This window comes from Sturnira hondurensis, unplaced genomic scaffold (assembly GCF_014824575.4).
Source record: "Sturnira hondurensis isolate 20B ecotype Veracruz unplaced genomic scaffold, ASM1482457v3 Scaffold0008671, whole genome shotgun sequence".
In the NCBI taxonomy this organism is placed as follows: Eukaryota; Metazoa; Chordata; class Mammalia; order Chiroptera; family Phyllostomidae; genus Sturnira; species Sturnira hondurensis.
In genome coordinates this window covers 1-66,014 of record NW_028081302.1, presented here as the reverse complement: position 1 = coordinate 66,014, position 66,014 = coordinate 1, and the positions used below count along the sequence as shown (strand labels likewise).

General features: G+C 38.8%; 1 protein-coding gene across 1 annotated transcript; it reads left to right on the top strand.

Moving 5' to 3' along the window:
• The first annotated feature begins 32,934 nt into the window (after positions 1 to 32,934).
• On the top strand, positions 32,935 to 63,657 carry LAMP2 (lysosome associated membrane protein 2). Its single transcript, XM_037055534.1, has 9 exons — positions 32,935 to 33,125; positions 43,206 to 43,324; positions 44,450 to 44,663; positions 48,803 to 48,961; positions 50,148 to 50,335; positions 50,985 to 51,107; positions 55,642 to 55,705; positions 59,037 to 59,201; positions 61,706 to 63,657. The coding sequence occupies exons 1-9, from the start codon at positions 33,062 to 33,064 to the stop codon at positions 61,843 to 61,845; spliced, it is 1,236 nt and encodes a 411-aa protein (XP_036911429.1). The 5' UTR covers positions 32,935 to 33,061; the 3' UTR covers positions 61,846 to 63,657.
• Positions 63,658 to 66,014: the final 2,357 nt, after the last annotated feature.

Genomic DNA, 66,014 nt, shown 5'->3' with positions numbered 1-66,014 from the left:
TTACATATTCTTTCTTAGGCCTGATCACCCTGGGGAGCCCACCCTTTCCAGCACAGGGCTACACCACATTCCCCATCATAGGTTTTCAGACTTAAGTGGATTAGAGCCAGGAAGTGCTTCTCCCAAACGAAAATAGGGACTTGGGCTATGTCAGAATAGCCAGGAGCTGAGGGTCCATCACTCCCTCTTTGTTGTAGCCCCTAGAGTCCTTCCATGATGGCCTCCCAAGTGATCATGTCTGTCTTAGGTTGCCCCTCCTCTGAGGAGTCATACCCATCTCTGACTAACCAACCATGCATTGGGGGCAAGGGGACAAGCTTTGTCTCCTTAGTGGCTCACATTCCAGAGGTCACCCACTCAGCCTTAGCCATAGGGGAAGTTACAACTCCTGAAACCAGGCAGAGTGGTTCCCAACAAAAAAGTATCTGGAAAGAAATGAAAATGAATGCACAACAACCCAAAACCTATGGGACACAGCGAAGGCAATCCTGAGAGTGAAGTTCATAGCAATACAGGTCTACCTACAGAAGATAGAAAAACCTCACATAAACAACCTAAAGCTACAGCTAAAAGAACTAGAGGAACAATAAAAAAGCAAAGAGTGAGTAGAAGGAAGGAAATAATCAAGATCAGAGCAGAATCAAGTGACATGCAGACTAAAAGAACAATTCTAAGAGTCAGTAAATCTAGGAGATGATTCTTTGAAAAGATAAACAAAACTGACAAATCTTTTACCAGACTCATTAATAAAAAAAGATAGAGAACACAAATAAATAAAATCAGAAATGAAAGAGGAGAAGTTATAACCAATACCATAGAAATACAAAGGATTGTAAGGAATTACTATAAGCAGCTATAAGCCAAGCAATTGGACAACCTGGGCAAAGTGGATTAATTTCTAGAAGCAATTGATCTTCCAAAACTGAATCAAGAAGAAGCAGAAAGCCTGAATAGACCAATAACAACTAGCAAAACTGAAGCAGTAATGAAAAAACTTCCAGCGCACAAAAGCACTGGACCACATGGCTTCACAGGTGAATTTTACAAAACATTTAAGGAAGAACTAACCCCTATTATTCTCAGACAATTCAAAAAAATCCAAAAAGAGAAAAGACTCTCAAACTATTTACAAGGCCAGTATCACCCTAATTCCAAACCCAGGAAAAGACACAACAAAGAAAGACAATTACAGGCCAGTACCTCTGATGCACACAGATGCTAAAATTCTCAATAAAATATTGGCAATCCAGATTCAGAAATACTGAAATTAAGAAGATCATACACCATGATCAACTGGGATTCATCCCAGGGATGCAAATATGGTACAGTATTTGAAAATCAATAAATGAACCATATTTTTGGACCATAAGATGCACCTAGGTTTTAGAGGAAAATAGGAAAAAAAATTTTGAAGCAAAAAATGTGGTAAAATATTTAATAACATAAATAACATAATATTTCACCAATGTAAATGTAAACAGAACTCAACAGCAGCATTAATAACCATTATTCCTCCCAAACTGGGGGGAGGGAGTGCACCTTATAGTTAAAAAAATACAGTAACACATCACATAAACAAAATAAAGGTAAAAAATCACATGATCGTATCAATAAATGCTGAAAAACATTTGATAAAATCCAGCAGCCATTTATAATAAAAGCACTCAGCAAATTGAGAATGGAGAGAGCATTCCTCAATGTAATAAAAGCCCTATATGAGAAACCTAGATCCTAGAAACCTAGAAACCTAGCAAACATTATATTCAATGTGCAAAAACTAAAACCTCTCCCCTTAAGATCAGGAACAGGACAAGAGTGTCTGCTTTCACCACTCTTATTCAATACAGTACTGGATGTTCTAGCCACAGTGATCTGACAAGGAAAAGAAATAAAAGGTATCCAAACTGGAAAGGAGTTAGGAAAACTGTGATTATTCACAGATGATATGATACTGTACCTAGAAAATCTGCCCTGCCTGGTGTGGCTCAGTTGATTGAGTGCCAGCCTGCAAACTGAAGGGTTGCTGGTTCATTTTCTAGTCTAGGGCACATGCCTGGGTTGCTGGGCTGGGTCCCTGGTAGAGGGTGTGAAAGAGATTGCCACACATTGATGTTTCCCTCTCTCCCTCCCTTTCCCTCTATCTAAAATAAATAAATAAATAATGTCTAAAAAAGATAAAGTTCTATAGTCTCCACCCAAAACTACTCAACTTAGTAAGTGAATTTGGCAAAATAGCAAGATACAAAGTTAATGTTCAGAAATGGATGGCATTTTTATACAATAACACTGAAATAACAGAAAGAGATACTGGAAATAAAATCCCATTTATTATTTTTTTAAATTTTAATTGTTGTTCAAGTACAGTTTTCTGCCTTTACTCCCATCCCAGCCTACCCCCAGCCCTCCCCACCTCCCTCCCATTTCCACACCCCCCTTCTTTTTGTCCATGTGTCCTTTATACTTGTTCCTGTGAATCCTTCCCCTTTTCCCCCTGAAATTCCCTCCCCTCTCCCCTCTGGTCACTGTTCCCCTGTTCTCTATTTCAGTGTCTTTGGTTATATTTTGCTTGAGTGTTTCTTTTTTTGATTAGGTTCCTGTTAAAGGTGAGATCATATGGTACTTGTCTTTCACCACCTGGCTTATTTTGCTTAGCATAATGCTTTCCAGTTCCATCCATGCTGTTGTAAAGGGCAGGAGCTCCTTCTTTCTTTCTGCTGCATAGAATTCCTTTGTGTAAATGTGCCACAGGTTTATGACCCATTCATTTACTGATGGGCACCTAGGTTACTTCCAGCACTTAAATAAAGTACCTAGGTATAATTTTAACTAAGGAGGTAAAAGACCTGTATTGGGAAAACTATAGAGCACTGAAGAAAGAAACTAAGGAAGATACAAATAAATGGAAGCATTTATCATGTTCTTAGATTAGAAGAATTAAAATCATTAAAATGTCCATACTAGCCAAAGTAATCCACAAATTCAATGCAATTCCTATTGAAATACCTATGGCATATACTACAGATCTAAAATAAATATTTCAAAAATTTATATGGAACCAAAAAAGCCTCAGCAAACTTGAGAAAAAAGAACAAAATAGGAAGGGTCACAATACCTGAAATCAAACTATACTACAAGGGCGCTGTAATCAAAACAGTCTGGTACTGGCATTAAGAACCGACACATAGATCAAGGAAGCAGAATAGGGAATCCAGAAATCAACCCATGTCTCTATGGTCAATTAATATTTGACAAAGGGGGCATGAGCATACAATGGAGTAAAAATTCTCTCTTCAATAAATGGTGTTGGGAGAACTGGGCTGGTATATGCAAAAAAGTGAAACTAGACCACCAACTTATACCATACAAAAAATAAACTCAAAATGGATATAAGATTTATTTTTTTCACTTTAAATTCAATTTTGATTCTGTCTTTATAGAGGTTCCAGACTTTGAAAAGTGACAAATACCTGAAGACTTCAGGAAGACAGACCATTTTAGGGAAAGAATCTGAGATGGCTCAGGAAAAAGCCCATCAGTTTTGATGTTAAATACCTCTCAAATGGCTCAAAGTATTGTTTAAAAAAATGCACATAAGAACCGCTTCGATAGAATTGAACCTGAACATAAGAATGGTTTACATTTAAAAGAATGATATATTCAAAGTCAGGCTGGATGTGAGAAATTAGCCACCATCAAAGAGGGGTAATGACATTGTCACAACTAGGTATGATTTCCTCAGTTAACAAAATGCTTTGAAGGAAATAATTGAAGAATACACCCAACTAACTAATCTCAAATTGTAGTTCTCTAAGTAAGATTAAATTTTTAGCTCAGGCCTTTCAGTCCCTCAAAAACTGGAAATTTCAGGGTAAGCACAAGATATTGCTTCTTTCAGTGGTTTCTGGTGGTGTTGCTTAAGTTCTGTCTTATTTCTTTTAGTGTGGAGACCACATCAACTTGCTCTGGCTGAGGCTTGCATTTGGAAGGACCTTCAGAAAACATAAAACCAGAGTTTTCTGTAGTGTTCACAATATCATCTTCTCATGCAGAACCACTGTTTCCATGACTACCTACCTGTTCACTTCTCTGACACTCAACGCCATCCAAAATATCCTGTAGAGACTGGTTACTAGAATATAAAATTTAAATATAAGTCATGACACCATAAAAGTCCTAGAGAAGAATATAGGCAGTAAAATTTCATATATCCCACATAGCAGTATTTTTACTGATGTATTTCCTAGGACAAGGGAAATAAAGGGAAAAAAAACAAATGGATATATTGAATTAAAAAGCTTCTGCACAGCTAAAGAAACCATCATCAAAATGAAAAGGGAACTGACTGTATTGGAGAATATATTTGCCAATGATACATCAGACAAGGGTTTGATCTCCAAAATATGTAAAGACCTCAAATGACTCAACACCAGGAAGACAATCAAATTAAAAATTGGACAAAGGACTTAAATAGACACCTCTCCAAGGAGGACATACAGAGGGCTCACAGACATATGAAAAGATTCTCAACATCACTAGCCAGCAGAGAGATGCAAATTAATACCACAACGAGCCCTGGCTGGTGTAGCTCAGTGGATTGAGCATGGGCCTGTGAACCAAAGGACCGCATTTTGATTCCCAGTCAGGTCACATGCCTGGGTTGCAGACCAGTTCCCACCAGGGGACACATGAGAGGCAACCATACATTGGTATTTCTTTCCCTCTCTTCTTCCCTTCCCTTCTAAAGATAAATAAATAAAATCTTTAAAAAAACTACAATGAGATACCACTTCACACCAGCAGAACGGGCATCGTTAATAAATCAACAAACAACAAGTGATGGCAAGGAAGCGGAGAAATGGGAACCCTAGTGCAGTGTTGTTAAGAATGCAGACTGGTGCAGCCACTGCGGAAAACAGTATGGAGTTTCCTCAAGAAACTAAAAATGGAACTGCTTTTTTTATTTTTATTTTATTTTTTAAATTATTATTTATTTATCTTCAGAGGGGAAAGGAAGGAGAGAGGAAGGAAACATCAATGTATGGTTGCTTCTCGTGCATGCCCTGCAGGGAACTGGCCCCTGCTGGAAACTGGCCTGCAACCCAGGCATGTGCCCTGACTGGGAATCGAACCCCGATCGTCTGGTTCGCAGGCCCGCACTCAATCCACTGAGCTACACCAGCCAGGGCAAGGAACTGCTTTTTTTAAAAAAAAAATATTTCTTTTTAGAGAGAGAGGAAGGGGAGAGATAGGGAGAAACATCAATGTGTGGTTGCCTCTTGTATATCCCTACTGAGGACCTGGCCCACAGCCCAGGCATGTGCCCTGACTGGGAATCAAACCTTAGGACCCTTTGGTTCACAGCCCAAACTCAATCTACTGACTACATCAGCCAGGGCTGGAACTGCCTTTTGACCCAGTGATTCCACTGCTGGTTAATATACCTTAAGAATCCCAAAACATCAATTCAGAAGAAGTTATGCACCCCTGTGTTTATAGCAGCATTACTTACAATAGGAAAATGCTAGAAATAGCCTAAGTGCCCAACAGTAAACGAGTGGATCCAAAAACTGTGGTACATTTACAAAATGAAATACTACGCAGAAGAAAGAACTCTTACCTTTTGTAACAGCATGGTTGAAACTGAAGAATATTATGCTAAGTGAAATAGCCAGTTGGTGAGAGACAAATACCATATGACCTCACCTAAGAGCAATCTAATGAACAAAATATACTAACAAAGAAAACAGAACCACAGGCATGGAAAACATGGAACACACTGACAGTGACCAGAGGGCACAATGGAGGGGGATAATGGTGGAAAGAAGGGGAAGGAACTAGACAAAGACCATATATGAATGACCCACAAACATGGACAACAGTGTAGAAATTGACTGTAGGAGCAAGGGGTGAGATGGATGGAGGAGGAAAAAGGGGAAAAATTGGGACATCTGTAAAGGAATAACAATAAAATGTTATTGTTATTCCTTTACAGATATAACAATAAAATGTTATTGTTACTGGTGACCCTTTGGTTTGCAGGCTGGCACTCGATCCACTGAGCCACACCAGCTAGTGCTTAAAATAAACACTAGCTGGTGTGGCTCAGTGGATCGAATAAACACTAGCTGGTGTGGCTCAGTGGATCGAGTGCCAGCCTGCAAACCAAAGTGTCACCAGTTTGGTTCCCTATCAGGGCACATGCATGGGTTATGGGCCAGGCCCCCAGTGGGGGGCACTTGGGAGGCAACCACACATTCATGTTTCTCTCCTTCTCTCTCTCCCTTCCTCTCTAAAATAAACTCTTCAAAAATAATTTTAAAAATAATTTAAAAAAGAAAAGTACAAAAAAACCCTCTTACTATAAAAAAACCCATAAACAATGAAGATATTCTAAGGGACCTCTGTGATATGAAGCTTAATAATATCTGCATCATAGGGGTACCAAAAAGAGGAGAGAGAGCAAGGTGTTAAGAACCTATTTGATTTCAATTAGTTTAGCCTTTATATGTTCCTCTAATTTGTGACTATAATCAACCAGTTCTGTGAGCATCCTGATAAACAGTGTATTGAACTGTGCATCTGAGAGGCTGGCAATCTCTTGGTCACTTAGAGTTATTGGCTCTGGGACTTTGAGTTCTTTTTGCGCCATCTTTTGGGCTGTTTGTGCCTGTTACATAGCAGGATCGGAGCCCTAGGTGTTCACCAGAGCAGGGCAACTCAGTCGCTGGGTTGTGAGACTGTATGTGGGGGCAGGGTCAACGAGGAGCAATGGCTCCCCATCTGCCGCCTCCCGCCGCCGACGCCACAGGTGCTGCAGCTGCCACCGTCACTGGGGCCCATGCGTTTTGTCCCACTGCACATGAGTGTGCCACCGCTGTCAGCCCTCCACCACTGGGTTTGCCCTCTGGGGCCTGCGTGGTCCGTCTCACTGTGCGCGAATGTGCAATCGTGGTCAGTCTGCGCCACACCCCAACTGGTTCCTGGCTACCTGCGCGCCTAGGTCTGGGGATCTGTCCTGCCTGACCCAGCTCCGCTTCTGGCTCCGCCCCTCTTGCCATCCCGGTTGTTGTGGGACTTCAGTATAATTCAATTTTCTGTTCTTTGGCTGTGTCTTTGTTCTCCAAACCTTTGTTGTATTCAAACTTGGTTGTGGGAGAAGGCACAGTGTTTCCACCTATGTCTCCATCTTGGCGGAAGGCTAAACTAATTGAAATGAAGGGAGATGAACAGGAAACTAATAGTGATGGAAAGGAAACTGGGACTCAAATCAATGGAATGGACCAGAAGGAAGAACGAAACATCCAACCAGAAAAGAAGGAAGAAACAAGATTTCAAAAAAATGAGGAGAGGCTTAGGAACCTTCAGGACATCTTTAAACATTCCAACATCCAGATTATAGGGGTACCAGAAGGGGGAAAGAAACAGCCATGAGTGGAAAACTTATTTGAACAAATAATAAAGGAGAACTTCCCCAGTCTGGCAAAGGAAATACACTTCCAAGAAATCCAGGAAGCTCAGAGACTCCCAAAAACGTTGGACCCAAGAAGGAACACACCAAGGCACGTCATAATTACATTAGCCAAGATGAAAATGAAGGAGAGAATCCTAGAAGCAGCAAGAGATAAGGGGACAGTCACCTACAAAGGAGTTCCCATCAGACTGTCAGCTGATTTCTCAAAAGAGACCTTACAGGCAAGAAGGGGCTGGAAAGAAGTATTCCAAGTCATGAAATCCAAAGACCTACATCNAGAGAGTTTAGGGTACTGATTCTAAGAATACTCAACAGCGTGAAAAAATGTATAGAAATCATAAAAAAAAACCACTCAGAAATAAAGAACAAAATACCTGAAATAAATAGTACACTGGAAGGAATAGGCAGTAGGTTAAATGAACCTGAGGATTGAATCAGTGATTAGGAAGATGAAATAAATAAATCCACTCAAGCAGAGCTGCAGAAAGTAAAAGAACTTCAAAAAATGATGAGAGCTTAAGAAACATTTTGGGCAACATGAAGTGTAATGATATCCACATCATGGGAATACCAGAAGGAGAAGAGAGTGAGGAAGGGATGGAGAACCTATTTGAGGAAATAATGAATGACAACTTCCCTAACTTGATGAAGGAAAAAGACACAGAAGTCCATAAAGCACAGAGTCCACAAACAAAATTAACCCAAGAGGCCCGCACCAAGACACATCATAATTAAAGTGGCAAATGTTACATATGAAGAAAGAATCTTAAAGGCAGCAAGAGAAAGAGAGTTGGTTAATTGCAAGAGAACTCCCAGAAAACTTGCAGCTGATTTCTTAACAAAACCATTTCAGGCCAGAAGGGATTAGCATGACATATTCAAAGTAATGTAAACCAAGGATCTACAACCAAGACTGTTCTGCGAAGAAAGGGTATTATTTAAAATTGAAGGAGAAATAAAAAGCTTCCTAGAGAACAGGAAGGTAAAGGAGTTTATATCACCAAGCCAGTATTACAAGAAATGTTAAGAGGACTTGTTTAAGAAGAAATAAAAAAGGGGAACATGGGAAAAACTGAGGCTTGAAAAAAAAAGACTTGAACAACAACAAAAAGAGGAACACAGTTAAAAGAATAAAACGGCACTAAATGCGTACCTATCAGTATCAGTTTAACTGTAAATACTATATTTTGCCATATATAATGTGCACTTTTTTTGCCCACATTTTTGAGGGAAAGATAAGGGTGCACATTATACATTGGTAGTACTAATTCCATATCTGTATAAATGTTTTAATTATTTTATTTGTGATTATGCATTAAAAGTGTAACTCTAGCATTGGCTGGTGTAGCTCAGTGGATTCAGTGCCAGCCTGAGAACCAAAGGGTTGCTCATTTGATTCCTAGTCAGGGCACATGCCTGGATTGCAGGCCAGGTACCCAGTAGGGCATCTGAGAGAAGCAACCACTCACTGATGTTTCTCTTCCTCTTTTTCTCCTTCCTTTCCTTGTCTCTAAAAAAAAATAAATTATATCTTTTAAAAAAGTGTAACTCTAGAAAGCAATAAGAATATCTGTATGCAAAATAATACCCTGGAGTATGATCATTGGTTTTGTTTCTAAATATAAATAAGTAAATAATTGAATGAAAAATTAAAACAAAAGATTTTTTCCTGAAAGTTTGGGCCAAAATGTGGGTGTGCAGTATACACAGGAAAATATGGTAGTTTAAATGCTCTAATCAAGAGACAAAGGGGAGATCTGGCTGGTGCGGCTTGGGGATTGAGTGCTGGACTGCAAAGCAAAAGGTCACTGGTTCGATTCCCAGTCAGGGCACATGCCTGGGTTGTGGGCCAGATCCCCAGGAGGGAGCACATGAGAGGCGACCACATACTGATCTTTCTGTCTCTTTCTCCCTCCCTTCCCTTTTCTCTAAAAATAAATAAATTAAGTGTTTTTTTAAATGACCCATTATAGCTGAATGAATAAGAAAACAAGACCCATATATATACTGTCTACAAGAGACCCACCCTTCCATTAGAATGAAAGACACATACAGCCTGAAAGTAAAGGAATGAAAAAGATATTTCATGCAAATGGAAATGAAAATAGGCTGGGGTAGCAATACTTATATCAGAGAAATACACTAAAAAACAAAGAGTGTAGTAAGAGACAAAGAAGGACACTACATAATGGTAAAGGTATCAAACCAACATGAGGATATAACATTTATAAACATTTACACACCCAACATAGGAGCACCTAAATATATAAAGCAAATTCTTATAGACATAAAAGGAGAAACAGGTAGTAATACAGTTATAATAGGGGATTTTAACACCCCATTGATATCAATGGATAGATTTTGAAACAGAAAATCAACAAGAAAACTGCAGCCTTAAATGATACAGATGGATTTAATTGATATTTTCAGAGCATTTCACTCCAAAGCAGCAGAATATACGTTCTTTTCAAGTGCACTTGGAATATTTTCTACGATGGACCGTATGTTAGGATATAAAACAAGTCTCAATAAATATAAGCAGCTTGATATCAAGATCTTCTCTGACTACAATCATATGAAACTAGAAATCAATCACAAGAAAGAACTGAAAAGGACACAAAGACATGGAGGCTCAATAACATGTTACAAAACAATAAATAGGTTAACAACGAATGAGATTAAGGAAGAAATCAAAAGATACCTTAAGACAAATGCAAATGAAAACACAACAACACAAAATCTATGGGACACAGCAAAAGCAGTCCTAATAGGGAAATTCATAGTGCTAACAGCCTATGTCAAGAAATAAGAAAAACTGCCCTGGCTGGTGTAGCTCAGTGGATTGAACATAGGTTTGTGAAGCAAAGGGTCACTGGTTCAATTCCCAGTCAGGGCACATGTCTGGGTTGCAGGTCAGGTCCCCAGTAGGGGACACATGAGAGGCAACCACACATTGATGTTTCTCTCCCACTCTTTCTCCTTCCCTTCTCCTCTCTCTAAAAATAAATAAATAAAATTTTAAAAAAAGAAATAAAAACTCAAATAAACAATCTAATCTTACACATAAAGGAACTAGAAGAAGAACAACAAAGCCCAAAGTGATATAAGGAGGAAATAATAAATATCAGAGTGAAAATAAACAAAAGAATATAAAAAAAGAACACAAAAGATCAATGTTACCAAGGGCTGGCTCTTAGAAAACATAAAGAAGATCGATAAACCTTTAACTAGACTGATCAAAGGAAAAAAAGGGGAAGGACCTAAAGAAATAAAATCATAAATGAAAGAGAAGAAATAACAACTGACATCCCAGCAAGCAAAAGTCCTTGACCTGTGAAGCAAAAGGCTTCACAAGTAAATTTTTATCAAATATTCAAAGAAGAACTAACACCTATCCATCCCAAACTTTTCCAAAAAATTTGATAGGAAGTAAGACTCCCAAGTTCATTTTATGAGGATAGCATAATCTTAATTCCAAAACCAGATAAAGACACTACAAAGAAAGAAAATTATAGGCTAATATCCCTGACAAACATAGATGCAAAAACCTTCAATAAAATATCAGCAAACTGAAATCAGCAATACATTACGAATATAATATGGCATGATCTATTGGGATTTATTTCTAGGATGAAAGATTGGTACAATATCCTCAAATCAATTAATATAATATACCACATAAACAAAATGAAGAATAAAAACCATATGATCATATCAATAGATGTAGTAAAAGCAGTAGACAAAATACAGCACCCATTTATAATACAAATGTTCAGTCAAGTGGGAACAGAAGAAACCTATCTTAACATAATAAAGGCTACATATGACAAACCCACAGCTGATATCATACCCAATGGGGAAAAACTAGAAGTGTTTCACTTATCAAGAACAAGATAGAGGTGTCCACTTTCACCATTTTTATTTAACATATCACTGGAAGTCCTAGAACAGCAATCAGACAAGAAAGAAGATATAGAGGGCATTCAAATTGTAAGGAAAAAAGTAAATCTGTAATTATTTGCAGATAACATGATACTATATAGACAGAACCCTAAGGATCCCACCAAAAAATACCACAACTGATGAGTGAATTCAGTAAAACAGCAGGATATAGAATAAATATTCAGAAATTGGTTAAATTTTTCTGCACCAATAATGAACTATTAAAGAAAACAACCTCATTTACAATTGTATCAAAAATACCTAGAAATAAATTTAATTAAGGAAGTCAAGACCTGTAGTTGGAAAAGTATAAGATACTGAAGAAAGAAATTAAAGAAGGTACAAATAAGTCAAAGCATATACTGTGCTCATGGATAAGAAGAATTAACATTGTTAAAATATCCATACTACCTGAAATAATCTATAGATTCAGTGCAATCCCTATCAAAATACTAATGGCATTTTTTACAGAACTACAACAAATAATCCAAAAAATTTACATGAAACCACAAAAGGCCCCAAATAGCCAGAGCAACCTTGAGAAAGAAGAATGAAATTGGAGGTCATGCTACCCGATATCAAACTATAGTACAATGCTATAGTAATCTAAACAGCATGATATTGGCATAAAAGAAGGCATATAGATCAATGGAACAAAATAGAGTCCAGAAATCAACCCATGTCTGCATGGTCAATTAATATTTGACACTGGAGGTAAACATATGCGATGGCTAAAGACGGTCTATTTAATAAATGATGTTGGAAAAATTGAACAGATGCGTGCAAGAAAATGAAAGTAGTGTACCTTCTTACGCTATATAAAAGAATAATCTCAAAATGGATTAAATATTTAAATGTAAGACTTAAAACCATAAACTCCTAGAAGAAAACATAAGGAATAAAATCTCAGCTGTTTCTCTTAGTAATATTTTTCTGATATATCTCCTTAGGCAAGGGAAACAAAAGAAAAAAATAAACAAATGGGTCTACATGAAACTAAAAATTTTTTGCACAATAAAGAAAACCATTGAAAAAAACAAAAAGCCAATCTATTGAATGGGGGGAGATATTTTCTAATGATACATCTGATAAGGGGTTAATATCCAAAATTTATAAAATTAAATTTATAAATTTAACACCAGAAAAACAAGTAACCTAATTAAGAACTGGGCAGAAGATCTGAATAGACACTTCCTGAAAGAGGACACACAGATGGCCGGTATATGTATAAAAAGATGTTCAACATAACTAATCATCAGATAAACGCACATTGAAACCACAGGGAGATATCATCTAACACCAGTCAGAATGGCTATTATCACTTAATCTACAAACCACTGTTAGGGAGGCTGTGGAGCAAAGGGAACCCTCAGGCACTGTTGGTGAGAATGCAGATTGGTGCAGCCACTGTGGAACACATTATGCAGCTTTCTTAAAAAATTAAAAATGAAACTACCTTGTGACACAGTGATTCCACTTCTGGGTATTTATCTCAAGAAACCTGAAATACTAATTAAAAAGAATATGCAATATTTGTCTTACACTACCTGGCTTACTTCACTTAGCATAATGCTCTCCAGTTCCACCCAAGCTGTCATGAAGGGTGGGAGCTCCTTCTTTCTTTCTACTGTGTAGTATTCCATTGTGTAAATGTACCACAGTTTTTTAATCCACTCATTTACTGAGGGGGAAAATGGGGAAAACTACGACTGAACAACAATTTCAAAAAAGAATATATGATTGCAGTGTTATTTACAGTAGTCAAGAAATGGAAGCAACCCAAGGGCCCATAAATAGGTGAGTGGATAAAAAAGTGGTGGTATATATATACATTGGAAAATCACTCTGCCATAAAAGGAATGAAATCTTACCATTTGCAATGACATAGATGGACCTAGAGAATATTGTGCTTAGTGTAGTGAATCAGTCAGAGAAAGACAATACCATATGATTTCACTTATATATGAAATCTAAAAAATAAAATAAACAAACAAAATTCAAACAGACTAATAGATACAGGACCAGACTGATTATTGCCAGAGAAGGCATTTGGAGGGATGGGTGAAGAGGTGAGGGCACTGAGAAGTACAAATTGGCAGTTACAAAATAGTCATCGGGACGTAACGTACAGCATAGGGCATATAGTCACTAATATTGCAATAACTATGTATGGTGCCAGGTGGGTACTGGAAATATTACCGGGAACACTTGTACATAATTTTCTAATCACTATGCTACACACCTAAAACCAGTACAAAATAATACTGAAAAACTATTTTATTTTGGTATTAATATTTAAATTTTTTAATGTTAACTTTCTGTTGATGTTGAATCTAGTTGGAATCATTTAGATGTTCATTGTACTCTTTTTTAAACTTTTTTATATTAAAAATATAAAGTTGAAAAACTTTTTAAAAAGTCCACAAAGTCCTGGGCAATCTCAGTGCAAACTTAGATGCTTCCCTGCAGGTCAGTACCTGGTGACCCAATCCACAGCTCCCACACGATGCTTCCCTGTATTCTGTCCTATGGGGTCAGGAAAAGCCACATGTATTAGGGGTAACATGAACTAGGGAAAGCTTCATGGAGTGGGCTGAAGTTGAGCTGAACACTTCAAAGTAAGGAACAAGAAGAAGAAAGAGAACTAACACCTACTGAGCACCTCACATCTCGGGCTCTCTGCTAGGAACTTCACTTGCTTTATTTCATTGGTACTCTGCTCAAGATACTATTACATATATGGTTTCACCACCAGTAGTAATAACAAAATAATAATAAAAACAAGTACCAATGACTGAGTGTAATACTTACTATGTATCCAGTACTGTTCTGAATTTTCCCGTTTACTGTTATCTCATTAATTCCTTAAAGGTCCTCGAGGCCAGGAAAGATTTCAGATTTTGAAGACATTCACCAACCTCCAACCCTCTGGTGCCAAAGTTCCATGAATTTTGCTTAGGATCAACGTTGCAATGATCATTCTCCCAGCAATTCAACATGAATTTATTACAAGTCAGCAGTCCATATGTGAGACCCACCTAGTCTCAAGGCTCTAGCCAAGTGATGCCTCCTTCTATTCCTCCTCTGCTGACCCTGATTCACTCAGGACTCTAGGAGGAAGCTGAGGCTCAGAGAAAATAAGAGTCTCAGTTCTGCTCTTAGAGGTAATGAGTAACAGAGTTTGAGTTTAGACTTAGTCCAGCTTGACTCTTTAGACAGGCTCCTCTGACACTGGTGCTGTGTTACCGCTTACTGGGCTGTGATGTTTTGTTTCTTTCTTTTTCTTTTTTTTTTTGAGGCATGATGCCTGTGTGTTTTCTGAGGTGTCACAGCCATACTAAATAAAATATTAATGAAATATCCTCACTGAGGAAAAACTGCCATAAAACTATGTGCCTATATTTATAGAAATATAAGGCTTTAAAATAAAACGCAGTTAACGAACCAAAAAAGGCCCATAGATATTTTTTCGTCAGTGACATAGATGTAAAATACATATTTTTGTGTTTATCAGTTACTTACTATTTAGTACTTCATTCTCTGAATTATCATTTTATATAGTCTTACTGATATCCTTCTATAGATGAATGGGTAAAGAAGATGTGACACATGCACATACACAGTGGAATATTACTCAGCAAAAAAAGGAACAAAATCTTGCCACTTGTGGTAACATGAGTAAGACCTTCAGGATATTATGCTCAGTGAAATAAGTCAGATAGAGAAAGATAAATGCTGTATGATATCATTTATACATGGCATCTTAAAAAACAACAAACAAAACACAAACAGATTATTAGAATAACTTGATGGTTGCCAAAGGGGCGGGGGTAGGGGATGGGAGGAAAAAGGAAACGAAAATGTGTGTTATAAATAGTGATCGACAACCCTTACACTTTCACTTATTTCTTTGGCTCAGAAGTTATAAAGAAAAAGGTCGTCAGATTCTTTTTCAAATTCAAAACTTCTGTTTTTACAAAAGACACCATAAACAAAAGGTAAAATAATAGTCTGAAAGACACTATTTACCACAATTATAACAGAGGAATTATTTCTTTTTGGAATATATAAAGAGGTTCTACAAATTAATAATAAAAATAGGCGAAGATGCGAGCAAGTGATTCACAGTAAAAAAAAAAGCCTTACTGAGGTACAATTGACATTCAATAAACAGCACATTTAAATTGTATGATTCGATAAGTTTTAACATACGTGCATGCAGGAAATGATTGTGGTGTCTCTTTACAACTGAGTCATCTATAGCCAACCCAGGAAAGCACTAAGCTTTAGTGAAGGTTCTTGCTGTCATATAGGACACCATGAAACTTCAAAGAAACCACTGCCAGTGAACTCAGAAACACCACTTTAGACATAAAGGACAACACTTTATTGTTCTTTCCTCCGAGAGTCCATCATTAACCGGTAAGGATCACATGCTATTCTTGTTACCAACACCAAGAATAAAGCCGCGTCCCAATGCAAAAACAAACTGCATTTACAGGCTAGGCCTCCAGGGGGAGAAAGCTCCTGAAGGAATCCCTAGACAGCTGCAAAAGCTCCAAGTCACTAGCTCAAGGTACACCAGTTGCTTTGCCTAGCAAGGTCGCCTTGACCACTGGCAGCAAGCACGGTCTCCCACAGATGCAGCCGACCCTCCAAAGGTACCAAATTCAGGAGACAGAAAAAGCTAACATTTCGTCCAGATCGACGTGTTTGCTTTTCCGAAACACTGACTCACAAGTTCAATGGCTCACCAGCTGGCCCAGATTCCCCCTCCTTCTGCCACCCCATTTGCTGTGGCCTGCCCGGGGTCCGCCCAGTCCTGGATCCAAACGATAGATTGAACCGACGCTCTGGGTGCCAGTAACAATACCAAGAAAGAGTGGGAACGAGAGGGGAAGCTAACCACTTCTGGTTAAGTTTCGTTTTTATTAAAAACTTCACGTGATTGCCGGACTCATGACTCAGCGATTTCTCCATTCAGTCTCCTTTAATTTATTGGTTTGTCATCACCGCCTTCACCTTTTTTTGTATAGCCCTCCCCACTAGTTTTGAACATTTAAGCAGAATTCTCCCATTTGATACAAATAAGAAAGAAACCACCTGTTAAATTCATTTCAAGTCCGCAAAATGATATAGGGGCTTTAAATAATCACTTGACAGTCTCCTCCCTCATTCCCCGAGGAAGCAACTGCCATACATTTTGTTAAAAGGATCATCAGGGTTCTTTTCCACTCTTCTACCTTAGTTCTAGATTATTATAGACCCGTTTTTTAAATTGATTTCAGAGAGAGAGAGAGACATCAATTTGTTTTTCCATTTATTTATGTATTCACGAGTTGATCTTTGTGCCCTAACCCAGGATAGAAGACCCAACCTTGGAGTCTGGCGACGTTGCTATAAACAACTGAGTGACCTAGCCAGGGCCTTATAGACCCATTCTTTTTTTTTAATTTATTTTTTACAGATTTTATTTACTTATCTTTAGAGGAGAAGGGAAGGAGAGAAGGAGAGAAATATCAATGTATGGTTGCCTCTCATGAGTCCCCTGCTGGGAATTGGCCTGCAACCCAGGCATGTGCCCTGACTGGGAATCGAACCGCGATCGTTTGGTTCGCAGGCCCGCGCTCAATCCACTGAGCTACACCAGCCAGGGCTTTTTAAAAAAAATATTTTACTTATTTATTTTTCAAAGAGAGGGGAAGGGAAGGAGAAAGAGTGGGAGAGAAACATCAATGTGTGGTTGCCTCTCATATGTCCCCCAATGGGGACCTGGCCCACAACCCAGGCATGTACCCTGACTGGAACCAAACCAGCAGCCTTTTGCTTCACAGGCCCATGCTCAATCCACTGAGCCACACCAGCCAGGGCTGACCCATTCTTAAACAAAGAAAAGAATTAGAGGAAGACTTGCTAAACAGTTGTTCTGAAATTTTTTCCCCCTCTCCCACAGGCACACCCCAATAGTGACAATTCTGAAAAGTGTGCAAATTGAATATTTAGAACTCAAACATTGATTTTGTTTTTAAAGGTTTATTTTAATCTTTATAATAAAAAATAATACATACTCATTTAATAAATTGTGGATAATCAGACAATTCAAAAGATGAAAAGTTAATTGTTAGCAATCTCGACACTTGGAAACTATTCCTGTGAATTATTTGGTGTCTTGCCTTCCAGTCTTTTTATTATGGATTTTAAAAAACCATTATAATTGTACAGGTTTGTTTCCAATATTATATATATTTTCCCCCTTTTCACCCATTTCCCAACACCTCCCCTTTGGCAATCATTAGCTGGTTCTTTGTACCTATGGGTTTGTGTGTTCATTTGTTTTTTTTTTAATTCTGCATATGAGTGAAATCACATGGTATTTGTCTTTCTCTGACTTATTTCACTTAACATAATACCCTCTAGGTCCATCCAGGCTGTTGCAAATGGCAAAATTTCATTCTTTTTTATTGCTGAATAAGATTTCATTTTGTAAATGTCCCACATCTTTATCCACTTGTCTAACAATGGGCACAGGTTGCTTCCATATTTTGGCTATTGTAAGGAATGCTTCCGTGATCGTAGGGGTGCAGATATCTATTCAAATTTATGTTTTTGTTTTCTTTGGGCAAATACCAAGAAGTAGTATTGCTGGATTGTATGCCAGCTCTATTTTTAATTTTTTTAGAAGATAAGATTGTCTTCTTTCTCTTCTTTCTTTCCTTCCTTCCTTCCTTCCTTCCTTCCTTCCTTCCTTCCTTCCTTCTTTCCTTCCTTCCTTCCTTCCTTTTGAGAGGATAAGGGAGGGAGAAAGAAAGGGAGAGAAACATCAATGTGTGGTTTGCTCTTGTGCACCCCACACTGGGGACCTGGCCTGCAACCCAGCCATGTGCCCTGAATGGTAATTGAACTGGAAACCCTTTGGTTCACAGGCCTATGCTCAATCCACTGAGCTATACCAGCCAGGACTATTTTTAATTTTTTGAGGAATCTCCATAACATTTTCCATAGTGGCTGCACCAATTTACAATCCCACCAAAAGCGTATAAGGGTCCCCTTCACAACCTCATCAGTGTTTCCAACTTATTTTCCCTCATTATAACATTAGCATATTCCCATTGTATTAAGAGCATAACTTTTAATAGTCCCTTGTATGAATGTAGCATGCATCACTTAATCTTCCATTTTGGAACATTTAGCTTCAATATGAGGGGGGACCCAAAAGCAACCTAAAATGTATTTATAAAAATTATGTATTACTCTTGCATGTTGAAACTTCAGTCGCCTTCAAAGTATTCTCCATCTGATGCAATGCACCTTTTGAGATGTTTTTTCCACTGCTCAAAATAGTTTTTGAAGTCATCAATTTGTATGCCTCTTAGTGCTTTTGTCATTTTTTTGTTTCACCTCTTCCACATCAGCAAAATGTTTCCCTCTGAGGACTTTTTTTCTTCCAGGAAACAAAAAAAAGTTACTTGGGTTGAGATATGGTAAATAGAGAGGGTGGGAGACGGGGGGTCATGCTGGTTTTTGGTGAAAAACTGCTGAACACTCAGCATGGTGTGAGCAGGTGCACTCATAAGTCACCTATGATGAAATGGGCAAAGGTGTTGAGTCTTCAAAAAATTCACTGAAGCTGAACACAACCTCTCACAACAACACCAGCTGGTACACTAATACAGATGGGTTCCTAGAACACTCACCTAGCATGGGAAGCTTGTACTACAAGGGTCCCACTCTTCAGAAGATAATTCCAGTTTTGGGGGGTCCTCCTTTGTATTTTCAATTGAGCAAACTAGTTAAAATAATCCTATTGTAAATTCTTTCTATGTAGTGAGGCATCCTTTTAATATGAATAGCTACTCCCAGACCCAATCGTATTATATTTTATTTTACATTTCAAAATCCTCACCTAAGGATATGTTTTTATTGATTTTAGAGAGCAGAAGGGGTGGAGAGGGAGGAGAGAGAGATTGGTAAGTTGCCTCCCATATGTGCCCTGACCTGTATCAAACCCAGAACCTTTTTGGTGTATGGGATGATGCTCCAAACAACTGAGACACCTGGCCAGGGCTCCCAGACTCAATTTATTTTTATAAGTATAGGGTGGAAAAGTTTTCCCTTCTAAGTTCTTTGGTTGCCCTGATAATAAAATTGACGTAAGACATATTAAGAGAAGAAAACATTTAATTTTTTATGTAGGAGTCCCATAAGAATATGAAACCCACAGGGAGGCAATTGAGGCATATGTGCCATCCTGAGTTAAGGAAAAAGTGGTAAGGGGTCTGAGGCTTCAAAAGGGAAGAAAGCAATTCATAGGAAGATCAGAAGAGCAAATGTTTGGTAAACAAATCTTTGCCATGCCATGTAGATAAGTCTTTCTGATATTAAAAAAGGTTTCTGTCCTGGCTAGCATAGCTGAATGGATTGAGTGTGGGTCTGTGAAGCAAAGGGTCTCAGGTTCGATTCCCAGTCAGGACACATGCCTGGGTTACAGGCCAGGTCCCCAGTAGGGGGCATGCAAGAGGCAACCACACATTAATGTTTCTCTCTCTTTCTTTCTATTTCCCTTCCCTTTTCTTTAAAAATAAATAAATATTTTTTTTAAAAAAAGAAATGAACAGTATTGTAGTAAAAGCCTTTTTCTAAAAGTTTCTATGGTAATAATTCTCTTTGTTGTACATGACCCCTACCTAGATTATTTTAGGCAGTTAAGGGTGGGGCAAAAATCATCTCCTCAGTCTGCGGTGTTTTAATTGCTTTCAGCTCAAAATTATCCACCTGCCATAGTGGAACATTTTGGTGTAGCATGTTTTGTTTTCCTCCAGAAGTTTTTGAGTTCTCGTTTATTGGAATTACTTAAGGTAAAGCACACCTGAACTTTTTTTTTTAAGTTTGGGAGTTGTGGGACGTTTTCCTACAAATGCATGTCTGATATAGCCCCAACACTATAAAACTATTGTTTTAAGCATTTTTGTGTGTTTTTTTCCAGAGTGCTTCAACACTTTATACATCTATAAGCAACTCCATCAGAGAAAGGAATGGCTTAACCCCCTTCCCACTCAATCCTTTCCACTGAGTAGAGAAAACTTGGAGGCAGTGGGCAATCACTAGCAATTAGGGTTGGGGAGAAGGGGGAGAATGGGGCTGATCTTCAGGGGACTAGTGTTTAGAGCCCAACCATTCACAACAAAGTCAAACCCATGTGCAGTACTGGGCAAAAAGATGATAAATCACACAGTGTTTTATTCTTTTATAGCTATGCCCCAGGATCCAGCCTAACATTAGCACAGAGAAGGGAATAAATTCACTCACTCAACAGTAGTTACCAGGTATCTACTATGTACCAGGCACTGCTCTTTCTGTTAGGAAGAAGTAAGTTCTATTTTTAAAAAGGACAAGAAAAGAGAATTTGAAAAAGTGTGTGTGTGTGTGTGTGTGTGTGTTTCAGTATTAAATCGGGTAGTCAGGGTAGGCCTCATTAAGAAAGTGACTGGTAAGCAAAGACTTGAAGGAAGTGAGAGGGTTAGCCATCTAGATATCTGAGGGAAGAAGAGTGTTTCAGGCAGAGAAAACAGCTGGTATAAAGGCCCTGCAGGTGCAGGGTGGAGGGGGATGAAGGGGGGTGCAAATGGGACAACTGTAATGGCACAACCAATAAAATATTTTTTTAAAAAAAAGGCCCTGCAGTGAGACTGAAGAACAGCAAGGCAGTGAACATGGATAGATAGGAGCAAAGCTTATTGTTTAACTGAATAAATGGCTAGATATGTGATTACAAGTCAAGATGTTAGTAAGTATGAAAAAATCCTTACCCATAGTGCAAACTGAAGGTATGAGTGTGTGAGCAGCTGCTGAGTTGGAATGAAGTTATCAGATGAAGATGGTTATACATAGGCTTTGTGGAACTTGAGTGTTGGAAGGGAGGTGGAGGTAGACAGGGCCTCTAAAATGGAGCCAGGGCCTCAAACTACCCCACGGTCATTGTCCAGACTTGCAGGTCTCTATAGGGCTAGATGAGAAACCTAAGTCTTGAGACTGCTGAAAACTGGCATATATTCTTATTCCAGGACTTTTAAGTGGCAAAGGAAGCAAGCAAACCAACCAAAAAACAAAAACAACCAACTACAGTTTTTATCAAAATCTTACAGAAGCTGACTTCAGGAGCAAAATGCTCAGTGACTCACCTCTTCTTCCATCTAAAACCTGCTGGTCTTTCATACACAGTTTGTTGTATTAGGTTTCTTTTCAGTTTAATTTAATTTCTTACTAAAGTACAGTTGGCATGCAATAGTATATTAGTTTCAGGTGTATAACATAGCAATTATACATATATAATTGCTATATATATAGCAATTATATATACATAATTTATATGTATATAAAAATCTATATATACTATATAAATAGTATATTATATATTATATATTATATACTATAAATACTATATAATATATTTATATATATTTATAGTATATGTATAAATTATATATATATGCTTTACAATGTGATCACCACACAAAGTCTAGTGACCATCTATTACTATGCAAAATTATTACACTATTATTAACTAGCTCACTTACATGTGGAATTAAAAAACAAATGAACAAAAAAAAAACCCAGACTCATAGAAACAAAGAACAAACTGGTGGTTGCCAGAGGGGAGGGAGGTGGAGGGATGGGTGGAAAAGATGAAGGGGAATGTAGTCAATAATAGTGTATTAGTTTTCTACTGCTGCTTTAACAGACCACCACAAACTCGGTGGCTTAAAACAACACAGATTTATTATCTTACGGTTCTGGAGGTCAGAAGTCCTGAAATCAAGGTGTCAGCAGGGCTGTGTTCCCTCTGGAGGCTCATGGGGAGAAACTGTTTCTTGGACTTTTCTAGTTTATACAGGCTGCTCGCATTCCTTATCTCGTGGTTCTTTTACCTTTATAATATCACTGTCCTCTGTGTTTTCATTCACTATAAATTCTCTCCTCTAGCAACTACTGGAGCACAAGGAATATCAGAAAGCTGTGTGATTCGAGTTGACAGAGTGCTCACAGGTCACCTTATCTAACCTTTCTTCAGTATTGAAATTCATTTGACATTTTCTGGACAAATGCTCTTTCAGCCTCTCATTAAACACTTCCACTGATGCAGAAGAGGTCACTATGAGTTACTACTTTTTAAGATCTTATTGTTAGAAACTCTTCCTTCCTACTGAACTGAATTCTGTCTCCTTGTAACTTCAGACTAATCTTCCTGTTTTCTCTCCAGAGCTGCACAAAATAATCTCATCACCTTGTGAAGACACAGCAAGAAGGCGGCTGTCTCTAAACCAGGAAGCACGCTCTCAACAGACACCAAATCTCCTGGCTTCTTGATCTTGGACTTCCCAGCCTCCAGAATTATGACAAATAAAAGTTTGTTGTTTAAGCTACCCAGTCTATGGTAATTTGTCATGGCAGGCAGTTCGAACTGACACAAACAGGCGAGTTATTTCATCTTCCTGGGCTTCAGTTTCTTCACCTGTAAAACACAGATAATGATACCTATTTTATAGAGTTGTGAGAATTACGAGCTAATACAAGTAAAAGGCTGTAACAGTCCCTCATATATAGGATGTGCTAGCTGTTATCACTTTTTGGGTGTCCCCAGCTTAGATGTACATTATCCTAGAGGCCTGTTGTGGATGTGTTCTTTGAGTGTTCTCATTTGAGCTACTATTTTAGAGCAAAATACGCCATACTATTTTATTATAAGACAAGCGCATCTTAGAAACCCAGAAAGAAACTAAGATATTAGACTGTTAAAGCTGAAAGGGACCACGGCAATTTTCTAGTCCAATGTTTAATGTAATGCTTTAGCCACGGAGCCCCTTGTTCAAACAAAATTTCACATAAAATCCCATGACCTAAAACAGGGAAAACTGGAGTCATTCTGGTTGGTGTGGGGTGAAAAGCAGAATATCCTGCCTAGCTGATCTCCTCTATACGTGTTCAGAGGTACCTCCTCTGAACCCAAGGACTCCATGTAAGACACCTTGAGAAACACCAATGGAGTTCAAACATTTAGACAGTAGAGGAAAGTGTGATTAAATAGCCAAAGGTATTTTATGACCCGAACAGGCCACAGAGGGACTGACGGCCAAAGTGGGATCAGAAATCTGCTTTCCTGTTTTTTATGTTGAGGAGACTGAGAGACTGTTAGGCACACTGAGGTAGATGTGGCAGTATATGGGGAGGCCTCAGCTGGGTCCTGTGACACCTATCACTTAGGTTTTATCTGCATGGTTGGTGTCTTTATCCTGGTTTATAGGTCTTCAGGTGGATGTGTCTACCCCTGGAAGCCACCTTGGCACTCAGAAATCACTGTGTCTTGGGAGAAAGAATGCGGAAGTATGGATGGAAAGAATGGGACGAAATCAAGTGAATTGTGCCTACTTTTTTAAAAATATTTTTTTTTTATTTTTAGAGAGAGGGGAAGGGAAGGAGAAAGAGGGGGAGAGAAACATCAATGTGTGGTTGCCTCTCACGTGGCCCCCAGCAGGCCCGCAACCCAGGCATGTGCCCTGACTCAGAATCGAACTGCGACCCTTTGGTTCACAGCCCGTGCTCAGTCCACTGAGCTACACCAGGCAGGGCTGAATTGTGCTTACTTTGGTCAACTTCTAGTAAAACCCTAATGAAGGGTAGGTGGGATGGTCTGACTTCTTGAATGCTCATTTTAAAGTACATGCCAGCAAGTACTTTCCTGAACAGTCAGCTGGGACATGGAATAAATAACATTTGAAAGAGCAAAGCTGCCAGGAAATTTACACATTTCAATTCATGAGTTCTAAGGTCTGCATCTGATAAGTTCTACATCAGAACCCACCAGGGCCCTCAGTGTTTCCCTGGCTTTTCCCACTGATGTGAAACTTTAAAGAAGAGGACCTTTTATTTTTTATTTTTTAAAATATTTTATTTATTTATCTTTAGAGAGGAAGAGAAGGAGAGAAGGAGAGAAATATCAATGTATGGTTGCCTCTCGTGAGTCCCCTGCTGGGAACTGGCCTGCAACCCAGGTATGTGCCCTGACTGGAAATTGAACTGCGATTGTGTGGTTCGCAGGCCCGTGCTCAATCCACTGAGCTACACAAGCCAGGGCTAAGAAGAGGACCTTTCAGAGAATGGGGTCTCATCTAACTGAGAATAGAGCACTAGACAAGAAATACAGAGGTAAGACTTCTACTGTCAGCTCTGGTGCCTACTTGGGTAAGTAGCTTGACCTCCCTGGGTGAAATGAAGGGATTGAAGCAGAGAAGGGCTCTTCTGATTTTCAAATGTCTATCATTCCATATCAAGAGTGTACAACAAATGGCTGTCATCTTATACCAAAGAGCTGGCTGCAACCCTTTCAGTTACACCTGCAGAGTCAGGTCACATCACTGCTAGTGTCATAAGTGGTTGGTAAGAATTTCTGAATCTGAACCCTTTCCTATAAACCCCTACTGCAAAGGAAGAGAGCAATATGACATTATTTCCTAAGCAACGCATGACTTCAGTTCCATGGGGCATAATGTCCTGGGATCACTCTCCTTCATAATCTATTGAGTTGAAGGAGAAGCTAGAGCTTACAATAGAGAGGTAAATAAGGCCAGCCTGCAAAAGTGTGTGTGTGTGTGTGTGTGTGTGTGTGTGTGTATGGAGGGAGGAGAGATTAACAAAAAAAAAGAGTCAGAATAAAAGAGAGACTATATAGACAAGGAGAAAGTGGTGGAAGTGGAAGTCAGAAGTGTGTCAACAGTCAGCTGGCTAGTCTAGTGGAAAGAAAAGATGTCTTGCCACTTTCTCTGATGTGAGACAGATGGAAAAAAACCTGGGAAACACTATGCTGGGGGAACCATTCCACCAGCTGAGCACTTATGTCATATAGTCTCCAAAGGCCCGAATGTATTCTTAGATCTGCCATTCATTCATTAATTCAATAAACATTTAGTGAGCACTTGCTATGAGAATAGACTAGTGAAAAAATGGCCATGTTCTCTGCGCTAAAGAAGTTCACAGGCTGCTGTGGGCTCCGGGCCAGTGATTACAGTATGATGAATGCCACAGTAAGGAAGCTGAGGGTATTAGGTGAACACCACCCTCACTTCAGCCTTGGTTTATTAAAAAGGGTTTCTCTGGAGAAAGTCATGTCACCTAAAGCAGAAGCAAAAAACAGCCCGGTGTTGGAGGAAGTGGAAGAAAAAGAAGTGTTTTAGGCATAGATAGGAATACAGGTTATTTTAATTTTTTTCTTTGTGCTTAGCAGTGTTTTACAAGTGTTTTTCATTGGACATATATTACAGTTATATAGAAAGATTTTTAAAATAGGAAGAATAACAATGGCCATCTCTTTTTTATTTTTTAAAGTTTTTTGTTTCAATTTCAGTTTACATTCAATATTATTTTGTATAGTTTCAGGTGCACAGCATAGTGGTTAGATAGTCACATGCTTTACAAAGTGGTCCTCCTGATATTTCCAGCGCCCACCTAGCCCCATACCTAGTTATCACAGTATTATTGACTATATTCCCCGTGCTGTACTTTATATCCCCATGACTGTTTTGTGACTACCAATTTGTACTTCTCAATCCATTCACCTTTTTCACCCAGTCCCCCAACCCTCCTCCTCTCCAGCAACCATTAGTCTGTTCTCTGTATCTATAAGTCTGTTTTTGTTCTATTTGTTTATTTATTTTGTTCATTAGATTCCACATACAAGTGAAATTATATGGTTTTTGCCCTTTTCTGACTGATTTAACTTCACTTAGCATAATACTCTTTGGGTCCACCATGCTACCATAAGTGGTAAGATTTCATTCCTTTTTATGGCAGAGTAATATTAGCAATGGTGCTCTCTTAATCAGTGAGTGCCATTGAGAACTTCCTTAGGTTTGTGATAAAGGAACACTGCAATTACTACTGCTAATAACAGTAATGAAAATATTTTTCGAGTATTTACTACATATTGGTTTTTTCCAGGCACCTCATTTAATCCTTACAATAATCTTCCATGATAGGCTCAACTATTATCACCTTCATTTATGGATGAGGAAACTAAGGCTCAGGGGTCACATAATTATATTGAGGGGTAGAGGCAGGCAGGAGTCAAATCCAAGTAGTCCAATGGCGAAGCCCTGCCTTGTGACTACTACACTCTGCTGCTCCTCTTTACGTGATTAAAGCGATACACACAAAAAGCCAACTACTGTTTTAACTTCTCTCTTGTAGAAGAAACTATTGCTTTAACTTCTCCCTTCTTACTTGCCATCAGCTGACTATGTGGGTGGGGCAAGGGATAGTCTTAACGTGTGTGCCAAGAGAGGTCAGATGCACAAAGAGCATAAAGTGATTTTCCTGAGGTTGCACAACAATCTGGTGGCTGAATGGGTTCCAAAAATACACTTCAGCATCACAGCTGGTGGACTCCACTTTGCTCTGGATGCAGCAGCAAAGCTTATCTTGTGGAAAGTATCCAGTTTTCAAATCAGCTGCATAAGTCCAAATGCTTTTATAAAATTCCCTTTTATTAAATGTTGTTCCATGATGCAATTCCTATTTTAACCACATGGTGATGCTGCAGACAAATCTAGGAATTTGGGGAAGGGGGAGTTAAGGATATTTGTGGTATTTTTATAAATTATGATGCAAGTACACTAAGGTTATGCAGCCATCTAAAAGAATGAGGTACAGCTATATGACTTATAGAGAACATCTTTAAGATATGTAAATAAGTGAGAAAAGTAGGTCATTAAATAAGAAGAAGAGTGGGTTCCTATTTGTCTAATTTTTTTAAAAAAAGAATATACATACATATGCAGATATATGCATGCCTTTTTTCCCTGCGAGTATGCAAAACAAACTATTAACAGTCATTACTTTAATAAATGGGACTGGGGTGTTTCCTTTTGATTTTATACATTTAAAATTGTTTATTTATTTTTAGAGAGATAGGAAGAGAGGGAGAAAGAGGGAGAGAAACATTAATGTGTGGTTGCCTCTCACATGCCCCCACTGGAGACCTGTGCCACAACCCAGGCATATGCCCTGACTGGGAATTGAACCAGCAACCTTTTTTAAAAAGATTTTATTTATTTATCTTTAGAGGGGAAGGGAAGGAGAGAAGGAGAGCAATATCAATGTATGGTTGCCTCTTGTGAGTCCCCTGCTGGGACCTGGCCTGCAACCCAGGCATGTGCCCTGACTGAGAATCGAACTGCAATCCTTTAGTTCACAGGCCCGTGCTCAATCAATCCACTGAGCTACACCAGCCAGGGCCAAACCAGCAACCTTTTGATTCACAGCCAGTGCTTAATCCACCGAGCTTCACTTGTCAGGACCGATTTTATACATTTCTAAAATACGCCCATTTTAAATGATTTGTTTATTTACTATTAGTATTTAAAAATCATTAATTTAAAAATCATTAATACAGAAACAATCCAAATGCTGTAAAAATTTAAATACAGCAGAAGTTAATAAAAGTCCCTTCTCCTCCACCTCTTAATCTAATCCCCAGAGGACAGGCAACCATGTATATATCCGTGGGGGACTTTGTTACTCGGTGTAGTTTCCAGGACAACAGAATCAGGATTATCTATCTGGGACTTCCGCCAAGATGGAGGCATAGGTGGAAACACTGTGCCTTCTCCCACAACCAAGTTTGAATACGACAAAGGTTTGGAGAAACAAAGACACAACCAAAGGACAGAAAATTGAATTATATGGAAGTCCGACTACATCTAACCGTTCAACGGGGACGGTAAGAGGGGCGGAGCCAGCAGCTAGCAGTGTCGGGCAGGACAGGGCCCCCCCGACCAAGGCGCGCAGGCAGACGGGAACCAGTTGGGGTGCGGGGCAGACCGCGGGCGCATATTTGCGCACAGTGAGACAGACCACGCAGGCCCAAGGGATGCGAGGGCTGACGGCGGTGGCACAGTCACGTGCAGTGGGACGAAACGCATGGGCCCAGTGAAGGTGACTGCGGCACCAGTGAGGGCCTTGGCAGCAGGAGGCGGACAGGACGCCATAGTCCCTCTTTGACCCCGCCCCCACATACGGCGTCACAACCCAGCGACTTAGTTGCCCTGTGGCACAGGTGAGAGCCATTGTCCCTCTTTGACCCCGCCCCCACATACAACGTCACAACCCAGCGACTGAGTTGCCCTGCTCTGGTGAACACCTAGGGCTCCGATCCTGCTCCTGCTACGTAACAGGCACGGACAGCCCAAAAGATGGCCCAAGAAGAACTCAAAGTCCCAGAGCCGATAACTCTAAGCGACCGAGAAATTGCCAGCCTCTCAGAAGCACAATTCAAGACACTATTTATCAGGATGCTCACAGAACTGGTAGATTATAGTCACAAATTAGAGGAACAAAGTCACAAATTAGAGGAACATATGAAGGCTAAACTAATTGAAATGAAGGGAGATGCACAGGAAACCAATACTGATGGAAAGGAAACGGGGACTCAAATCAATGGAATGGACCAGAAGGAAGAACAAAACATCCCACCAGAAAGGAATGAAGAAATGAGAATTCAAAAAAATGAGGAGAGGCTTAGGAACCTCCAGGACATCTTTAAACGTTCCAACATCCAGATTATAGGGGTACCAGAAGGGGGAAAGAAACAGCCACGAGTGGAAAACGTATTTGAACAAATAATAAAGGAGAACTTCCCCAGTCTGGCAAAGGAAATAGACTTCCAGGAAATCCAGGAAGCTCAGAGAGTGCCAAAGAAGTTGGACCCAAGAAGGAACACACCAAGGCACATCATAATTACATTAGCCAAGACCAAAATGAAGGAGAGAATCCTAGAAGCATCAAGGGATAAGGGGACAGTCACCTACAAAGGAGTACCCATCAGACTGTCAGCGGATTTCTCAAAAGAGACCTTACAGGCAAGAAGAGGCTGGAAAGAAGTATTCCAAGTCATGAAATCCAAAGACCTACACCCAAGATTGCTTTATCCAGCAAAACTTTCATTTAGAATGGAAGGACAGATAATGTGCTTCTCAGATAAGGTCAAGTTCAAGGAGTTCATCATCACCAAGCCCTTATTATATGAAATGCTAAAGGGACTTATATAAGAAAAAGAAGATGAAAAATATGAACAGTGAAAGGACAGCAAACACACAGTTATTAACAACCACACCTAAAACAAAAGCACACCAAGAGGACAGCTAGATCAGGAGTGGAACCATAGAAATGAAGAACACATGGAGGGTTAGAAATAGGGGGGTGGGAGGGGGAGAAGGGGGGAGAAGGCATAGAAAATAGCATAGATGGTAGGTAGAAAATAGATAGGGGGGAGGGCGAGAATAGTGGGGGAAATATAGAATCTAAAGAACTTGAGACACGTGGACATAAACTAAGGGGGGAGAATGGTGGGGGAGGGAGTGTGCGGGTGGAGGGGAATGAAGGGGGGAATAGAACAACTGTAATGGTATAATCAATAAAATATATTTTAAAAAAAGGATTATCTATCTGGGAAGTTGCCAGAAACACAGATTCATGTGCCCTACCCCAGATTTGCTCAGACTGCATAATGAAGCCTATTAATCTGTTTTTAAAAACCTTTTGGTAATTTTGATGCATGCTCACAATTGAGAACCATTTCATTTTAGCAGGTAAGACCAGATCTTTGGTGGTGGTGTTGCGGGGAGGGTTGAGAAGAAACCTACTGGGGAAATCTAATAACATATCCCCATTCACCCAGCGAGCTCTAGCTCAAGGGTGGCAGCCCCTTGAGCTTACTGTGACCTGTCTGTTTGGGTTGAGCGACGAACATGCTACCACAGTCTAGAGGCATTTTCAGAAAAGGGGACTATATTGGAAGAAGAAAGGAAAAGAGTGTAGAAGAAACTAAAACGAGAATGAGTCAGGAAAGGAAAAATGGCAGAGAAAGAAAGCACATTAAAAAATCATAAGATGGCAAGTACATGACACTAATACCTCAAGTCCACTCATTCATTGAGTTAATAAGTGTTTATCATTTTTAAATTCTAAACCTCAGCTATCTTTATGTTCATTTCTTTCCTTCGACCCACATATTTCAGGCCTACGAAACCGAGGGTCCTTATGACTTTGATTAAATTTAGCTTTAAATCCTAGCTCTAGAAATCATATTTCTCTCTCTCTTTATATATATATATATATATATATATATATATATATATATATATGAATACCTCTCAGACACCTATCATCTCCCCAACCCCCCATAATGAGCAACTCATGAGGCAGTCAGTCCTGAGTAATGGTCACAAGGTTGGAACCTCTGGCAGGGTAAAGATAACATCTTCACCTAAGCTATGTTTCAGTTCCTGATCCTCTGGCTCCTTTCCTGTGAAACCAGACAGGAGAGCACAGGAACAGGACTCAGAAATTGTCCTCAAGACCTGAAGAAATTATTTATTACTCTTACCTCACCTCCAACCAATCAGCTCTGAGCACAACCCCAAAATCCTAATCCACAGTGTTTTGTGATTTTGTCCTTCTTCATCTATAACTTACATGCCATCGGGGAGTTGGGAGATTTGGACATTAGCTTCCTGTTCTCCTGGGTGTCACCATTCATAATAAAATAGTCTATATTTCTCCACCAGAATTCTCAGCGTTTAGTGTTAGGCTCTGCTTGAGCCAGGTGGACTGATTCTCTCTATTCCTCTGACCCACACATTTCATTGTCTAATATTTACCAACTGTGGTAAGGTAATTATTTCTTACACCATTCAGTGTCTTGACATGAGGGAAGTGTCTGCCATTGATCCCTGTTCCCTAGCAAAAAAGTCATGAGCACTCAAAGTTACTCCAAAGAGTCATTATCTACCTATGGTGGTAGGAATGTGTGTGTGTGTGTGTGTGTGTGCACGCCTGCTGAGGAATTTCACCCACTGAGGAGATATGAGGCATGGTAGGAGAGGAGGTGCACATAAAAGCACTGTGGATGCAGCAGTATACAGTCAAGTCAACACACATGAAGCTCAGATTGGAAGGGATTTTTCCGGAGTTCCTCCAATGTCGACCCTAGTCCCACACACTTCCTCTACCGCAGAAGTGCCCGGGGAAAGCTCCTTCAACTGGGCTGGGACAAGGGGAGACAGTGCATACAAAAGGAAGCAGTTCTCACAAGGTTTGGGGGGAAACATTAAACAACTGTGACTATGAAAGCTCAGACCAAAGCTTTGAGTATTGTTAGCCTATCTTTTTCTGGCAAAATACTCACCATTTACCAACCACTTCCCAAACATTGTTGTGTCTCATGTTCATGAGAACCAGCATTTGTTTCACCAGCAGTAACAGTTGTGAGGGGGGGGATTTTCATTAGAGCAGAAAAAGCTGCTCTATCTCACTGTGTTCCATTTTTTTATTTGATGACATTTGCAAGAGGTTATGGGCAACAATTCATTAAACTGGATATTTGACTCATTGAGACACTTTGCTTCTGTATATGTTAAATAAAAGGACATTCACTCTTAAAGAATCCTACAATTGTAAAGCTGGAGTTTTGAGAAAAATGCAGTGCGCTATACCAACTGAATCTAAATCTCAAGAGGTGAAGCCAAGGGGGCATCTCTAGTTTTAAAGCCTCACAAGTAATTTCAACATGCAGCCAGGATTGAGGAACAGCTTTTCGTAAAGCAAAAACAAAAAACAAAACAAAATAAAACAAAAAGGATCTACTGTTTCAGAAACTCTGGGGAATCTGTGTGTTATTAAAAATTGCCAGATGATTCTTTTGGAAACTAACATTTGAGAAGTAGTGCTTTACTTAAACATTTTTTATAGTTTTTGAATGCTTTCATTTGTTATATAATTGAGGTTTCATCTGTTCAACTGCCAAGTATACCAAATAGTATGTTTAGTATTAGTTCATTAAAGGATATTTACATGTATATATGCATAGGGAAAACAATTGGAAGGATGATGGATGGATAGTGTGTCTGAGTAGTAGGAATATGGATGATCTTCACCCCCCCTTTCTATTTTATTTCTATTTCATTTTTTTCTTTCCGTATTTAAAAAAGACTCTTCCTCTTTCCGAGTTCAATTTCCCCTTGTGAAAAACAGTGTTGTAACTTAGTGAACTTCAAGACCACGTCCTGCTCTAGCGGTTAGTGACTCCACACTACCCCCTACCTCCCTTCTCCATTTAATGGTATGAACTGCATAGGCAACAACAATGTTTGGAGAATCATCATGTATGATTCTTGTATGTAGTACGTAGTGATGCCTAGCAACAGTTTCTGCTCCAATAAAATTATTCTCTTCTTCCTCAAGGAGTCTGAACTGAAATAATCCCTACCATATACGTCCCTCAAAAGTTCATCCTCTCTCTTTCAACTCAGATAAGGCCGTCCGCGCATATCTGTTAATAAAGTAAGGACGATCGTGAACCAAAAAGCCAGGGCGTGGTCGCCCCGCCTACTCGCCCTACATCACTACCCCTCTTGCCGCGTTCAAGCACGGAGATTGGCTGAAGACAAGAAAGAGCCCCGCCCCTAGTCTTATGATCCGCGCTGAGCTCTCAGTCTCGGCTTTTGTAGCGCTGTGGTCGGTGGTCAGCGATTGTCTTCCTCCGTTTCCCCGGATCCTTTTCCGTGGTGTTGCTTCTGTTGTGGCCGCCTGCTCTGCGGAGTCATGGTGTGCTTCCGCCTTTCCCCGGTACCCGGCTCGGGGCTGGTTCTGCTCTGCCTCGTCCTGGGTGAGTTGTCGGGCCCTCCTGCTTAGTCCCTCCGCCTGGGCCCGGGGCGCCCAGTTCAAAGGCCACAACCCACAGGACTGATCCCAAGGGGAAGGGGTTGAAAGGCTGAACAGCTGACACTGGGTGGCGGCGCTTGCCCCATGTGGCAAGCAATGATCTAGAGAAAACCTGACCGAGGGATGGCGGGGGAAGAAGGGCCAGCGAGAGTAAGAAGGGGCAAGTAAGGGGGGGTAGTGGGCTGGACGCCTAGGGCGTAAGTAGGGAAGAGCGAAGAGTGGAGTGGATCCGGGTAGGAAGAGTCATTTGGGGAAGATACTGAGGAGTGAGTTTAGGAGGGCGATACGTGGTGATTCTGGGGTGGCAGGGACAGTTAGGAAAGTCCTGGTTTCCTAGGACCAGGGAAGAGTTTTAAAGAAGGTGGGAAGGTATGAGGCAAGAGAAAAAAAATGGGGAAGGAAAAGACTGCCTGCGTGAAGAACTTGGAAGGGAGCAGGTATGGTAGTAGACTTTAAGGGGCAGTGAAAGGGCTAGGGGCTCTTGTGGGTGGGAATTGGAGGCTGTGGAGGAAGGGTGAGTATAGACATGAGGATGCTGGACTTGAGTTACGTAGTTGGAATTTTGAAGGGGAAGGGACGTAGAGTGCCTGGGCCATTTCCAAGCAAGAAAACCCTGGAGAGTAAAGGGGTGGGAACTTCAGTGGGGAGTGAGTATGTGACTTAGAGGTGTTGAAGATGTCAGTTTTCTACCAGTTTTGCTACTTCTCCCAGCCAAAAAAATCCCTGGATGTTTCAGTTGGGAGGACCTCCCAGAAGAGAGGTTTGGGGAACGCATCTGAGTCTTTTATGCCTCTTTGCCTTCAGAAGTTTGCTTTCTTCTTCCCTATTATACAGCTGGCCTATTACCTGATTTTCAGAGGAGGAGGGTAGGTAACTTCCTAAGGATTGGGTTGCTACCATGTCCTCAGGATGGCTGGGTGAAATGTTGGCTGATTGTGCTGTGACATCCCCTCCATAAGCAGCCAGTTTAATGCCTGAAAGGTGAACTTTGACTAGAGTGTCTTTTCTTGACCTGATCCATCCTGTTTTTGCTACCCAGTAGCTCTTGCTATTTGTGACTTAATTTAAAAAAATAGGAGGAACAGACCAGATGGGAATGGAGAGGAAATAGATATATTAGGGGCCTGAGAAGACAGTGAGAGGTACACATCTTATAAGTCACATTTCAGTAGAATAAAATCAACCCCCTAGAACAGTAGATTTTCAATTAGGGGATATTTGGCAGTATCTGGAGATATTTTTGGTTGTCACAACTAGGATTGCTTTTAATATCTAATGTGTAGATGCTTCTGTATCCTACAATGCACAGGACAGCCCCCCTACCCCCGACAAACAAAGAAGTATCTTATCTCAGAATGTCAAAAGTGCCAAAGCTGAGAAATCGTCCTACAGAGCCATAGCGTTAGAAGGATTCTTGATGGTCTAATCTAGTGATTCTCAAGGATCTTTGCTGAGTGAGTCTGTCAGATCAAAACTATTTCCAGAAAAATAATGAGAAGTTATTTGTCTTTTTCATTCTAATTCTCTCACCAGTGTACAATGGAGTTTTCCAGAAGCTACATAATGAGTAACGATATCACCTTGGTAGTTCTGATGTGTTTTATTCACTTCTCAGTTTTAACTTCTACAGCAAATACCAATAGATAACAACTCCCATAAACTAAAGCTCTTTGAGGTTCTTGTGGTTGAGAGAGTAAAGCGGGTCTTGACACAAATGTTTGTGAATCCCTGATCTAGTCCAGCTGTCCACACAGTGCAGGAAACTCTTCTGTAGCCCTTCTGAAAGGGGGCTGTGAAGGCTTTGCTCAAGTACAATTTGAAGCTTTTGTGCTACTGAGGGGCAAGCAATCCTAAGAGAGGATTGTTTACCAGAAAAGCACCTTATCAGTGACTAGAACACATCTGACCAAGGCATCTGTTAACCAGTAATTAATTCACTGCTAATTGAATCTGCACAGACACAGCACTGTTATTGTTTAGAGAAAGTAAAAAAAAAATTGTTGTCCTACTTGTTGGTTTTCATGTCATTAATTGTGTTGTTTTTGATGAAAGCTGTTTTGTTTTGTTTTTACAAAAGCCATGCTTGCTCTGGCAGAAAATAAACAGGCAAAAAGAAACATAAAAGAACCCATCAGCTCATCTGCTAGTTTGCCATTTATTGATTGGGACTAACTAGAATCATCCTTTTGGAAGATTTCCAAGATTGATTCCCTCCACTTCCAAGATCACAACAGGATTTGGAGGAGTGGAAGATAATAATGTACCCAGATCAGATTTTTTCAAAGGTACCAGGATGAAATAGAAACCGTTTCTTCTATACAGCTGCCTTTTCTGACAGCTGTTGGTTCAGTGTGCAGTAACTCCTTCCATGTGGATTTGCCTCTTGAAAATTTAGCAGGTCTTCAGTTGCTTGTTGCATTTGGCATGTTGCTTTTAAGTATAAGAATGGCCACCAAGAATGGGTTTTTGAAAACTCAATAAACATTTGTAAAGCACCTGTTACGGATCTCATGCTGTTCCTGAGTACTACAGAGGGTACCCTTGAAGGATGATCTCTTCCAAATTTATAGTCCCATTAGTATTACCATTCGAGCTATGCTACTTTGTGATTTTATAACTCTACCCCAGCTGCACCAGTAAGTTTACTTTTTACAAATAGCTGCTTTTGAGTAAGTATAGAAAATAATTCTCTGAATCTATGTATTGGTCTTTTTCAGAGAAATTAAATTTTGCTGATATTTATTTCAGCTGTATCTGACTAGAGAACTTTTTGGAGAAGAGCTATATAGAGGCATTATGGAGTGCTAAGTGAATGTCCCTTCCTAGCATCATTGCCTAACTGTGTTCCTTCTCTGTGACATCAGAGATTTCAGAATTCTATAATGGTTATTACAGAATTCTGTACATTATTGATTCTTACAACTAGTGACGTCTGGTTTTTATGGGATTAAGGCTTTTCTGGGAGGGAAAAACCTCGTAGAAATATCCTGAGTGTGTGTGGTTCACTGGTTGGAGCCCATCCTTCCCACAAATGGTTATTTAAATGCCTATTGTGTACCAGCTGACATACTAGGTGAAAGGGATAGATAGAACAAAGGGAACAACAAATGAGGGCCTTGATCTCAGGGAGCTTACATTTTAGCGGTAGAAGACAGCCCCAGCAGATAAATAATAGAATTTCAGATAGTGATAGGCGCTGCGAAGAAATGCAGCAGGTAATGTGGAAGAGGAATGAGCAGATGCTTGGAGTGGGTGATAGGATCAGAAGGCCTTCCATTTTTGTGTGACATTTCTGTTGGAAGGAGGCCAGCCAGGTAAGCATCTGGAGGAATAAGGGTAAATCTTGACCTTCCTACATTCTCAGGTAATTACACTAGCCTTTCTACTCTTTTTTTTTCCCTAACAATACCAGTCAAGTCTCCCCTATGGTATTGGTTCCTGAGAGTGGAGACTATCTTATGTACTTTTACTTCCGCATGCCTACCTAGCACAGGGCACATATTTAACCCTGTGTAAATTTTTGTTAAGGGTATTCATTGGTGGGCACTGGGTATATGATGGTGAACTACACCTGCTTGGTCTCCTTACTCTTTTTGAATCTTAAATTGTGTTTTGCAAGAAGTTTTTTTGTGTGTCTTCAGATTAAGAACTTCAAAATCAGTGCTAAGTAGTGTAGATAATTAAAACCAATTTACTGAAGTATAAACTAATATAATAATGCTAGTATCTTACCTGTAACCCTTCAGATATTCCTACATAATATTGAAAGTTAACATGAAGAACAAGGAAGTCTTTGGTTTTCACAAAGAACCAGCCTCTCTCCTTTTGGAGGTGATTTAAAAGGAATGAAAGCATTGAGATTTTTCTGTAGCTGTACCACATTTGGTTAAACAGATAACTTTGAGTTCAGGCTTCTGCTGAAATTATTATAGCCGTAATAGAGCTACTTGAAAGAACAGGCTTATTATTTGTCCATTAGTCATTGGTTATCGCATCTGATAGGATTATAAATATTCAAACATTTCCCATGACTGCAGCTTGCTTCCTTTATACCTTGAGTGGAATTTGTGATCAAGGATTATTTCACAGTACTGCGCCTAACTTAAGTGATCTATTGGTGCAGGAAGGCTGCACTTCCACATGTAGTGACAAAAGCATGCTGATCAGGATTTCATATTACAGTGATGAGAGATCTCCAATCCAAAAGCACACTTTGTATGTACTTGCTGGTATCCTGCTATGTGTTGTAAGAGTGTTCTGAAAGTCTGCCAAGTACCACTCAGCAACAAACCATTATTTGAATAGTGTTGAATCTTACTTCCTTACCTACTCCCTGACCTTAAGAAATTAAATTATTTTGTAGCTTGCAATCATTATTTTCTTTTTGAAGAGATTTACCAGAAATCAAGAGTATCAGCAACTGAATGTGATGATTGTACCTATTATTAGGAATTGTGAGGAATTATATGTAAATGAGGAACTGTTGATCTGACTTAACAAACCTATGAATGGAAAAGAGAGTAAATAGGTAGTATATGCCTATGTACTGTTTTTTCTAAGACACTTTGCTCAACATCGTTCTGAATTGATAACTATGAGGACAAGAATTCATAAATTAATATGATGGAATAAGCATACACCTAAAGTTGGGAAGGATCCCTTTAGGTGCTGTGTTTACTAGAAGGGAAACTTGTGAGCTAGAACCTCTAGTTTGCTTGGCAAAGTTCTCTTAGCTCTGAAGGGTTTACATGCTTTTGAAGAACTTATTAGAGAAATACACACACTATAATTCTTCACAAGGTTAACTTGCCCAGAGTCTCTCAGCCAGTAAATTGGATGGCCTAATTTGAATTCTAGCTCTTCAACTCCAGGGATGGGCTCTTAATCACCTCATAATATTACCACTTAAATCATTGTTTCTTATTTGTTTTGCTTTACCATCAGTGTTATGTTCCCACCCACCCCACCTTATTTACAAATGTGTGTTTTTCAGCTACATTGGGTCAAACAGACTTGTAAAAACCTAGGCATTTTTTGTAGTATCTTATGCTTCAGGAAATAAGTTCTGAGTTCTAAAAGAACCTAGAAATGATCTCTTTGGAAACAAAATTGAGAGGATATTTGAATTTGAGAAAGTTGATTTTGGGGATTGCCTTTATCTTTTGTTTGGAAAATAAACTCTCAGCTCTATAATTACATACTGCAGGATATGTTCAGCTGTGGTTTTTTAATGGCATAAAGACTTTAAACAAAAATGGCTTGGTGGTTCTAAAATTAAACACAGAAATAAGGACAGAAATGGCTTGCTGGAGATTTTTTACCAAAGTGTAAATGTTTCAACTATAAACTTACCTTATGAGAAAAGCGTTATTCCTAGATTGGAATCCATGTCAGAATTTGTTCAGAAAACATGGGGGTTGAAGGAGTATTCAGAAGACTGATAGGTTGGGTTCATGATTTGGAAGAGCTAAAAGATTGGCCTTCCTGTAATTAGATAAAGCTATATCTCAGGTTTTTATTGCAGGGTATTTTTACCTCTATATAATCAATCAGTATTTATTGAGAATCTAATATGTATTCAGCACTACTAGTAATGATAGGAGATAGAGCAGAGGTAATAGGCATAATTTTCCCCACCACAACACCCATGATGGATGACATTCATATAAAAGACAAACTCCTAGGGGCTGTGGCGTGGATAAGATCATCTGTTTAACAGGGCATATTGGAATTCAAACAAGATGCAGAGACAGCATCAAAAGGGAATCTCAAATCCATGCATATCATTCATTCACAGACTTTGGTATTTTTTTATTAGGTAACGAATTACTTGCTGCATGGTATAATTTACCATGGCTCATCTGTTCCATATGTTAATCTGTTGGAGAGTGACAGTTGAAAACTGTTTTGGAGCTTATGACAATAGGGAACACAGGGCTTGCAGGCATAAAATAACTGAATAATTCAGGATAGTATGAGATATATTGAAATGTTGGGATATGCACTATGACTGCCCCTCCAGGGTTTTTATAATCAAGGAAATCTTTGTGTAGAAAATGGCTGAAAAATAGATAGTATATCCGTCCAGGTTCTTCATTGTAGGCAAGAGAAATAAAATCTGATTGCTTTTTAAGCAGATACGGAATTTATTAAAAAGATACTGGGGCACATGCATATGCTTTGACCCCACAATTTCATTCCTAGATATATACCCAACAAACACATACATATGGGTTCACTGACGTGTCCCTTTGAAATAGGACCAAACTGGAAACTGTCCAAATGCCCATCAACAGTAGCATAGATGAGTAGTGGAGTAGTCATCCAGTGACAGAAAGTTATACATACAGAGTGAGAACAGACAAACTGTAGTTAATAAAACAATCGAGGTGAATCTCATAAACATAATAATGAATGCAAAAAGAGAGCATAGTAAGTGATTCCATTTATATCAAGTGGAAAATGAGGCAAAATTTACCTATACTGTTAGAAGTCAAGATAATGGATACCCTTGGGAGGGAAATGGTAATTGGGAAGAGGGAGCCCAGGATGCTTCGGGAGTACTTGGAATGTTCTGTTTCTTGTCACAAGTGGGTTCAGTTTGTGAAAAATCCTTGAGCTGTATATTTAATATTATGTATACTTTTCCCTTCCATATGTTATGCTGTGCATTTTTCCATATGCATATTGCACATCAGTAAAATTGTCCTTTAGAAAATGTGCATATTAGGTAGTGCAGAATTACTGGAGCTCTTGGCTATATATCCCAATGTCTGGTTTAATATCCCAAATCATGTTCCTGAGCAGCATTTCCACTGCCAAGTATTGGACTGCAGCTTGTACCACGGGCCACTGCCACTGGTGCAACGAACCGGCTCTGCTTGCTTTGTTCCCTGGGAGCTTGATCCTGGTGTAGCTACTTCCATCTGGGGGTAATTGTGACATTCCTGGCTCCATTCCCCAGCTCTCCTATTCAAAATCTGATGTGGATGCCTTTGTTAGGTGGAGTCTAGCACAAGATCCCATTCTTGCTGCAAGGGAGGCTGGGAAAGCAAATATCTGACATTTTTAGCTTTTAAACTACACAGCAATATCTGCCAGAAATTGTTTTAAAAAACAAGTAGTGGAGTGAGTATTTCAGAGGAAAACCTTCCTGAGGTTAACATTTATGTCAGTAGACAAAGTCAATTTCAAATGTTAGGTACAATGTCAAGGGTAGAGATTGACTCTAAGGCGACATGTGGGTCCAGTAGAACAAGTTTAACCAGATCAAAGGGTGTGTTCTGGGAAAATGGTTCGAGAGAAGTTGAAAGGATAGGGTGGGAAAAATTACGGATTAGTTTGAAAGCCAGGCAGAGGAATTAAAATTTAATATGGGAATTTTGGAGCCAATAGAAGTTCTTTGTGAACAAGAAAGTGTCCGAGAGGAAGAGGTATTCAAGGACCATTAATCTGGAAGCTCTTTTAGGAGCAGCAGCTAGGAGGTGTCTAGTAATTTAGGGGTTGGGTGCTGGATTGGGAGTAGAAATAAAAGACGAAGATAGAGGGAAAAAATCAATAGGACTTTAACAAAGAAAATGAAGTAGAAAGTAATTCTCATACTTTTGAGCCTGAGTTGGAGAGGCTGAGAAGGGGACTGGTTTGGAGAAAGTAGAAGCATTAAGTTTAGTTTTGGAATTGTTGAGTTTGAGGTAGCAGGTCTTTGAGTAAAAGCAGTTCCTGTGTGGTTGGAGGTACAGACCCGACAGTGAGTAAGCTTAGTGGAAGGAATAGCTCTCACAGGGGGAGAGAACGTGAAGAGCTTGGAACAAGTATGCCAGAGCCTTCAGGGGTATTGTCAGATCTCAGCTCTAATGTAGTGGTAAATTTAATGTAGTGGAAAATTTGGACCACAACCTGTACCTTCTGCTTCATAAAGCTTCACCTCGGCCCCCACTGTACTATCATCATTTTATGTTCTTTCTATTACTGTAACATCCTTGAAAAGCAAATGATTAATCCATGTGAAGCTTCTTTCAGTGATTCCTAATAGTTTTGAATGCCTTGAATACAAGGAGACTATGTTAAAGCTAGGGACTTTAAACAAGACTGAAAGAAACAGCATGTAACAAGCAAGCCTCCAGTTCAGTAGAAAAATTATGACCTGGAGTTCTCAGCCCCACTACTGTGGGTAGGCTTCCATCAGTGATAACAGCTCCATTCCATATTGTACTTGGGAAAGAATGGCTGTAAAACCTACTTAGGCCTCACAAGGCCTTTTTGAGCCTTAGCCAATACTTTCAGGCACTGTCAGTAACCGCAAGGTTTAGCTTAATGTACAGGCTTGGCAAGGCAGCCCAGATTCTGGAGCCTGACGACAGGCTTTTGTGTGTTGCTGAGGCACGCCTTCTTAGTATTCCTCTTAGGACTTTATTCTCTTGTCATCTATAGCATGTCCCTGCTTGTAGGTGATGCTGATTTGCTCAGATATCATTAAAAGATCTGCAGCTATCCTAACAGGAAAAACAGCTCATTTCTTGGGTAGTGTGTGAGACACTGAAGAAAATCCTTAGATGGTTTGCTCATCATTGATGCTGCTGGAATGTTTGCCAGCATATAGTACCTTGAGTCCTCTGGCTCTCCAGTGTAATAAGGTAGTGTCCTCCCTGTGTTTACCCTAGTGTAGAAGACCTGAGTCAGGTTAGCAGAAAAGCCTTAAGGATTTTCTGTCTCTGGATGGTTTTCTCTGCCTCATAAAGAGGTAACAGTTTGAGAATGCTGGAAGTGACTTTGAGTCCATGTCAAAGGATCCATCAGCCTTTTTAATCGATTGGTTTTTTATTTATTTATTTTTTTATTTTATTGTTGTTCAAGTACAGTTATCTGCCTCTCCCCCATCACTCCCCTTCCACCCCAGCCATCCCCATCTCCCTCCCCTGATTCCGCCCCCACTTGGTTTTGCCCATGTGTCCTTTATAGTTGTTACTGAACACTTTTCTGTCCATTATGCCCCTCCCCGCTCCCCTCTGGTTGCTGTCAGTTCTTTATTTTCATATGTCTGGTTCTATTTTGCTCACTTGTTTGTTTTCTTGATGAGGTTCCACTTATAGGTGGGAGCGTATGGTATTTGTCTTTCACCGCCTGGCCTATTTCACTTAGAATCATGCTCTCTAGATTTATCCATGCTGTTGCAAAGGGTAGGAGCTCCTTCTTTCTGCTGCAGAGTACTCCATGGTGTAAATGTACCATAGTCTTTTGATCCACTCATTTCCTGATGGGCACTTAGGTTGCTTCCAGCACTTGGCTATTGTAAATTGTGCTGCTATGAACTGATCAATTAGATTTTAAAGTGAAACAAAGTGATGAACCAATATTCCATCTATAAAAGTTATTATTGGTGGAGCAAATTTTGCAACTCTGCTCCTTTGCTCACATGGTATACATACTGTGAAAGAGTTGTCCCACCTTCACAAGAAGGAAGTAGTTTCTTGTGAAGTTTCTTGTGATGTGAAGTTTCTTCACATCAGAAGAAAGTAGTTTACAAAGACATCTGTGTATCATACTTCATGTAGTTTGTGATAGGCTTTAAGGCAGCAAGACCACAGAACATCAGATCGGTCTTTAATTTTTGCAGAGAAAGTTCCATGAGCTGGTTTGAGAGAAAGAGGAGTTTAACAAGACCCCTTCCAAGCTACTCCTTACCTCATTTACCTTAAAGGACAAAAATCTGAACAGGCAAACTATAATAGTCTACAACAAAACTAGTGAGGCACAGATGAGTGTGGGAATTACTATTAGGATGCAAAAGGGAAATGTCACCAGTCTGTGCCATTACCTAAGGTCAAATAACCATTCCTTGGGAAGAAGTAATGCTTTATCAATAGCATTCCACTAAAAGTATAAAAAAGAATAATCACCAAGATACCATGTCTATTAAAAATATTTGTTTTATTTTAGAGTTGGTTGAACTTCAGTGGTGGGTGTAAGGCTTGTTTTATATATGTTTTCATAGTATAATTTTAAAATCTTATTCTTTTAAATCTAGGAGCTGTTTCATCTTATGCATTGGAACTTAATTTGATGAATGCAGAAAATGCTACTTGCCTTTATGCAAAGTGGCATATGAATTTCACAATACGCTATGAGACTACAAGCAAAAATTATGTAAGTATTTTTACTTTTCTTTGAATCTTATAGCAGGAATTTAATTCTACTCTTTTTCTTCTTTACCTACATTTATTCAAATAAGATTTCATATGTTAACCTAACACGTAAATTCTGTGAGTTTTTTAAACATTGATACTTGATGGTATTCTGATTAGTGTGGAAAAGAATATTTTAATTCATTGGTTCTTTGAAGTGTTTTTTGCAGTTGCTTAAGAGCAAATGATCTGAAGACTCTATGGTGTCCTGACTACCTCTGTAATATTTTTAACATGTCCTAACATCAAAGCTTGTTCCCTTTTTAATAGCTTGCTATTAAAAATCTTCCTCTTTGGTAGTACTTCTCAATCCCTTTGCCTTTTTATTTTCTTTTAGTTAAGGTCCTGCTTGCGTGCAACCTGATTTTTTTTTAAAAATCAACAGAAGTTCAGGCCAGTATTCTGTTTCCTTTTAGACATAGTCCATTAATTTGTGCAGAGGATTGGTGTGTAGGTGAGGAATCTGAGACTGGTTTACACAGCAAGTCAGACAAAGGGCCGCCTAGCCATGGGGGATGTGTGATGTAAACCGAGTGGTACATCCTGCGGAAGGACTTGGTGCTCATTACTGCCTTTGTGTTCCTTGCCCCCAAACTCCATGTCTGTTATGTATGTCTGTATATATTTATATATTTATATTATTATTAAACGTATTGGGGAAACATTGATTAATAACATAAGCTTCAAGTGTGCAAAATTATAATACAACATCCGTATATTGCATTGTGTGCTCACCACCCAAAGTATAGTTTCCTTCCATCACCATATATTTGACCCCCTTTACTCACTTTGCTCTCCTCCACACCATTTCCCCTCTGATAAACACCATTCTGTTGTCTGTATCTCTGAGCTTGTTTTTGTTTTGTTAGTTACTTTTTATCTTATATTCCATATATGAGTGGAATTTTACGGTTTTTGTCATTTTCCATCTGGCTTATTTCACTTAGCATAATGCTGTCAAGATTCATCCATGTTGTCGCAAATGGCAGTATTTCATCTATTTTATAGCTGTGTAGTATTCCATTATGTATAGGTACCACATCTTCTTTATCCAATCATCCACCAATCAAACTTCTTTTTCTTTTAGAAAACTGTAGCCGTTTCAGACCCTGTCAATGCAACATACAATGGAAGCGTCTGTGGGGATGATCAGAATGGCGCCAGAATTGAGGTGCAGTTTGGATCTGGTTTCTCCTGGACTGTGAATTTCACAAAGCAGGTGTCTACTTACTCAATTGAAAGCATCTCATTTTCCTATGACACGAAAGATAACACAACATTTCCTGATGCTAAAGAGAAAGGTAACCTTAATACTTGGGTTTGTGTTATGTTCTCTTACTGTTCATTAGCAAAAAATGTGAACAACTTAAAAATCATCCTTATGCACATCTGTCTTCCTAACTAGAATGGAAACTTTATGTTCTTTGTCCTCTTCACCTCCATGTACAGCACAGTGTCAACACAGCAGTGATATTTGCTGTACTTTGTACCATATAGTACCCTAACTGTATTACCAGCAGCATCTCATTTAATCCTTCCAGTAAACCTGAGAAGGAGATATTATCCCAACTTTACAGGTGAAAAAAAATGAGGCTGGATGAGATTACATGATTTTCCCAAAGGTCACACAAGCTATTAAGTGGGGGAGCTGATGTTTGAACTAAAATCCGTTGAGCTACAGAGTTCACACACTTAAGTGTTAGCGTTTATGTCATTCCATAGTGGGCACTCAACAAATGTTGCATCAATGAGCAAATCCTTTACTAATATCTATTAAATGTGTACAAGTTCAGTAACCTAAAACCAGCAGAAATGCTTCATCTTCAAATCTTTTTACCATTTAGATAGGATTTTGACTGAAAGGTAAATGATGATTAATTAAATGTAAAATGAGTGGATTCAACATTTGCTGCTATATTGAGACAATTTCAGGTCAAAACAAACTTAGGAAAAGCATTAGCAATTAGGTCACTCTTATAACTACCAGAACTGAAATGAGTATCAAAATATTTGAAAGGCATAGATAGTGGAGATTTTCATTGAGTTAGAAATATAATTCTCTCCTTTCTTCCCCCTCTGTTGAGATTACAATTAACAGGTGTTTGCAGTCGCCTAGCAGTTCTCACCAATATTACTTCATTCTGACCCCAGAAACAAGTACACGTGCTTCAGTTACCTAGACCTGGGGATAAATGACTCTTTTGGATATATGGATATCAAAATATCATATTTTAAGGACCCAGAAGTGAACGTGCTTATATAAAATGGGAGGTGTCACACACTGAGACTTGGAAATCAAATCCTAGTTTTCTTTTTATAATCTCTTAGTTTGAGAGGATAACTACAGCAAGTTTGTTGTGGGATATCTTATATATTTTAGCTTTGGGCTCTACATTGTTTTTCAGAACTAGTATAAGATTTGCTCCTCATTTTCAAGGAGCTTATAAACTAGTTGGAGAGACAAAGTGAAATTGTTTTTTTCCAAGCGATATGGAAAAATTGGAACGCATTGAGATCCATGTGAATTTGTTGTTGTTGCTTGTGCTTAGGGGGTGGAGGGAGCGTAAATGTTTTCTGACAATGTCAGAGCTCCAGACTCACTTAAAGTACAGAGTGTACTTTGCATTTGGTACATAGTCTTAAGCCCATCTGTACCGTGCAGGCCTGTGGTTAAGAGACTGGATTTAAAGTGTTTTCACAAGGGGGTCCTGGTTAAGGACGGGCACAGAGGCCATGGCTGGGTAGCTCAGTGGGTTAGAACATTGTCCCAATACTCTGAGGTATTGAGTATTGATCTGAGTTTGATCTCTGGTCAGGGCACATACAAAAATCAACCAATGAATGCATCAATAAGTGGAACAACAAATCCATCTGTCTGTCTGTCTCTGTCTCTCAAATAAAAAAATTTTTGAAGGGCATAGAGAAAGGAGAGCTCATTTTGTGTTGGAGAAGTAAAAAGTAAGACCTGAGCTGAAACTCTCATAATGTAGAATTTGAATAAGCAGAGAACTTTGAGCAGGGTGTTTCCAGCGGGGGGGAGCATAGCATGTGCAATATTAATTGGAGAGCCCCCTGGTAAAATAGAGGCTGTGTGTATAGCAGAAACAAAATCAAGTTGGCTAGGTGGCAGTGGGACTAACTTATAGGCGGCCTTGGAAGCCAAGGAAAGGCATTTTAGCTTGATGGGGTAGGCACTGGGAAACCATTTTAAGTTTTTAAACAGGAGAAGGATGTATCAAAAGCAGAGGCAGTAATTTATAAAGAATGTTCTGTGGGATTAATTTGGAAGTGAGGATACCGAAGAGACAGAGAGGCCCACCTAAGAGACTGTTAGAATAATTAGAGTGTGGTGTATTGAGTGCCCAGACTGAGGGGGTAGCAGGAAAAGCAGGTGGAGTTTAATCTGACACATTTGAGGGAACAACTTTGGACTCGAAAACATTAACACCTATCTCTTCCACTTTTTATTTTAAACAAGGGGAGATCCCAATATTTTTCAATCCTCACAGGACCATATGTTTATTGATTTCAGAGAGAGAGGAAGGGAGAGAGAGAAACACTGATTGGTTGCCTCCCGTATGTGCCCTGACCTGGCATCAAACCCACAGCCTAGGCATGAGCAACCCAGCTGGAGCAGGGAGGACGCTACTTTTTTTTTACTACTAGCAGCTGTGTAATATTTGAAACCATTTGGAATTTAAAAGGGCTTCCTTAAATGGAGTGTTGATGGGTTTTGAAATAATTTAGTGGTTTCTTTTTAGGCATCGAATAATTAAAGTGACTTTGAAACCACTGTTTTCTTTAATTTTTTTCATGATTAAAATACAGAAAAGTACAGAGAGTAATATAACAGGCCCGCATGTGCCCATTACTTAGAATTAGTAAATGCCATTGCTTTTCATTTGCCCCATCTCTTTATTTAAAGAAATAAAATTTTACATTTGAGGTTTCCACTGTACCCAGTCTCCAGAGCCATTTCCACCCCTGTCTCCTGAGAGGTAACCACTCTTGTGAACTTTGGGGTTTAGCCTTCCTGTCTGTGTGCTTATACTTGACTAATACATATGTCAACATGTATGTTCATAAATAATACAGTATAAAAATGATAGTTTTATAGTTTAATTCCAGTATTTCTACACCTTGTGTTTTCACTCTTGTTTTTGAGGTCTGTGTATATACAGTGAGTTCATGAATCTGTTCACTTACAGTAAAGGTGAAAACAGTTTTTGGAGAAAAATGTTCGAGTTCATTGATTACAAAAATTTTTTCCCTTTGGCCATTAGGGGGTGCCAGGGCAGCAATAATTGGCTGCCTTGCTATGTGCTGGAGAGGTGCAGAAGGCAGCCTGTATTATGGACCTTGAATAATACCTTCCTCCCTTGCTGCTTCTCAAAAAGAAACTAAGCCATTGTGGTGGATAAGTGTGATCACCGTCTTTTGAAGGTTTACTATAGGAATTATAATAAATACTCTGTATAGAATGGCCGTAACTCACTGCTTTCACATTCTGAAGATTTCATGAAATGGAACAGTCTGTAAATTCTACCCAAGAAGAGGTTCCACAGGCTCATGTAGTTACTGTAATTTACTTTGGGATAGTGGTACAAAAAAGAAGGATTCACTGTAAAATCCTTGACTGATGTATCTCTCTTCCTTGTTTTGTCACTGTCCTGTTCATGCTACCTTAGAGATATGTTTTTAGTTTGGCCTCTTTGCTTTCTTCCTACTGCCCCGCACCGTCTTAGTTGAGGCATCCCCCTTCTTTCTTTTGATCTTATCCATGCCGTCAACTTTCTAACTGGTTTTCCTCTTAAGTGACTTCATATTTCCCTCCTCTGTCTATCCTTTACACTTTTACTATCTCCCTTAAAATAAGTTATGTATGTGCTGTTTATATCCACCTTTATTTTTTTTTAAGATTTTATTTATTTATTTATGTATCTTTAGAGGGGAAGGAGAGGGAGAGAAATATCAATGTATGGTTGCCTTTCGTGCTTCCCCTGCTGGGAGTTGGCCTGCAGGGAACTAGCCTGCAACCCAGGCATGTGCCCTGACTGGGAATCGAACCGCGATCCTCTGGTTCGCAGGCCCGCGCTCAGTCCACTGAGCTACACCAGCCAGGGTTTATCCACCTTTAAAAACAAGCTGATCTTCCATGCTAACAAAATAAAACCCAACTATCCTATCCCTCAATCAGATAAGATGCTTCAGGGTGTAACCACCTGTGGCTTGTCTTCCCTTCCTAAACCCCATTATGTCTTTGCTCTTTTGCCCTGTGTTTCAGCCACAGTGAATCTGTTGTTCCCTGAAGATGCCATGCCCTTTGTCACTTCAGGGGTGGGGTGGGGCAGGCAGACAGAAGAGAAGAAAGTCCAGTATATATTTATATTAACACTTTCCTTCCTTCCTGAAAACAGCTATTGTTAATTTTGTTTTGCAGAAGTGTTTACTGTTTATAAATCTGTGACATCCAGAATTCCATTGGATGACATCTTTAGATGCAATAGCATATTGACCTTAGAAGAGCGTGATGTTAACCAGTACTATTGGAATGTTCACGTGCAGGCTTTTGTCCAAAATGGCATAGTCAGCACAAAAGGTGAGTACCTAAATTGTATATTTCTGTACTTGGGTCCTATTTAGGATGAGTGTACCAGATAGTTTTAGTTGAAGTTGTTACCTGCAAGTATGCATGTTCTAAGACTTGTTCGTAGTTTTACATTAGACTGTAAAATTTTTACAAATAGCAATTCTTATTCTTATGGAATTTGTAATTTTAAGTTTATAATATACCTGTTGTGGAATGGTATTTTAAAATGCTCTACCCATAGGGTTTTCAGCTGATCCAACCTACTCTTTGTTTAAACAAATCCTCAGATAGTGCTTTTGATTTTTTAAGGCATTTTTTAATTTTTTTTAGATTTTATTTATTTATCTTTAGAGGGGAAGGGAAGGAGGGAAGGAGAGAAGGAGAGAAGTATCAATGTATGGTTGCCTCTTGTGAGTCCCCTGCTGGGAACTGGCCTGCAGCCCAGGCATGCATGTGCCCTGACTGGGAATCGAACCACGATTGTGTAGTTCGCAGGCCCGCGCTCAATCCACTGAGCTACACCAGCCAGGCCAGCTCTTTTGCTTTTGATGATCAAGACAGAAGCAAAGAAATTAGATTTCTGGGTACTAACCTTGAATTTTATTCATGGGTTTTGTAACTTGCATATGACTTTATGGAAATGTAATAATTTCTCATTCACCAGTTCTGGGAAACTACCAATACTTCCTGAAAAGAGGATTGAAATGCGTATGATTTGCTGTAAGGGTAACACAAGTGAAAGGTTCATTTATATTTAAATCATTCCATGATTTCTAAATGTTCTTCTGGTAAACAGTACCCTTCCTTATAGTGGTGGTATGTGAAGAGAAGAGGCCTTGGTTGGGGCAAAATGTTTTCAAACTGAAATCTCTTATATTCATGCAAGAGGCAGGTGAAATTCTATGGAAAGAAAGGGACTTAAGGTTCTGAAAAGATGGGTGTGCGGCCAGCCATGTGTGAGTAGAATATAAAGCATTTGGATGTGTCTGAAGCCTGTCTACTGTGTCCTAACTCTTAGACATTGTCTGCATATGAAGCAGCAGTTTGAGAACTGTGTCATTTACTTAAAAATATGCTATGAAGGTATTCCCTTCCCTCGTTTCAGACTTGATTGTGAGAAATAGTTTGCTTTTTCCCTGGCATCTTACGAATTCGGAAAATGTGTACTTCGGTTTATTCTGTCCTTTGTTTATAGAGTTTCTGTGTGATAAAGATAAACCTTCAACCACCGTGGTGCCCATTGTCCCCACCACTTTGCCGTCTCCTACTACAACACCTGCTCCAAAGGGAAAACCAGATACTGGGTCCTATTCAGTTAAAAATGGCAGCAGCACTTGTCTCCTGGCTGACATGGGGCTGCAGTTGAACATAACTCAAGATAAGGTATCGTTGTTTATATCACTCACGGTGAAGTATGGCTGTTTATTTTCATAGATACATTCTATTTGCATCTCCTTTCAAACCGTATATGCTACACTCAGCTTAAGAGTGGTGTTACTAGAATAATGGCATTTTAAATGGAGATTTGATGTTGACTCATTGAGTTTTGATGACTTTGGAGTTACTATAATCAGGAAGAGTTACTGTAGGTTGATCTGTGGGAACAGCGCTGCTAGCTATCTGTTTCTTCAGCTGTTCAATAGCTTGAATCATACAGATATGCTCAAGTGCAACTTCCAGTTGCACTGTTCCACTGAGGATACAGAAGGCGCGGCAACAAACAAATCCCATTTCCAGAGTCCCGTGACTTAAACAAGCCAGAGAAATGGCTCTTATGCTCCATAAAATAAGTGTATTTGCATTTGGCTTACTAGAAGCTTCTCTCTTGTTTTTCTTTTTTTTTTTTAGTCATCTGACTCATAGCTTGAGGACCTGTGCCAACTTTGTTTGAATGTAAGACACCATAAACCTAAGTATCGAGGCAAAAGGATTTTTTTTGTTCCCCACTAAAGTTGGTTTTATTAGGAACGTAGGGTTTTCTTGTTGACATTTATGATCAATCTCTACCCTTCCCCACCTTGTTCCCCTAAAGGTCACTTCAATTGTTAACATTGACCCCAAAACAATGAACTTCACTGGCAGCTGCCATTCTCAAACTGCTCTACTTAGGCTGAACAGCAGCAACATTAAGTATCTTGACTTTGTCTTTGCTGTGGTGAGTAATGGATTTTTCTAAAATTAGATTCATTCTCTTAGAAACATATCTGAAAGTGAAAATAGGTAGAGAGAGAGAATGTGTGTGTGTGTGTGTGTGTGTGTGTGTGTGTGTGTGTTGGGGGGATGTTTAGCTCTATCTTCCATTTCAACACTACTTAATTATAGAGTGTAGTCCATTGATTCCTGTTAATCCCACAGGGTCACCTCAGTGGTCTATGGGCTGGATTCTTATATTAGTGTTGACCAGTTGTGGCTATTTTGCTCTTGTGTAGACCTTAGGGTAGAAGGAAGAATTAGCGCACATCAAAAAAACCTTTCTAATCTCTCCATGTACATAAAGTGTACATGGAGAGGTTAGAAAACATATTTACTACATACAGAAAATATATAAAAGATAAAGTAATATGTACAATGTAATGATTTTTCTATTATTTGTTAGAAAACTCTTGTTTGTGTACTATAATATTTTATGCTTTTTGAAGGCTATACTGTTTGTAATAGTATCAGTAATAACAGCAAACATTTATTAAACACTTGGTATGTACAAGGCTCTGTATGAATACCTTGAGTGCATGAATACCTTAAATCAGGACAGTTTATAATGGCAGCATTTGGGTTTTTGTTGTTCGTGCTTGTATCAAGGGCTGAATCTGAAACAGAAAGTTCCAGGTTAGGCATACTTTGTCTACTTCTTGCTAGCATAAGTGAATCATTGAGAGCCTTTATTTTCACCTTCTCAGAAGCAATTATTATCCCCACATTTTGAGGTGCGTGTGTGTGTGTGCACGCATACATACACATGCGCATATTATAGCGAATGGGAATGAAAAGGGGGCATAGTTATCAGTGATGGAAAACGTTGAACCACCAAAAGTTCTCAAATTAGGTTATCGTATAAGTGGGTAGAAAACAGTTCTGCTTTCAAATGACGTAGTATATCTAAGGGATGGGGAAATAGCCTGAACCTCTGATATAGAAAAAGTTAGGTCTGTTGTTATTTTGTATCTAAAGTTGGTTTCCAGAGTCTAAAGCCTTTTTCTCCATGGCCTATCTATGCCAGGAATTAAGGATTCTATTAGACAATTATATTTTAGAAAGGATTACAAAAATCTCCCTTTTTCTAACATTCAAATCATTCTTCTGTTATAGTATGTATATGACCAGTGAATTACTATTAAAACCATCTAGTTACACCTGTCCTTTTCAGTGTGGTAACAGCAGGCCTCCACAGACATATTCTTTTAAAGTTAGTGCATGGTGATTATATTCTAGTCCATAAGAATGAGAAAACTAATATTGTAGGTTCATTCCCTTTTGAGTGATTGAATTTGATCTTTCTAGCTCTGGTAAGATACTGAAAGAACCATGGTTTCTTCTGACTCTCATGTGGAAGTATTAGATAATTACAACATTTAATTTGCACAGCAGACTACTTTAAAATGTAATCCAAGATAGTGATATTTTAACCATGCTCTAGGTACTTTGAAAATTCAGGGAACACCTGTAATGTCACCACAGCTGAGTGGGATAGATCCTACCTTCAACCCTGTCACAAGAGTGCTTCCTAAGAATTTATTGAATTTAAGTGTGTTATGCACAGGATGCTATCGTAGGATAAAAAGAAGGTCTGTGTTCCCTTTTTTTTAAGAAGGCCTGTATTCTTTTTTTTTTAATTTTTAAAAAGATTTTATTTATTTATCTTTAGAGGGGAAGGGAAGGAGAGAGAGAGAGAGAAATATCAATGTATGGTTGCCTTTCATGCATCCCCTGCTGGCCTGCAACCCAGGCATGTGCCCTGACTGGGAATCGAGCCACAATCCTTTGGTCCACAGGCCTGTGCTCAATCCACTGAGCTACACCAGCCAGGGCAGAAGGCCTGTATTCTTAAGGTGATGACAGTTTGGTGGCAAAGATAGAAATGGACAAATAGTTACTGTTTTTGTGGGAGGCCTTGATTGCCATGCTGAGGCTTTTGACCTTGATTCTGTGGTCTGCAGAAGGTGCATACAAAGTGGGATGAGTGCTTGACCAGAGGAAAATACAAGGTGCTGTGGGAGTATAGAGGAGAGGGAGTGGTTAATTCTGGTTGGCAGTGGGTCAGGGAGGTTTAGTGGAACAGATGACACTTGAGCTAAAACTTCAAGGATGGGTCAGATTTGTATATTAGGGGAGAAAGTGCAAAAGTACAGGTTACCCATGGATAAAGGAATACAATCAAGACCAGCCAGGAAAATGAGGCATGTAACATATTTAGTGAAAGATAAATGTGGAAGAGTAGTTGGGACATATTGTGGAGAGCCTTGGGTGCCAAGCTGAGCCATAGCCTAGGCACAGGGGAGATGAGATAAGGTCGTCAAATATCCCTTAATGCTTCCTTCTGCAATTTCTCAGAGTCTGTCCTCTTGTTTTCATTCCCTACTGCCTTTCTCCTCATTCCAGCCTGCATTACCTCTTACCTGGACTGCTCAGCCTCCTTAACTAGACCCTCTAATTCCTCCCCTCCTTCATTGTTCTGTGTCAGTTTAATCATCTTGAAGCACAGCCTTTCCTGACATAAACCTTCAGTGGTTCTGTTTTGCCAGCAAGCTGACATCTAAATTCCCTGGCAGGGTAGTTGTAGCCCCTCACCTCACTCCACCACCGTGCAAGGTAACTTGCATATCCAGCTCTATTTCCTCCACATGAATCTCGTCCTTCCCTCACCCTGTTTCCCCATATATAATCCAGTGAGGTCGGAGAGAATGGTAGTAACCAGAACATAGGCTCTGCAGCCAGACTTCCTTGGTTCAAATCCCAGCTCACTGACTACTAACCATATAGCTTCTGGGGAAGTTACTTAACATCTACTCACTTTGATTACCACATCTCAAAATGAGGCGTTGTAATTATTCAGTGAGCTTCATATGTAAAGTTTTAAGAACAGTGCTTAGCATTTAGTAAATCCTCCAATTTCAGTATACTTGTGATTACACTTATCTTCTGCCTTTACTAATGTTGTTACCCTCTTAAATACCCTTTTCTGCTTGTTTCCTGATCGAATTCTACCTAATTCAAATGGCCCATCCCTAAGCTTGCATCACTTTTGTTCCTCCCCTAGTTTGAAGTAATTTCTCTCCATTTGAATTTTCATAACTTACCACTTTCTTTTTGTAACATGGTTATTTATTTCATGTATGTTTGTGTGTGTGTGTATATATATATATGTCTATATGTGTATATATATATCCAATATATACATTTATTTTTTAAAGATTTTTATTTCTTTATTTCTAGAGAGAGGGGAAGGGAAGGAGAAAGAGAGGGAGAGAAACATCAATGTTTGGCTACCTCTCACGTGCCCCCTACCAGGGACTTAGACCACAACCCAGGCATGTGCCCTGACTGGGGATCAAACCAGCAACCCTTTGGTTTGCAGGCCAGTGCTCAATCCACTGAGCCACACCAGCCACGGCTATAGTATATACATTTATTTAAAGTTATATTTGTTCATGGTTTTTATATCTGAATTTGGTTTCTTCAGTCTAAAACCGTTTTTTCCCTCTATGGGTGATCTATGCTGAATAATTGAGGATTATAGCTAATTGTATTTTGGAAAGGTTTACAAAAAATCCTCCCTTTTTTAATGTTTAAGTCATTTTTCTGTTATAGTACATACATGACCAGTGAATTAACACTGCATTAAGACCCACTTGGAACATTCCAAAACCCCCAGGAGATGCCTGAAACCACAGATAGCACTGGACCCTATATAGACTATGTGTTTTCCTATACATACTTAAGATGAATTTAATGTATAAGTTGGTCACAGTAAGAGATTAACAACAATAAAGAATAAAATAGAACAATTAGACTAATATACTGTAATACAAGTTATGTGAATGTGATTTCTCTCCAAACACCTTGAATTTTTCATTTAATATTTTTGGACTGTGGTTGACTGCAAACAAGCAAAACCATGGAAAGTGAAACTACAGAACACGAACTTGGATGATGGGAACTACTGTATTTATCTTCCTTGGCAAATTGCAAGCGGGGTGGCAGGATTCAAGTCTGGTTCATTTTGCTCGCTCCCTCGAGCACTTCATATGTTACTTTGTACATACTAAGCTCGGACATTGTTGGAATGACTGGCTGATCAGATGAGTACTTCAGAAAAATAATAGCAGTGCAGGAAAGACTGAGCCGGAGAGGCTGAAAAGCAGAGAGCTCTAGATAAGAGGGTATTGTGATTCAAGCTAGAGGTGGTGAGGGCTTAGCAAGTGACAGGAGGAATGAAATGGAGGGAATGAATTGTCTCAGAACCACATGACTACACCTCTGGTCCAAGGAATGGGAAACAAAATGCAGAGAGAAGGGGTTTCTCTCACATTTTCAGTTCTCTTGGTTACAATCTCTTCTACTGACCAGGTTTTAATCTATAGTATTTTTTATCTTTTGAGTAGTAGTATTAGATTGTTTTACTTCTATAGATTATAATTGTACCTGTATGCAGTTGTGATGTGTTGATTAACTGCAAACTCTTTTTTAAACAGAAAAATGAAAACCGATTCTATCTGAAGGAAGTGAATATCAGCATGAATTTGGTTAATGGATCTGGTAAGCAAATTATTGGCCTTGGGAAAAGGAGTGTGGGTTAAACTGAAAGAAGAGAAACCATGATTGTCTTGTTACCAAATAGTGCCCTTTTTTTAAAGATGTTATTTATTTGTTTATTTTTAGAAAGAGGAAGGGAGAAAGAGGGGAAGAGAAACATCAGTGTGTGGTTGCCTCTTGTGTGCCCCATTCTGGGGACCTGGCCAGCAACCTAGGCATGTGCCCTAGACTGGGAATCAAACCAGTGACCCTTTGGTTTGCAGGCTGGCCCTCAATCCACTGTGCTACACCAGCCAGGACTAATTAATTTATTTTTAATATTTCATGTACAATTGTCTCTATTACTCCCCTACTCCCCCCAACCCTCTATCCAACTCCCCTTTGGCTTTGTCCATGTGTCCTTTATATATGTTCCTTGACAACTCTCCCCCCCCATTATCCCCTCCCACCTCCCCTCTGGTTACTGTCAGTTTGTTCTTTATTTCCATGTCTCTGGTTCTATTTTGCTTACTTGTTTATTTTGTTGATTAGGTTTCACTTATAGGTGAGATCATATAGTATTTGTCTTTTACCACCTGGCTTATTTCATTTAGAATCATGCTCTCCAGATCCATCCTGCTGTTGCAAAGGGTAGGAGCTCCTTCTTTCTTTCTGCTGCATAGTATTCCATTGTATAAATGTACCACAGTTTTTTGATCCACTCATTCACTCATGGCCACTTAGGTTGCTTCCAGCACTTGTCTACTATAAATTATAGTAGTGAACATTGGGGTGCATAGGCTCTTTTGAATTGGTATTTCAGGATTCTTAGGGTATAGTCCCAGCAGTGGAATTGCTGTATCAAAGGGCAATTCCATTTTTAGTTTCCTGAGGAAATTCCTTACTGTTTTCCACAGTGGCTGCAGCAGTCTGCATTCCCACCAACAGTGCACTAGGGTTCCCTTTTCTGCACAACCTTGCCAGCACTTGTTGTTTGTTTGTTTATGATGACCATTCTGACCAGTGTGAAGTGGTATCTTGCTGTGGCTTATTTTTAAGATTTTATTTATTTATCTTTAGAGAGGAAGGGAAGGAGAGAAACATCAATGTATGGTTGCCTCTTGTGAGTCCCCCGCTGGGAACCGGCCTGCAACCCAGGCATGTGCCCTGACCAGAAATCGAACTGCGATCATGTGGTTCTCAGGCCCGTGCTCAATCCACTGAGCCACACCAGCCAGGGCTCTCGCTATGGTTTTAATTTGCATCTCTCTGATTGCTAGTGATACTGAGCATCCTTTCATATGTGTCTGGGCCCTCTGTATGTCCTCCTTGGAGAAGTGTCTGTTCAGGTCCTTTGCCCATTTTTTCATTGGGTTATTTGTCTTCCCAGAATGGAGTTGTGTGAGTTCTTTATATATTTTGGAAATCAAACCCTTGTCCAAGGTATCATTTGCAAGTATATTTTTCATATTGTTGATCCCCTTTTCATTTTGCTGATATTTTCTTTGGCCATGCAGAAGCTTTTTATTTTGAAGTCTCGTTTGTTTATTCTTTCCTTTATGTCCCATGTTCTTGGGGACATATTGATGAAAATACTGCTGTGTGGAATATCTGAGATTTCTCCTGCCTTTGTTCTCTAGGACTTTTATGGTGTCACGACTTATATTTAATTCTTTTATCCATCTTGAGTTTATTTTTGTGTATGGTGTAAAGTGGTGGTTGAGTTTCATTTTTTTGCATGTAGCTGTCCTCGTCTCCCAACACCATTTGTTGAAGAGGCTATTTTTACTCCATTTTATGTCATTGCCCCCTTTGTCGAATATTAATTGACTGTAGAGAGTTGGGTTTATTTCTGGGCTCTGTATTCTGTTCCTTTGATCTCTGTGTCTGTTCTTATGCCAGTACCAGACTGTTTTGATTATTGTGGCCTTGTGTTATAGTTTAATATCAGATATTGTGATCCCTCCTGTTTTGTTCTTCTTCCTCAAGGTTGTTTCAGCTATTTGGGGTCATTTATGGTTGCATATAAATTTTTGAAATGTTTGTTCTGTATCTTTAAAATATGTTATTGGTACTTTAATAGGGATTGTGTTGAATCTGTAAATTGTTTTGGGTAATATGGACATTTTGGTGATGTTAATTCTTCTAATCCATGAACACAGTACATGATTCCACTTGTGTCTTCCTCAATTTCTGTCTTCAGTGTTGTGTAGTTTTCTAAGTACAGATCTTTCACCTCCTTGGTTAGGTTTATTCGTAAGTACTTTATTTTTCTTGTTGCTATATCAAATGGGATTTTTTGTACTGATTTCCATTTCTGATATTTCATTATTAGTGTATAAAAATGCCTTTGATTTCTGAATACTGACTTTGTATCCTGCTGCTTTGCCAAATTCACTTATTAGGTTGAGTAGTATTTTGGTCAAGTCTATAGGATTTTCTATGTATACTGTCATGTCTTCTGTAAACAATGACAGTTTTATTTCTTTCTTTCCAGTTTGGATGCTTTTTACTTCTTTTTCTTGTCTGATCGCTGTGGCTAGGACTACCAATACTATATTGAATATGAGTGGTGAAAGCAGATATCCTTGTCTTTTTCCCAACCTTAGGGGTAAACTTTTAGTTTTTGCCCATTGAGTATGATGTTGGCTGTAGGTCTCTTGTATATGGCCTTTATTATATTGAGGAATGCTCCCTCTATTCCCACTTTGCTGAGTGTTTTTATCATAAATGGGTGCTGTACCTTCCCAAGTGCTTTTTCTGCATCTGTGGTATGATCCTGTGATTTTGGTATGATCATGTGATTTTTCTTCCCTTTTGTTTATGTGATGTATTTCATTTATTCATTTACAAATATTGTCCTTGCATCCATGGGATGAATCCCACTTTGATCACAATTTAAACTCAGTAACTTAAAACTACAGTATTCTATATTTTGCAGTGTATTGTATTTTTGAACCATGGTGGGTAATAGTTAAGGATATGACTGATTTTTAGACTATAGAAACATCTATAGAAAGAGAGATGGTGAGTAGAATTAGTAGGGTGATCACATTGTAAGGTATAGAAATACTAAGTCAGTATATTATACACAAAAAACTAATATAACTAATGTAATCCTGTATACCAAGTATACTTAGTGCTCGCTTCGGCAGCACATATACTATATACCAAGTATACTTAAATTTAAAAAGAAAAAAAGGAAAGATAGAGAACCTAGTGATTGGAAGAATTACTTTTTGTGGGTAGACCTTGTACTCCAAGCTCTTTATACTTCACTGAAATATCTTGAGGACTGTCCCACTTTTTATGTTGATACGATAAGAAGTTACTAACATATTTTTTTCCTTTGAAGTTTTCAGCGTTGCAAATAACAATCTCAGCTACTGGGATGCACCCCTGGGAAGTTCTTATATGTGCAAGAAAGAGCAAATGGTTTCAGTATCTGAAGCATTTCAGATAAATACCTTTGATCTAAGGGTTCAGCCTTTCAATGTAATAAAAGGAGAGTATTCTACAGGTAAGAATCATATGAGTTTTATTAATAATTGATGGTTTACATTGACTTTTCCTTTGAGTCATGGAAACTTTAAGCAATGACATAGAGAAGTGTGAATTCACCTCTCAACTCTGCTATAGAATTCTCAAAGCCTTGGGCAAGTTGTGTCACTGTATATTTAGCCCATCATTTTGCTCAAAATAGATATTTTTTGTGATCTGGAAAACATTTGCAACAAAGTTCTTAAGAGCTAAAAACTGATAGAAGCTTTAAGTGAGTTTTACTTAAGGTAGGGGTGCCCCCCACCGTTTTAGTTTATGGGAAGGATGGCACTTGGAAGCAGCAGCTTTAGGCATCTCTGATCTGCCTCAGGGCCATCTTCTATCTGGAAACATTTTCATACTCGAATTAAAAAGTTTGGTCATATTTTGCTGAGACAAAAGATTGAGGTACCAAAGCCTCCAGTATCATGAACTGTGTTTTGGCCAGCCAGAGTGATCTGGAGAGTTTTAAAAACATGTACCAGTGTGAATGAGTCTTTTTGAAGATCTACTCATTCCTAATGAGGGTGTTTCTCAGATTTTTTTAATTTTTAATTTTTAATTTTAACATTTTTTGGATCAAGTACAGTTTTCTGCCTTTTCCGCAAACCTTTGTGAATGGCTAATTACAGTGTGTTTATATGAATATTAAAGATGTATTTGGCATTACAAGATTAAAATTTGCACAAAGGAAAAAAGAAAAAATTCTTTAATTGACTTGTCCTTTTTAACCACTTACTTAAAATTAGGGGTTTGTGGATTGCAGCTCTGCTGAACACAGCCATTCCAGTCATCCACGTCCACAGAATTTTTAACAATTAAGTCCATGGTTTAGAAGGAAATGTAGAAGGTGTGTTTAAAAGTAAATATGCTTTGTGCCATTCAATTACTTTTGCAATAGTGCTGAATACCTAGCCTGGCTTGGTTAGGTCAAAATAAAGTAGGTTCTTCACCTTGCCATTAATGTGACATGAGAGGCTAATCACACTTAAAAACTTTTTCAAAAAACTCATTTTCCCTTTTGTCTGTTTTTCTTTTTTACTTCAATTATTTTGACCCTTTAATAGTTTTCTCCTTGAGTCTTTATCCAGTTCCTCTATATTATTACCTTAATTTTAGGTCCAGATTTGTGTTCCGAATTTAAAATCACTTGCAGTTTAATATGAGCTCATGCTTGTATAGCTAGTCAGCTGTAATAAGAGAAGAGCTCTGTTCTTTCTCTAATTTGAAACTGGTTTTTATGTACGTAGAATTTAAAATGTCACCCAAATATACAACTTATAATACAGGGCTGGGCAAAAGTAGGTTTATAGCTGTGAGTACATAAAACACACAGTTTAGTAATTTGTATTTTTCCATATAAACAACTGTAAACCTAACTTTGCCAACCCTCGTATTGATTGATAATGAATGTATCATCAATATGTGAGGTTAGGCTCTTGACTGTGGGTAACTTTAAAAACAACACATTAGTAATACTTGACTATATAGGAGGAGGGAATAAAAAATACACTTGCAGTAAGGTAAAAGGGTGCCAGTTGGATGTTATTGGATCACATTACTCCCGAGAAATAGAATAAATAGCCCCTGTGGACTGCCAGTCCTGACCAGATTGATAAATGTAATAAACATATTCAAATTAGGAAGAGGTCCCGGTTTCTTGCCTTTTGTAGTCACTAAAGTGATGTACTCTGTGTCAGGGATCTGTATCCTTTTCCGTAAAGTCCCAGACAGTAAGTGTTTTAGGTTCGAAGGCCATATGGTCTCTGTCACAATTATTCAACTCTGCTCTTGAAGCATGAAAACAGCCGTTGGCAATAAACCAGTGAGTGTGGCTGTGTTCCAATAAAACTTTATTTGTGGATACTGAAATTTAGGTTTCATATAATTATCATTTCTCAAAATATTTTTCTTTTGTTTCTTTTCAACCATTTATAAATGTTTAAAAGCCATTTTTAGCTGGGCTAATTTGGCTCATGGCCTGTAGTTTGTCAGTCTGTGTTCTAAAGGATTTTAGAGCCAGCCTGTCCTTTCTAATTCCATGAATAAACCTTCCTGATCTGGTCCCAGTGTCCCAAAAGGCATTCACTCTACCACTAAGAGGCTCATCTGACTATGTGAAATAGGCTACATTAGCTCTCTTCATGTTTGATAAAGTAATACTCCTGTTTTGCAAAGGACTTTGAATGTAAATAAGTAAGCACATTCAAACATGTGTGTTTACTCATAGATATCAGTATATATGTATTCATATAAAAGAACATATATACACATACATGAATGAAAGGACAAGTAAGTTTTAGGATTTTAATTCTAGAACAATCTATAATTTTCTGTAGCTTTATCTTTAAAATATACCTGTCTCAGTTAAAGTTGAACTTGTAAGAGCATTTCTGACTTTTGAATCAACATCTTTAACTTTTAGACATTCTTTTTTTTTTTTATTATACTCATTATTTGTTACACACTTTCTCTCACCTACAGCCCAGGAGTGTTCGCTGGATGATGACACCATTCTAATACCAATTGTAGTTGGTGCTGGTCTTTCAGGCTTGATTATCATTATAGTGATTGCTTACCTAATTGGCAGAAGAAAAAGTTATGCTGGATATCAGACTCTGTAATACTAATCCATATGTGATCTCTGTTCCAAAATAATAAAGCAAGTACAAGTTCCAACATGCAGTACTATTCATTTAAGGTATATTTAGTTGTAGTTCTGATCTTAGAACCGGTGGTTTGGGGGGTTTTATTCTTTAATAAATGCAAAGACATGAAAACTATAAACTATAAATTGGTCACGTGAATTTGGTTTCCCCAACCAAAGGATTTGAATCTGCTATTTCTACAGCAAAAACATGTACAAAATCACCTGAATTATAAGTTCTGTTTTATTGGGTTGAATTAACGTTTCAGTATTTTTACTCTAGATGTTCTGACTAGAAATATACATTTTAGGGAAAACAGTTTTAAAAAAGAGATTTGTTTTCTTGCATGTGGTTTAATTGAGACAGTACATTCTACAGTGGATTTGTACTTGCTCCTTTGCATTTTTTTCTGTGATTTTGTTCGCAGGTTAACTTAGTTGCTTTGACATTGCTGCATATTTGACCTATGAGAGATATGCCAGTTTTCAGCAGTCTAGTATTGTTTGTTCTTAGCCATGACTGCTTTCCTATGATTTTTGAATGCATTTATATGTAATGTGGCTGTAAGGACAAAAGATACAAAAGCTTTTGAAATTTTAAAGTAGGTGTTCAGCTTATTGTTTAACCCTTTTTAAAAAGAACTGGATATTGCAGTCTTTTAAATTGCAAGATAAAAGACTATTCCAGCTGGACATTTCAATCCATTTTCTAGGTGCTTTAGAGATCATTGCTAGGCAGTGCCAATTTTGGGCATTAGTCCTTTATACCCGTAAATTGGCCTTTACCTGCAGCGCTAAAGTTAATGTAGACTTCTCTTTAGACTTCCAGTATCCTTGGTGGCAGTAGTGTGTTTTATTCCTTTCTTGTCTTTTCTTTTCCCTAAAGAAAAAATGCCAGTATGACCTAGAATTGTGATAAAGAAGAGCACTTCCACTTAAAGTAATTTGCATCTAACCCAAAAGTCTCATTCTTCTCCATTAAAGTTATTCTATGTTTCCAACTTACATTGACTGCTACAACATTTACTAATTTGGCTTTCCCATTTAAATGGTTCTGTGCTAATCAAAACTTACATTATTATTGCTCATTATGAGAGAATCATTATTAATTCATGTATTTGTGTTCAGTTTTGTGCTCTGGGGATATGCACCAATTGTCCATTTACCGTACACCACCTAATGTTTGTATGAGAAGGCAAAACATTTCAGCTTCATAGTTAACACATCAAGTATTTTTTGCTGTTTCTAGATCTTTTTTTATTGGAATGGCTCAGCAAATATTTGGAAATTGTTAATATACAGCCACATACCAAAGGTGTCTGAGTTTTTTTGAATGGGATATTATGTGTACCCCTATTCACTAGAAAATGTCTGGGTTCCAAAATATTACTGATGTTGAATTAATTTGGTAGTCTAGCTGAAACACACACACATGCAAACACACACACACACACAATTGCATGTTAGTATGTATATGTCTATAATTGCCTTTTGAGTTATATTGGAGTGCTAGCCATCTACTCTCACTTAAATTTGCTCTCTGTTTAGGGTAGCTTGAAAGTCTTACTGGCTCAGAATCAAATTCCTAATCATCCTCTCTCCTAAAGCTACATTGAGCTGCATTGCCAGCTTAAGCACTTATTAAGGATTAAATATAAATCTAATTTTTAAAATTATTTTTATTTAAATAGTATCTTAATGTAAGAGCATTAACTTTAGAAGAATGGATAATGCTTATAAGAAGTAGACCTTAGATATTTCTCATGAGTCAAAACAAAGCAGCAGCTTTTAAAAAAAAATTAGAAGCACAAGTGGGTGGCAGTGGCTTAATGCTGTTAATATTTCTGAAAATTTCTACATTTAACTATATACCTGATTCATACTGAAATACCTCTCATTAGCACTATTTTCTAGGAAATCTGACTTCATTGAATATTTTTTTGTATTTTACATGGGCCAGTTCATATATGGTTATTTCCATTATTATTTCCTGTAGCCACATGTTCTTTGTAGCTTTTGTAGCTTCATGTGCTTTACTGGGTTTATACCTTGATGGTCTAAAACTACATGGTTCTGCGTGTTTTTCATGTTTTATCATTTGTAAAAGAAACTGGGCCCTGGCTGGTATAGCTCAGTGGATTGAGCGCGGGGCTGTGAACCACACCATCGAGGTTCGATTCCCAGTCAGGGCACATGCCTGGGTTGCAGGCCAGTTCCCAGCAGGGGACTCACGAGAAGCAACCACACTGATATTTCAGTGCTTGCTATTTGCTTGATATTTCAAGCAAATACATTGATATTTCTTTCCTTCCCTTCCCCTCTAAGGATAAATCAATAAAATCTTTAAAAAAAAAGAAACTGGTCCATGTAAATACTTCTCATGTTTTTTTCTCAACTGTCTAAGCCACTAGTTGATGTATGATGTTTTTCTTTAGATATTTGCTTGTCCATTTGCTCAACATATTGCTTCTAAAACAAACAATAAAGATTGTTTTATTTCTTAAGGAAATTTGCTCACATTTTTTCCCGTTGGTTAAAGTCAAGGTGTGGTATGCCACACAATGACCATTTCTTCCAAAAGGAAAAACTTTACAAATGCTCAGTAGAACTAAATTATTTCTAAAATGGTCTGTTGTATTACTATCTGGAAGAGTGGTTACATACATGAATCTGTACTGATGCTGGGCTGTCTACAGAGTAAGAATCACCTGGGAAGCTTGTTATAAAAATTCAGATTCTAAGCTCCATTGCTAGAGGATTTAATTGAGCAGGTCTGCGATGAGGTGCTTGCATACTTGCGTGTGTGTGTGTGTGTGTGTGTGTGTGTTTAGAAGCTCCCCAGCTGAATCTGGTGTGTAGCCAACTGGGGAATCAATGATCAAGAGTATTCATTTCATAGTAAAAGCATCAGAGTATCTTGCTGGACACTTTTCTCAACTCCTAAGATAAGTCTGATATTTAATATCTATACATAGAAGCTGTACATTGCAGCCATACAATCCAAGCTGTTGATCTGAGCCAAAATAGGATTGTGTGCATTCTCTCAGATACCCGAACCTTAGTATGTCATACACATACACAGATATAGCCATATGGCTCAGAACTTTCCTCTGGATTACCCAGTTAAACCATATGACTGCCAGTTAATTTCACAGCTCCCACCTCTACTACTAGCTACCACGTGACTTCTTTGTCAAGCTGCTTAACTTCTGGGGTCTCTTAAAGCTGAGGGCTTTAAAATCCCATTACTTATTTCTTTTGAGTAGTAGTTTTTCATTTCAGTGAAGATTTGAGTATATTTAGAAGGAATCCGATAAGCTCCTTGTTATGTATCAAAAACATACCTTACATGCAGTGTAAAATGCACCATCTTAAGTTTCTTTAATTTTTTTTAGGAGGAATTCCTATAAGACAGCTATTTCTAAGATTATAGCATTTCATCTCTGGTTAAGCAGATAATGTTAAATTGGCTTGGGCTCATCTCTGTCCCTCTCATCTCCCTGTCTTTTACCCTGGTAGCTAACTTTCCGTATCAATAATTTCCATATTTTGTTTTTGAAAGTAGTACACATAGACATGATACTAAATAGCTGCAACTATCTTCACACTTTTCACATATTGATGTACTTCAGTTTGGTTATATGTCTAAAAGGTACCTAATAAAAAAGATGTCATATAAGAATGTGATTCCTAACACTGATTTTTCCAAAGAGGCATTTAACACAATTGGTTTTTAAAAGGAGTTTTGTTTTATACTTTGTTAAAATGTCTCAGCTTTCCAACTCACACTGAATATTGTATTTGAAAGATTGCTGAGCTAATAGAAAACTGAAGATAACAGTATTTTTAAATCTACAAGAAACTTTTTGTTGAAATTTCAATGGCTGTGAATTTTTCTAAAATATATTTTATTGATTATGCTATTACAGTTGTCCCATTTCCCCCACTTCATTCCCCTCCACCCTGCACACCCTCTCCCACCCACAATCCCCCCTTTAGTTCATGTCCACCTGTCATAAGTTCTTTAGCTTCCACATTTTCCATACTATTCTTACCTTCCCCCTATTTGCTACCTACTGTCTATGCTACTTATTCTCTGTACCTTTTCCCCTCTTCTCCTCCTCCCACTCCCCTGTTGCTAACCCT

What these genes read in the sequence shown, in the direction of transcription:
- LAMP2 (XM_037055534.1), top strand. Translation starts at nt 33,062, where the DNA reads ATGGTGTGCTTCCGCCTTTCCCCGGTACCCGGCTCGGGGCTGGTTCTG. An exon ending in TGGCATAGTCAGCACAAAAG is followed by an intron (nt 48,962 to 50,147) that starts GTGAGTACCTAA and finishes CTTTGTTTATAG; the next exon opens with AGTTTCTGTGTGATAAAGAT. An exon ending in AAAAGGAGAGTATTCTACAG is followed by an intron (nt 59,202 to 61,705) that starts GTAAGAATCATA and finishes TCTCACCTACAG; the next exon opens with CCCAGGAGTGTTCGCTGGAT.